Here is a 72089-nt window from a genome sequence, read left to right on the forward strand (position 1 = left end):
GAGATCAGCAAATGAACTGAATACTTGAATACAGGAGATCAGCAAATTAACTGAATACTTGAATACAGGAGATCAACAAATTAACTGAATACTTGAATACAGGAGATCAGCAAATTAACTGAATACTTGAGCACAGGAGATCCAGGTGCTGACTTGCATAGAGAAACACAGAGAAATGTGGATACAGGCATGTACTGGGAATTACTAGAGATCCAGCTGAGAGCTAACTTGTAATTAACATGAAAGCCGACACCACAGGAACACAGGAAGACAGTTAGAGAGCTGAACAGCATACTAAAAGACAACACAGGGATTTACAAGAAACACTGGAGTTCTGTAAGAGCTGAAGTAACACGCTGGGAATTAGCATTGGAGCTAATACAAGTAACACTGGTGGTCAGCGTGAGGGCTGAAACAACACACTGTTCGTGGAAAACACCGGCGAGCATAACAATCACTGGAACAGCAAAGTTGAACAGCAGTTTCCTGTTCCTGGAGTCAGACTTAAATAACCCTGGGTAGCTGGTCATTGGATCAGAGGATCAGCTGATTGACCACAGGACTACCATTGGGAGAGACTAGTCAGGGGATATGGACCAACCTGGCTGCGCCCATGCCTGGCACCCCGGAAACCAGGACGCACGCACGGAAGCCCTAGCAAACCCCGGGAGAATACTCAGACACCACTCACCTCAACTCCCAGCGACTGAACACCTAAGCCCAAGGACACCGGCGGAGAGCCGATCCCAGGCCACATCCTGACAATAATCTTCAGAGTAAGTTTTCTTTTTGGCTTCTAAAAGAATTTCAGTCACCTATTGAACTGCCACGTAATCATTGAAAGTTATTCTGTACATGGATGTAGGACCAGTAATTAATGTAATAAATCAGGATAAGGTAATAGCCATGGCTCTTGCAGTAGCATAAGTGTTGCTGTTACAAACCACAGCCTCTGCGTGTCAGAATTGCTATGACCTGAGCCTCTTGCGTCTTTATCCTTTTCAAAATTCTTGGATCAGCGGGAATGAGGGGGAACCCATCTCCCAGCTTGAACACCCATGGTACTGCTAGAGCATCTATTTATTCTACTTGGCAATCCTTGTGGAAAGAGTAAAAACCTCTTTATTTTTCTATTGTGCCTTGACCCTGTAAGATCAATGTGGGGTCTTCTGAAATTTTGGACCTACTTAAAAAGCTTCCATGTACAGATCCCTTCGTTTGTTTGAAGTTTGTTGCGATCAGTCCATAATAAAGGAAGATAGAATTTGCTTGAGCGGAAGAAAAGAAAAAAGAAAGAACTCTTTTTCCTTCAAAAATAATGGAGTGCAAAACATGCCACCTACTGCCGGGCAAAAGGGCTTCTGCCAGTAAAATGAGTAAGGAAACATATAAACAGGATATTCATTTAACACATTTTTATATATTTTTTAAATATTACATTTCAATAACTGGAAATGTGCAAAGTCCTTAATGTGCCTTACATGCTGTGATATTGAGAATCAAATACTCGTAGCCCATTCTAGACCTTACTGGCTACAAATCACAGCATGTACTGTATAGTCCCAAATTGTTCAAGACCTGATCAGGATCTATCAAATGTCAGTCACAGCAAACAAGTGTAGTGGACAGTGTCTGCATCTTACAATGTACTGTATGCCGTCATTGTCCAGCCACCATAGTTTTTGAAACTTGGCCATATTTATGTATAGGTTTGGCAAAATCCAACAGATAAAAATTACTGGTGACTGTGCCAAGGTGATGGATCAAACTGTGTATGGGCATCTTAAAAAGAGGCATATAAAATTATTGACGTTTGGGGCTCTCTATATCTGTGGAACAAAACCTGTGATGTCAGTAGCAGGGGATAAGAAAAGGAATAAATTACATATACAGTAGCTATACTGAATACTGAGTGACTCAAAGCCATGATGCTTTCAAATGTACAGTAAAGGAGAGCTCTGAAAGAGTTCACATAATGCTAGTGTCTTTTACTTTTTAATCTAACTTTGCAATTATTATTATTAGGTCTGTGCATGAAACATTTATTGGGAAAATAAGTACCAGGGACGGGTTCCTGTACCCAGCCCTACATTTTGTGTTTAGCCTTTCTATGCATATGGATTTGGTTATATTGGTAATAACAGTTTATCAAAGATTATAATGCACATAACACATTCATAAAATAATAAATGACAGACACAGCTTGTATTTTATACTTATTATATTTCTCTGCATTATAAAGAAAATATCATGTCATCAACATACATGAAACAGCAAAACTACACTTCCTATAAATATACATACAATACCACACAGCAACAAAGTGTGGCAGGGTTAAAAAAAAATAAAATAGGTACATATGTCAAAATCCTTCATTCTCTAAGTCAAAAAATACTAATCCTACCTGTGATATGTTTTAGCAACAGATCATTTTGGCAGGGATTGTGCAGTCATTGTGTTCTTTAAAGCAGCATTATTTAGTTTCATTATCTTCTTTGAAGTTCCTCATTATGGATTGTGTGGAATAGTAGGCGAGTAAGGGCAGTACAATGCTGCCCTGAGTCTCATCTAATTTGGTAGCTTGAGCCAAGAGACAGATGGGCAGATTCATCAACTCCGTTAGGGGTTAATACCTGATGTGGCGTTACCTGACACGGATCTTAATAAGGTTTAGCAACAGAGAACTGGTACAGCGACAGAGCTGGATGAATCTGTCCCATACGTAGCAGGAAAGAGGAGAAGATTATACTACATGTACTACATGTATAATTATAAAATGGAGTGAGTAACAGCAAATACATAGGAAAGCAATTTATATAATGCCGAAAGTAAATAGTGATAGTTCATGAAACAAAAATGGGATGATCTTCGTTAAAAAATTACTGGCCAAAGTCCCACAGTATCTTCTAGTTGTTGTCATTGTACCTAGAGCAGCAAAGAATTTAAGTGCAAAGTGAAGAAATATAAACTTACCTATTTAGAGAGAAAAAAAATACAGTTCATTGCACAGTAATTGATTAAATGCCCCTTAGCAACAAACTATTAAGAGAAATGATCAGTTAATGTTTGTTGGCAAATACAGCAATTAGTCCTTGAGTAATCAACAGTAAAACACAATATACAATTTTTGGAACCATGCTTGGAACTAGCTGTTGTACATGTCTGCACTCTCTAGTGTTCCATGTTAATAATCTACAAATAGTGGGCAAAAAAGAAAAGAAAAAACTTGGGTAAAAGAAGGACACCAAGTATATTGAAAGCAAGGGCTTCCACACAGGTATAGCTCATGTGTCCGTTAAGCAAAGTACATCCCAGCATGGTCAGTCTCATGTATAAAGGTTCTTGATTGGCTTGTTAGCCTATAATTATGGCTAGTATGGCTGCAAGAAGTCTGTGACTTTAAAGAAAGGATAATACCTAGGGTGCGTTTGGCAGGACCTTCAATGCCCAAGAAAGGTCAACTTGCTAATGTTTCATAAGCAACTGTGACAAAGTCGATGTCAGTATGGAACTTCAAGGGAAAACATCATCACAAGTGGCAGAAGTGCATGTTCCAGGACTGTGCTCCATGCATAAAGTCAGAGTGCAACTGCAGATCAACTGCTCATTCCAACCTGTAGCATGAACAGCCAGTTTAACCAGTACGTCTTAGCTAGGATCCAGAGCATAAACCCCTCATCATCCTCTAAACTGTAAGCTCTTACCAGCAGGGCCACTTTCTACCCCTTGTCTCATGTCTGCACCGTCTTCATCAACATAATCTGTACTTGTTCTCTTATGTGCAATTGTATTTTGTATGATGTTGTAACTCTGACTGCTCAGCACTGCAGAGCGTACTGCTGAGTTACAGAAATGTCATATGGACAAATTAATTGTTCTTCACCATGTTCATGACAAATAGACAAGTGCACATTTGGTGGCAACAAACCCTAAATGCTTGTTCCCAACGGTGAACGATTCTGGTGGTTCAGATGAGTGACTTCTGGGAGATGGTGTCTTCCAGAAGGGCAATGTCCTATCCACAGATGCTTTTGGTTTGTAAAGTATGCTTTGAGGTTATCCATACATCACAGCCTTGTCAGTTCCCAGCTTTAATCCCAGTCAAACATTTATCGGATATTCTGGAACACCTGAGAAACTGTTTTCCACCACCATCAACAGACATCAGCTGAGTGACATTCATGTTAAAACCTAGCCAATGAAGCCATTGACTTTTAGCTTTGTTTCCATTTTGTTATCCACTGCCTGTACAATCCACTACAGACATGTAACATCTCACAAACAGTGTTCTTTGGAATATCAGCTACCAAGCCCACAGTGTAAATAATATATTGTAGTGTGAGGGTGTGAAAAGGGATAACCAGATGAGATACACAATCAGCAATCTCTATATCCATAACCTGATGTTACAGAACACAGATAACAGTATCATGTCTATTGTTGTTACCTTATAACTGTTTAGCTAACACGTGATAAGGACTAGTCATTTCCGCAGTATAAAAAAGCCAAACATAGTGCATTAAATCTACCCTCCAGAGCTTCAAAGTCACAGTTGTTTAGCATTTGAAACAACTACAACTTTCGAAATGGCTGCAAGGAAAAATTAAAATAATTCAAACAACAAAGTAAAAACACAACTTGATAGTGGTTATTTCATTACATGTATCCCAAATTCTCCATCTCGCTTCTGTAACGCTGCTCGGAAACTTTGCTTTTGTGCTGCTTTGTCTCCAGGTGTTGCCTGAACTCTAGCTCCTCGCTGGCTCCTGCGTTGCACATTGAACAGTAAAACTGTCCACTGGGGGTTACGCACATAGCCAGGTCCCTAGGGATCCTCTGACGAGAACGGGGATTGAAATATGGACCTAAGGAAAGAAAATATAGCAAATATTAATGTGCATTAAAACCAGGACAACACGCAGTTAAACTTGACAAAACCGTGGTGATCTTCAAAAGAATCACCAGGTACAAAGACAAAGAGGATGGCCTAGTTCATTAACTTGAAAGTGACATATTAGTAAATAGTCTGATCTCCATGTAGCATTCTAGGCAAACATGAAATACTTCATGAATATTGTTCTGTACAATTCTATTCTTAATGGCAAAATAAATACTTCATACTTAAAGAAGATCATGAAGGTTATTAGTGACACAGCATGCGCAGAATTTTTTGTGCATAATTCACTTTGTTATTTTCTTCCACTGATAAGAGATCTCATATGTATGCATATTGTTGGTGCACTTCTGTATCCAAGATGCTGTGCGTGGTCCCATTCACAATTACATACACATAGTACTGTACCACATATATTTGCAAAGTATGAGTATCTAAAAGTGTGCTGTTGTGTATCTGGATTTTTTTACTTTACTGTTGATTGTAGCTTTTTGTTTTCTTTATATGTAATTTTATTGTTCTTATTTTGAGCAAACCCCAGAAAAAAAATCAGTTCATTTTGTGCTACAATTGGTCAGCTGAGTACACTAAACATAAAGTAATGAGATTGTAAATTACTGCAGTTTCCTTCAATAATAGCGTTGTACTAGATATGCACATAGGTTTTACTTTCTAGACCTATGTTTGTGTACAAAGAAGAAGTTAATAGTACATTAGTACAAATACAGTGCCTTGCAAAACTATTCACCCCCCTTGGCTTTTTACCTTTATTGTTACATTACAACCTGTAATTTATTTTTAATCTGAATTTTATGTGATGGATCTGCACAAAATAGTCTAATTTGGTGAAGTGCAATTAGAAAAATATATATAAAAAAGAATCTTTATAAATAAAATTCTGAAAATTGGCATGTGCATATGTAATCACCCCCTTTGCTATGAAGCCCCTCAAAAGTTCTGGTGCAGCCAATTACCTTCAGAAGTCATATAATTAGTGAAATGAAGTCCACCTGTGCGGTGCGGGGTTTTCCCTGGAGGCCCCGCACACACTGCACCCATTATAGATACGCCACTGACCCCCAAGAACACCATGGTGGTGGCAGCATCATGCTGTGAAGATGTTTTTCAGCAGCAGGGACTGGGAAACTGATTCAAGTCGAGGGAAAGATTGATGGTGCCAAAAATACAGGGATATTCTTGAGCAAAACCTATTTCAGTCTGCCTGTGATTTGAGACTGGGATGGAGGTTCACCAACCTCCAACCTCCAGCAGGACAATGACCTGAAGCATACTGCTAAAGCAACACTCGAGTGGTTTAAGGGGAAACATTTAAATGTGTTGGAATGACCTAGTCAAAGCCCAGATCTCAATCCAATTGAGAATCTGTGGTTAGACTTGAAGATTGCTGTTCACAAGCGGAAACCATCAAACATGAAGGAGCTGGAGTAGTTTTGCCTTGAGGAATGGGCACAAATCCCAGGGGCAAGATGTGGCAAGCTCATAGAGACTTATCCAAAACAACTTGCAGCTGTAATTGCCGCAAAAGTTGGTTCGACAAAGTACTGACTTTAGGGGGTTGAATAGTTATGTACGCTGAAGTTTTCTGTTATGTTGTCCTAAATGTTGTTTGATTCACAATATAAAAAAAACACAACTTCACAGTTGTAGGCATGTTCTGTGAATGAAATGATGCACACCTTCAAACAAGCCATTTTCATTCCAGATTGTGAGGCAACAAAACATGAAAAATGCAAAGGGGGTGAATACTTTTGCAAGGCACTGTATCTATATAATAAGCGAGAAAGTATTTGTATGTGTCTGTCTGTTTGTCCTTTATGCATGGCCAGAGTTTTGTACCTAGCTCCACCAAATTTGGCATGGTGGTAAAGTTTGACTAGGATTAGGTTTTCAGCTATTTTTGAAGTTTGTCAGGGCCATGGAGGTCTACATGGCACCCACCAAGTAGGCCGTGGAGTCTCCGACTAGTTTCAGCAAGCTCACTCAGGATGTCTTCCAGTGCCTAAAACTGCACTGATCTGAAGGCACAGGATGATATGTACCAGTGGGGGGCAGGCAGAGCTCCAACAGAATAAGTAGTGAGTCAGAGGATCAACTGTCACACTGCACCTGCACAGACAGTTACTAATTTCCTCCAAGAACATTTTCATATGCCATGGTCTCCAATGTAAAAAATGAAGGCTACAGATGTGCTTCAAAGACCATTCTTCAACTCAGCCAATATTGGGTATCCCTGCTAGCGTATAATATATATTATAAAAATAGGTATTATTTATATATATTTCTATAACACACACACACAAAAAAATATATCCGTGTTTAAGTAGAGGTAGTTGTTTCCCAAAAACATTGACAGAGAGGACATAAATGAAGATTGCAGATGTTTCAGCTAACTTTCACTACTTTCACAATTAAAACAACCATAAAATTGAAATGCAAAACCAGCAGTTGGAGACACTTCTACATTAATGGCAGTTATGGAATGTAATCTGAAAAGCATTCCTAAATGTACTGTCTTCAGTCAGAAAGGAGCACTTCAAAATCCTTCTGTTTGCTTAAATACAATACAGGGTATATGTTTGCATTCCAGTCGGACTAATCAATGCATTTATTCCATCAAATTAAAAGTCCACTTAAGCAAACATAAAATATATATATTTTTCAATGAAAACAGTAAAGGAACAGAAATCTACCATATGGTTTATCAGCATTAGCATTAAAAATAACTGTGATTAAGAACTGTTACTGAAAACTTGGCATGCTTTACGAACATTAAGCACATTTTTAATTAAGAGAGAGGACATATTCAAGTCTGGTACAGTTCTGTTATGGTAATCCTAGAAGAGAATAGATATGAGATTTTTTTTTTTCTAACGTCAAGATTGTAAAACAAAAAACATGTTTGTACTGGTCAAGTTTTTCAGCTTTGAACACAGACCTATTCCTACAATATTTAGATTGAATACTGATTATGGCCTATATTTTGCATACATTATGTAGAGGCAGTTAATTTAAATTCAATTTAATTTTCTGAAATGTGCATGTCACAGTATAATATGCATTTAAACATAGCCAAGACGAGCAGATCCTTCATCTGTTACCATGGTAACAATAACCCATTACTCAGAGGTTTATTCTCAGAACCAGCCTGGACAAGTCTCCCTGATAGCGTACCTGTATTATTCTGTACAGAGCAGACATTTCTTCGATTGTGCATCATCTTATGTTCATTGCCTTCTTTCCGCGTTCTCCTTTTGCATTCTACAGAGTCCCTGAGTGTGATAAAATGACAATATGCAGTGTTGCTGATGAAAATGTAACACTTCATTATCTGCTGCATACTTACATGCATTCAACAATAACTATCTTATTATGGGAACAGTGTTGAAAACCGATAAAGCTATTTTTAGCTCATGTTTTTTAAATTGTTTCCTGGGAGTGTGGAAACCAAATGTTGATAAGTGACTTACTTTTATCCTTTATAGGGAATCTGGTCCACAGACACAGGGCCTGATTCAGCTTGGATCGCAGTTGCTAATAGGCACGCAATCGGTCGATTGTTGCATACTACGCATGCGTATGCATCGCAGTGCGTGTGCGCAAAATAGCTACTGCGATTGGAACTGCCATTGCAGAGGCTACGCAGACTCATCGCAGAGTGATTGACAGGAAGTGCCGTTTGTGGGTGGTGACGGGGGGGGGTTTGGGTAACGCACACCGTTGCAGGGGCATGTATAAATTATCCACTGCGATAGCCCATGCAGTGTGAGATTTCATAGCATGCGTGTTTGATTAGCAATTTCAGAGTAAGGTCAGGGCTTGTGCAGGTGTGCGTGAGACTGCGATGGTACTCGACTGTACTGATGGTTTCGCTATTCTGCGAAGTATTACGGATGTGTGTAAGGTAAAGTGGGCGTTCTTATGTATTGCTGAGTTTGCATTGCGATTGCAATGGACTGACTTGCTTTCGCAGTTGAACTGCGTGCGTACGCAATATTGCAATCCGTAGTGAATCACACCAGGGCCGTAAATAGGATAATGTGACCAGTGCCACCGCAGGGCAGGGGGGCGCTGTTCGAGCTTTCCAATTTTCTGTTTATAATCATTCTCACTTGTAGCTTCCTCTTATTTTATCCCCATCATCTCCTGGCCTCCCCCATCTTTTCCCTGGCCTTTCCCCATGAGGCCATGCCCATTTTTGGCTGCATTTTGTCCCCATTTGAAAAATAGGGGGGGGCCCCAATGCTAAAGTCTAGTTACGGCTCTGAATCAGACCCACAGTCTGTTACATTTATTACTACAGTTTATATATTGCAGTGATATTCCAAAGCACAAAACATTTAAGAGGGAAACAATAACCTAGGGTGGTTATTGTTGATAATTTCAGCATGCATGTCCTGCTTTAAACCTCAGTTTCCTACACACTCCTTGCTCCTACCTTTCCTATATAAAAAAATAATAATACAGATGTTAAAAGTAATATAACTAGGATACAGATGTGTCCTCATTCGTCTTTGCTGCAGTCGCACCAAACACCGCGCCCAGTCACTTGAGACTCTGCTAGCGATGGGTGTCTTTTCTTGCCAAAAATGTGTATAAGGAGCACTGCAATGTGACTAGTACGCACCAGGAGACTGTGCTGATTAATTTGATATGTGACACTTGTATATCTGTGTGTGACTCGAAAGGAGATGAAAGACATTCACCCGCACAAGTTTATTCGTCTTGTACTAACTTTAATTTTAGGTATAATAGAAATCCCTAATGTCTTAATTATAATATCAAATACTTATAAGTAGTAGGGGGTGCTACCCTAGACAACACACTAAACTTATAGAATGAAAAGAGAATTAAACAGGGTTGTCTTTTCTTTGGTGCACTTATATAGTTAAAATATAACTTTTATTAATACATAAATATACACAATTACCAAACAGTTAGTGAAATAATAAAAATATAAAGAGATGTGAAAAAAAGAGGTGAAAAAAGTGTTTTTAATAAAATAGAAAATGATACCGTACTGTCCACCACTTATTATATTCATCAATGTGGCAATACTGTATATATTTTATATTTGTCTCTTTTTACTCGAATTATGCATCGCTGCGTTCAATAAGTATTTACCCAGTTTTCTGATACTAGCCAGCGCTTTACAGCCTCTTATATACAAAATATCCCGTTAGCGAAACGAGCGTCGGCGTGATCGCTGTATGCCTGAAATCTCCTTACAATTGTTGAAACTATGTCTGTCTAGAGTTATGTTCAGACTCACGGGCGCTGCTATGCAATGATATACCAACTTAACACTCAGTAACAGACACACATTATTGCAGTTACCCTCGTGTTGTGAACACTGTTGTGAACACTAATGTCCGCTGTATAGCGGGCTCGTTGCGGTGCACTTTTAAACCTACGTATTAAATAGCCTAGTATAACACTTAGAAAAGGACATACTATTATATTCTTAGCTCAGAGGCTGGATACGTTGAATGACACTGCATTGGTTATATTAACATATACTATCAGGTAGTAGGGGAACTTTGCTGAATCAAACCCAATCATACCAACTGTGTCAGTAATAAACTGTAATGTAACACAGTTGAATGTTACAATGTATGTTGGATAACATCATAGGCAATTTAGTTACCAATAATGTGTGAATGAAGGAAACAGCCTATTATAATGTGAATGCATGCTATCAAAGGATCACTTTCTAACGCACATTATAATTCATTCTCCCCGCACATTAGTTACTTTGTATATCAAGAATAATACTCCCGTCATATTTAATTGCTTTCTTTTTTTACAACTTGTATTTAAAACGTAAACAATGTGCTAAGACGCACTATATAATTGGTACGTAATTAACAACATAAGATGCATCATAGGTTTTATCTTAAATAACATATTAGGGAGTAGATACATAGATGTCATCATATGAATTGAAAATTCAGAGCCCATATCTTACTGATATTCACATTATATATGCATATATGAAACTACAGACAGTTATTGTTATCATGGAAGATTCTTTAAATAGGCATACAGTGTGATTTTAACTTACACTAATTTCAAACTTATTTTTTCACTTATTTGTCTATTTCTCTCTTCTTTTATATTTCACTATGTGTTTGCCTTGTATTATTTAAAATAACAGAATAAAGGTTATATTTTACTTTATTTGTTTAGTGCGCCATATATATAGACTCTTTTCTCTTTCGTGTTTCACAATGCAATTATTAGTCTATGGCAACACCCCCTATTCTTAGAATCATTTAATACATTTTGAAGAAGGAACTACCCAGGGGTCCTATATTATTAATAATCAATTAACACTTTCCAGTGCAATAGACTTTTTCTTTCTATTTTTACATCAGGATATGATTAACAATTAATGATGACTAACAATTTTAACAAAATACTATAAACAATTTCTCTATTCACTTTTAGAATGGATATTGGACAATTATGAATATATCATATTGTATTACACTAGGATAGCATTGCATATTAAATAACTATTTGGTGTATTCAATAATTTTATATATCTCAGTTTCCTTTTTTAGCATGATTATGTATATAAATCATTTTAGGTATAATGAATATCCTTTACTGTCTATATGCAGAAGTATAGTGGAGAATTGTGAGGATGGAGGATTATATTTTATACATCATATAAGTTGATGAACCTGGAATAAAGGGAATTTCATATAGATACTATGGGGATCGCACTTGGGGCCTGATTCAGACCCACTCGCGAGCGGCTGTCTGCTTGCAAGTGGGTCGATGGTGTGCACTGCGCATGCGCACGACGGAGGGAGCTCCGTCGTGCACATGCGCGAGACGCGACGAGCGAAGGACTTTCCTTCGCTCGTTGTGTCTGATCAAAGGGGGCGTGCTGTCGATGTTGATTGACAGCACGCCCCCTTTGGTGGGCGTGCCGGGGGCGTGCCTGCGAGACGGAGGCGTTCCCAAGGGAACGCCTACCGTCAGAAGCCGGCCCCACACTAGTGATGTCAGTGGGAGTGATTTTGGCTCTGATAGAGCCAAAATCACTCCTGGCCCTGCGGTTGAAAAACTCAACCGCAGGCTTCTGCTCGCAGTGGCGATGGTCGCGATGGTCAAGACCATCGCGACCATCATCCTGCACGCTCGTATATGCTGTGGGTGGTGACCCACAGCTATACGAGCGTCCAGGAGGACGCTCCATATTTATGGAGGTGGGCCCTGATTCAGAGCGAGCGCTCTGGTCAGAGTGTCCGGCTCTGAATCAGGGCCTTGGTTGGCTATTAAAAGTGATTATCCCATGGTTGATTACCTAGGTCTATTCGGGGGAATACGGAGAAGATTGACATTTTAATTGGACCATGCTTCTATTTTTGAATTACGTGGCTGAACTAGATTGGTGGAAGTTTGACGTCTGGATGATAAAAGCCGGGTCCGGCAGGACGATCGGCTAGCCTTGATAAAGCCGTAACCTGTGAAACGTACGTCGGCGACTCAGACCGTACTAGGGGCCTGATTCAGAGCCGCTCGCAAAAAGCGAGCGCTCGCTCTGAATCAAGGCAGCCGCATATTTTTTTTAAATTCGGCCTCCTGGCCGCCCGCATAACTGTGGGTGACCACCCACAGCTTTTGTGAGCAGCCAGGTGATGGTCGCGATGGTTGCGACCATCGGGCTTGCGACGAGACCCTTGGGGTAGGGTCTCGTTCCCGCAAGCCCCAGTGAGCTTCTGGCTCTAATAGAGCCGGAAGCTCACCACTGACATCACTCGTGATGTCAGTGGGGCCGCCCCCAAATGGCAGGCATTCCTTCGGGAACACCTCAGTTTGGCAAGCCAGCCCCCCCCGACCTGCCTACCAAACGGGGTAAGCTGTCGATCAACATCGACAGCCGCCCCTTTTGGATGCGAGCGCCGGAGCGAGTGATTTCTAGCTCGCTCCAGGGCTCGCGCATGCCACGCGTGCACACTGCCTAACAAATGACCCGCTTGCGAGCGAATCAGGCCCTAAGTCCTATATAACCAGTAAAATGATGTCTATATCAAAATTTGCTTGGGCTAGTGGCAGCCAAATAACAGCAATCAGCTGTGAGTGACAGTGGGTATGCAAATGCAATAGATCTTCATATAGCGCGCACAATAGGTGGAGGATAGATCTGAGCCTGTTATAGGGAACAACTATACAGTGTGATAATAGTGCTAGACACGTGCGCATATGGTTAATTTTACCCATTGTAGTATGAGTTTAGATAGAGGAAGTGTATATAAAGTGCAACGCTAAGTGTAAAGAGAGCATATATGAGATATGCTCCATGATCTCTATCATTGGTATTTGGTTATATCTATTACTCCCGTTAACCATCTGAACATAAATATATACCTGATTAATCTCACTTGCGTTTTGTGAATTGAAGGTGCAGCCGACACCATAAAGTTATAATTATATATGAATGAATAAGACTACAATAATTATTACTATTTAAGTATAATAACTATAATAAATATCCCCTCAATAATGATTCCAAAGTTCCAGTAGATACTGATACTCTAATATTGCTGTACTAGAGGAAAAGTAGAATCCTGCAATATATACAACAGATATTGTAGAATTGGATACAAATATTCAGATGAGGATCTTAACAATAAGCACTCTATAATACAGGTGTATTCTGATTCATGCAACTATGTTGCAAATGGATAGAATTGCATAAGAGATACTATATTCAGATGAGCATTCTAAAAGGGATATTTTATATATAAGAGGCTACAAAGCGCTGGCTAGTATCAGAAAACTGGGTAAATACTTATTGAACTCGAGTAAAAAGACACAAATATAAAATATATGCAGTATTACCACATTGATGAATATAATAAGTGGTAGACCGTACAATATCATTTTCTAATTTATTAAAAACACTTTTTTCACCTCTCTTTATAAGTTTAATATTTCACTGTTTGGTAATTGTGTCTATTAATGTATTAATAAAAGTTATATTTTAACCATATCAGTGCACCAAAGAAAAGACAACCCTGTCCAATTCTCTTTTCATTCTGTGACCGAGCCTCTCAATCAGCATGCAAAGTGCTACGATGCAACGGCCGCAGCTTTATTCCAGGCAAACTTCTGTTTACACACTCAGAAGCACACAGATATACAAGTGTCACCTATCAAATGAATCAGCACAGTCTCCTGGCGCGTCCTAGTTGTTTTGTCAAAACAACCAGTGCAGATTTGCATGAGACTTGACGGCTCTCTCACGCCAGGCATATTGCACTGCGTGGTGTATTGAAGCTAGATGAGCAAGGACACATCTGTACAACAGCTTATATTGGTGTGAATTAATATTAAACAAGCACTTTACATTACATATCTATGTTTATATCAATGTTTACTTATACTCATAGGATCTGATGCAGAGTTGAATATAAGCCCATTTGCTGAGTGTATTTTGCATGAATTTGCAAACACAAAAGAGCGCATGTGAATGTGGCTTTGCAGAACCATATGCTGGCCCTTACAACTGAAGAGGTGAAACTGAAGTGGGCAGAGGCATCCTCATGTAGAGCGCACATGCAGGGGCAAGTGAGGGCCTTGTATGCCTGCATGTAAGCAAAGGATCCGCATGTTAGAAGTATCTATTGTACCTAGTACAGGGCGGATGCAAGTGCACAGTGATGATGACTAACAGTAACCCAGGCACACATGCTGCCGAAGCATCTCAAGAGGTTTAGAACTCTGCATACAGACATAAAATCAGTATTTGATTGAGTAATATACATCCGATTTACTTCCAACTCTGTATCAGCCCCATATGGTTATCAAAATAATTTTATTTGTAGGTCTTTAGTTTCAAAGGTTACTAACATTACTCTTACTGACGCTCTATAATGGTTATCCCATATAAAGCATAAGAATTACAGATGCCCAGAAACACTGAAGGAATTATTAAGGCAAATGGAAAGAGACAATGTTTAAATGGAAATGTAAATAACTAGCCTACATGGTGACATGTATACCTACACAAAGACATTTGCTGGGGTCTCTGCGAGACGTAACCTTTTGGCGTGGTTCTTCCCTTGGTAGTGAGCTTGAGCGACCACTGGAGAGCTGAACGAGGCGTCACATAGTTTGCAGTAGTCATTTTCAGTGGCAAGAATCACACGCCCTCCACTTTTTGGGGCAGTCACCTGGATCAATTAAATATATTATTTTATTCTTATGCTACACTAGTTATCATTTTGTGAAAATCCATACTTACTAAACAATTAAAATAACAGTTTATAGTCAAATAATTATTAGCAAAAATATTCTAATACTGAAAATTTATTTAAAAGCAAAGTTTTAAAGAAGCCACTCCTATTCAGGACCATACACTTTGGGGAAACACCATCTATATGGGTAAGGTGCCGGTAATAAAAACTTTAAAAAAGAAGTCAACGTCCCTCAGGAGAAGTCCAATGATTTTCCTAACCCTTTTAAATGTTTCAGCGTAAAAGAAAATTTAGAGTTGTATTCACTTAAATTAAAAATAGAAATTCACACGCCTCCTAATAGAGTGCAAAAATAAAGTTTTATTAGTTACGAATTAAGTCTTGGTGCCCTCTTGTGGCCAATGTTTAATACTTCTGTCTTTAGTCTTTATTTACAGATTAAAACCATCTTATTTTAATAGCATAAAGATATTAAAATTGCAACTTTTCATAAGCAGAATATACAATCATGCAGAACATGCTACGTCTAGAATAAAAGGAAAAGCCAAAATATTTTCACTATAATGGCTTGTGTTCTAAGGAGAGAAAAAAATGAACCACTTCTGGGGGTATATTTACTAACGTGCGGGTTTTTAGAAGTGGAGATGTTTCCCATAGCAACCAATCAAATTCTAGCTATTATCTTCTAGAAGGTGCTAGATAAATGTTAAATAGAATCTGATTGGTTGCTATGGGCAACATCTGCCCTTCTAAAATCCCACACTTTCGTAAATATACCCGCTGGAGTTTCTGCCATTTTAGATGTTGTGTTCTTGTCCTCTTCCTTGAGCCAGTACTTAAATAGGCGCATTTTATATACACACAACTGTATATGTGCATTTCATATAGACACACCTTGTATAAGCACATTCTATATGTACGCACCCAGGTAGGGTAAGGTGCTATATTTAAAAAATAAAAAACTGGTACACATTCACGAGGATCCTTTTGGTGCAGTCAACCCGCACCGCACCCTATTACATAAACCCCATAATAAGGGAATTATATTGCTGCGAAAGCGGAATACAGGCTGAACATTCAATCTGGTCATGTTTGGACATTTAAAATACATTTATAGTTCACAATTTATCCTGACTATATGCATTTTCAATGTTTCCTCACATTCATTTTGGTTTTGAGAGTAGGGGTATTTGTTGCAACAATTTTTTGTACTTAAAAATCTTGTGGTAAACCTGCACAAAGGATAGTTGTACAAAAGGAGTCTTCACTATTAGACTGGCTCCTACTGTATCAATCTCTAATCTGTTTCTGTCGTCTGTCCATGGTGAGTTCATTAGTAAGAATACATGTCCCACTGAAGAGTTATGGAGGGTACACACGATCAGGTTTTCTGGAAGATATGAACGATAATGATTGTAAAGATCGTTACATCGTTCATATCATTGACATGTTTGGCATACATCGACAAACGATGCGCGTGCCCGCATGTCAGATAACGATATCTGAAATCGACTGTGTTTGCAGTCAGATTTGGACGATATCATTCATTTAAATACTGTCAGAAATCCTTCATCGTTCATGAAATCGTTCATATCGTTCATCGTTTTCGTTCATCGTTATCGATGATCTAGCAAATTTGACCGTGTGAAGTGAGAATAGAAATTCCACAGTTGAAAACAAAAGCATCAATTCCTTCCTCAGTGAATATTTTTAAAAGATGAACCCATTTATCGTCTAAGGATAATTTAATTTAATACGCCTTTCAACTGTTTTATACTGGTTAAAAAAATTGTTCTTCTTCAAGTGTATTAGATGAAATTTTCAGAACAATTGCTAAAGATGATCTAGCATCAGACCAACTTATATTTTCCTTTGAGGTTAGCCCAAGCCATAAAAAATTAGCTAATTCCTATGTAGGATTTTGAGCTACCCACTTTTCAATATAGTTCACACAGGCATCGTAAAACTCGTCACACTGGCTATGAAAACATTTTTCGGTTAAGTCCCTCTCATCGTGAAATGTTTGTATTTTTGTGGGTAGAAAATTTTCTTTTCTGTCGCAAATTTTCTGAACAAGGATGTTGGGAATATCTAATAGTTCTATTGTGGTCATTTTCTTGTTCTCTATTTGTTTAATGCACTTGTGGAACTCTTTGAGCTGGCACTGTAGGAATGTAAGCCACAACATGGAAGTGCTGGATGAAAAGACATTTTTCAGGACTTTGGGACACGTTTCTTGAGAAAGGAAGTAAGATTTCAAAGCATTAAACATAGATACAATCCTGTAATTTGCCATAGACAAACGACAACCACCTTGTTTTTGAATGTCGTAAAATATCCTTGTAATGTACATCAGCAAAATCACAATAAAGTATTGTAGACATGCCACACAAACATATACAGTACTGTGCAAAAGTTTTAGGCAGGTGTGCAAAAATGCTACAAAGTAAGAATGCTTTCAAAAATGGAGGTGTTAATAGTTTATTTTTATCAATTAATAAAATGCAAAGTGAATGAGCAGAAAAGAAATCTAACTCAAATCAATATTTGTTGTGACCACCTTTTGCCTTCAATACAGCATCAATTCTTCAAGGTACACTTACATACAGTTTTTGAAGGAACTTCCAAGACTCCTTGTTCTTCTTTACCCTGATGGTATTGCATGATTGATAAGTATCTGCCTTTATTTCTCAGCATTGAGGATACCATTAATCCTGACCAAAACCCCAAATCCATTTGCTCAAATGCAGCCTCAAACTTGCAAGGAACCTCCACCATGCTTCACTGCAGCCTGCAGACGCTCATTATTGTACTGCTCTCCAGCCCTTCGGCTCAGGACTGGCAGAAACCAGTGGGAACCAGGTACACCCATCTACTGTTCAGAGAAGTCTGGGAAGAAGTGGTCTTCATGGAAGAAGTGCGGTCAAAAGCCATATCTTAGACGTGGAAACAAGGCCAAGCGACTCAACTATGTACGAAAACATAGGAACTGGGGTGCAGAAAAATGGCAGCAGGTGCTCTGGACTGACGAGTCATAATTTAAATATTTGGCTGTAACAGAAGGCAGTTTGTTTGCCACTGGCTGACATTGATGACATCACTAATATTTTCTATTTGGTGGTGGCATTCTTAAATAATTATAAATTAGAACTATGAACTTAATAGCAAAATAGGATTTAATATAAATGACGACCAAGCTCAAATGCAAAATAAATACTTTTTGTAAAATATTTTTCTAGATCTCTGCAGTATGATAAACGCTGAATCTCCTGATGGGAGTGGATAGGCAGATCACTATGTTCTTGGCTAAATGTGGGATGAACATATGAATTGTGGGCACATGCAAAAAAAACCCCATTTCATTGAACATTTTGTGATAGTTATAAAGTATTTAAGAGATGAAGGAAGAGCTTTTACAGGTGAGTTTGCATGTGGGTAGGGGGATCCTTTTTTTCCTAAAAAAAAAAAAAGCTTGTTGTTGTGGGTGTTCTAGTAGTGCAGGTCATTTGGAGGTTATCCGGTCTCTAGGTCTACAGTAAAAAGGTAGACAATGTTTAGGTAGACAATACAAAGTAGACAGGCAATAGGTCGACACACTAAAGGTCGACTAGTAAGAATGTCGACAGGGACAGAAGGTCAACAATGTGATTAGATCGACACATAAATGGTCGACACAAAAATGGTCGCCACTTTTTTACTTTTTTTTTTTTTTTTAGGGTTAGGTATTTACCGGAGGGTTAGGGTTAGGCACTTACTCAGATGGTTAAATTTAGGCACTTATACCAACGGTTCAGGTTAGGCACTTACCGGAGGGTTAGGGTTAGGCACCTACCCCGACGGTTAGGGGTAGGCACCAGGAGGGAGGGTTAGGCACCAAGGGGAGGGTTAGGGTGAAGATTATGGCTGGTAAAAAAACAAATGGTGTTGACCATTTCTGTGTCGACCTAATTACCCTGTCGACCATCGGTCTCTGTCAACCTTCTTACTAGGCGACCTTTAGTGTGTTGACCTTCAGACCCTGTCGACCTATTGTCGGTCTAACTTGTATTGTCTACCTAAACATTGTCTACCTAGTGATCCACACCCAATTTGGAGATCTACCATATCTCAATGCTGCAGCTTTGTTTTCCCATATGGGTGCCTTTCATGCAGGTAAGTATATTTTTATACACACAATTACTCATGTAATAAACAAAAAAAAAAAAAAAAGGAAAAACACACATAAGTGATACATTAAACAAATAAAGTCCTGTCTCCTCATTTTCACGATTCATTTAATATATAAATGAGGAGTAAAAAAAAATAAAAAATAAAAATGATGTGTTTGTTCTTTCTATCATGACGATTTCCAACGGGACCTAAAATCCTGCACAAGATTTTAGATGCTGAGGGGCAATCACAAAAAATTCAATATCGGTGTGCACCGGTGTATGCAAAAGGTAGAAGAATAGGCACATTTATGCAAATAAAAATGGACTGCAGGAGTGCCAGACTCTAGTAATTTATTATCTATACTAGACTTTGTTACTGTTTCATTTATAGTTTCATTTGATTTGTAACAATACTAAATATTTCACTGGGTGATCAGTGCATATATTTGTAATGAGTTTTTTGGTAATCACTGGGTGATCTGTGCCCAAACTATGTAAGGTGTTTTATTGTAATCACTGGGTGATCTGTGCACATATATGTAATGAGTTTTATGGTAATCACTGGGTGATCTGTGTACATATATGTAATACGTTTTATGGTAATCACTGTTCAGTGGATGAAACTTCTTAGCCAATCACTTACATTTGGTGAAGCAGATCCAGGTGATACAGTCTCTATAGAATGGCTCAATCGTGATGAAGCAGGACAACTACTTGATGCACGGTAATTGCGTAATTTCTTGCTGTGATTTTTGCCCTAAAAAGTATAGTGTTGATAATAAAAATATCAATAAATGCTCATCTTACTTGGCATTTTATATATAAAATATAAACATATCGGCATAAGGGGCTTGAAGATAATCCATTTGTCCATCAGTTAAAATACTACTGTAGTGTTAATTTAATTTTATAGTAAAGTGTTAAATACAAGAGTTATAGATAACATACTAGTTCTTTAATTAGTACAAAATATAATTAAGATTTATTAAGAATTGTCTACATCCCTTAACCCCTTTGTTGTGGAGAACACGTGGGGCTTGTCCTCCAGATACACAAACAGACTGGAGGACAAACTCCACTCGTCCTCTGCAGCAAAGGGCTAAAGAAAAGAAAAAGGTTTTACCTATCCCCCCACCCATTTACAGAGTGGTGGGGACTCCAGATAGCTAACAGGCCAAATTAAAAGTCTCAGGAGAGGGACAAGGGCCTCTATCTCTCCAACCCCACCACCTAGAAAGGCAGGGAGTCCCCTCTCAAACAGTGTGCCCACATAAAAGCTAATGTCACCAGACATTAAGCCCTTGCCCTATCACACCCTTCTTTTATTTTGAACATGTAAAAGGTGTGAGCACCCACATATCAAATAGGAGAGTCCCTTATTTTAAATGATGTGGCCTCTTAGCAGAAACTGTTTGGTGATCACTGGACAAACAACACAGACCTATGAAAAAAAAATAGTTTTCTGTACATGGGGGAAGGGCATAATGTACTGCAAACACATGCGGGGTACAATTAGCATAGGAGAGGAAGCCCACATCTCTCCTATTGTGTTTCAAATAAAAAAAGGATATCAAAGGATAAAGCCCCGGCAAAACACGTGTCAGACAGCCTGCTGGTGGGCTCCACAGTGCGCACTCTGGACCCCTGCACCACGGACGATCATACAGAAGGGAGACAATATTGGCAGGTACTTTCTTCCTTCTACTTTTTCCTGCTCTCTCATTATAGCCAGCTGCCTGGATTCCCTGCGCTGCTGCACGGCAACAGGGATACTGGTGAGACTGGGCTGTAACAGCAGAAGCAGCTTTCTAATTTCTGGTGCCAGTTCCTGGGACTCTCATTCCCTGTCCTCTAATATCTAAGACAGGCAACAGCAGATCCTGGGCATATAAGCACACCACTCTATACCTGTATCTATATTAGAAAAATATTTAGTACCATATGTACTCTCCCAGATCGGAATAGAGGGACGCCTCTAATAACCTCCATATTATATATATAGGTGGTATCCGTGGTGTTCAGCATTTTAATATTGTGGTATCATTATACCTTTTGCATGTTGTATGTATTTGTTTATTATTTCGCCTTTAGTTTTGTATTTGTATGTCAATTGTGATACATGTTTTTTATATTTATATGTTATTTGTATATCTAAATATACAGGTGGATCCACTCAACCTTAGAATATCCTACCCTAGATAACAGTACATTACACCTTTATTAACTAATATCACATTAGAAGGCTGTGGTGGGCTCATCTTATGTATTATTTTTTCACTGGTTCCGGTGGATTACTGAGGGACTACTTTCACTAGACATACCATATGTATGTTTCCTGTGATCATTGAAATATTGCATCTTAATATGTGTACTAGGTAGGGTGGTACTTTGATGAATTATCTATTTCAATTGTGCATATATTTATAACTATACCCCCAGCACCATATGCATGGTTTCTGTGATTAGTGAATTATCGCATGTGTACTATTTAGGGTGGCATTTCGATGAATTGTCGATTTCAGTTGTGTATATCATTAGCAAATATTTATAACTATACTTCCAGTACTGTCAAATAGACCTGGATATAGTTGATCACTGTTAATAGATATAGTGTATCATACACTATTAATGTTCTTATTTGTCTATTCTGTCTTTGTATAATAAGTTGGTTTTGAGTGTCTATGTTTCATTTTAAGAATTTAATAAACTTTAGTTTTAATATCAACATCAATACATCTATTTCAGATATATTAAATGGGTAAATATATGGTGGTCTGTCTGCTAATTGAGACATTAATGTAAATTTCACATATGATCATGATCTCACTTAGATGTAATCAGTTTGTCCTATTTCTCCTATACTAATTTTGTAGCCATCAATACAGCACAGGAGTGTGCCCTGATAGGAGTCTTTTCTTTTTCTTTTCTCTCCTCTTCTAAACCTTGATAATATTTACTCCTGGGATGCACCTCCAGTTTTTGAAATATACCTAGATACGTGTATCCAATAAATCTATAGATCGTTAGAATTAACTGTTTTCCTGTGCAATCAATCCTCTTCCCCTTTTCCTGTAATCATGCAGTTGTTGTCAGTCTGTGATGAGCCTGCACTGAACGAGCAGTCGTTCAGTGCAGGCTCATCAATCACCTGCAAACATGCTCAACCTGACGTTATCGTCAGGTTGACCAGCATGTTTGCACGATGATAGATGTCTAAACGACCAGCGGACACGCGCATCGCTGTTTGTTTTAGAAATCTTTGTAAACGATTTGCAATCGATTTGTGAACGATTGACCAATCGTTCTCGTTCAATCGCTCAACTTAATCGTGGATGGGCACCCTATGTGTGTGTGATAGACTGTTTAATATAAGCCTCCCCAATACCTGCTACAGCGGTGAAAGAACTAACCCCCAGCGTGTGCCAACTGCGGGGGTAGCGGACAGTGGGGACCGTTATAAATATGACATGACAGTAAATCCAGCTACCACTTTAACAGTCACTTACTGACTGTAAATAAGCCTGCTCTCTTCCATCCCTTACGATCGGGTGGAAGGAGGGAGAATGTAGCTGTGGTCATTTTTGTGTGACAGTTGCATACAGCCACTGTCACAGAGCCTAATCTTTGTCCACCGCTCCTGCTACTCAGGAGCGTTGGTTATACTTACACTTCTGGGATGCTGGGCTCGGGGGGGCAGATGAGGAACCCGGACACAAACTGTTTCCAGCTGTGGCGGGCCTCACAGAGACAGGTGTCTCAATGCAGGGGCGCCCCCTCAGGGTACTGGACACAGGCAGCAGTAGCCGTGGAGGTGCCTTTCGGGTGGCTCCCACGTAGCAGGCGGGCTGCAGCAGTCATCAGTCTGCCTGTCCTCACAGTGAAAAAGGATTCGAAAATTAATTTTAAGCAAATAAAATACTAACGGGCTGGAGAAAGCCCACTGTGCACCGGTTCTCTCGGGCACAATTTGTAAACTGGAGCTGATGGGGCATAGAAGGGGAGGAGCCAGTCACACTTCTAAATTATTTAAAGTGCCAGGCTCTACTCTACCACTGTCTTGAGCTCCAGTGTCCCCTAGTGGATGTAGGAGAAATATTTTTGTAGTGTTTATTATACCCCTTTTTCACTGGCCAAAATATTGCCGTGTCAACCCGGGTAGTGGCTCAGTGGAAAAGGCTCGATTGACCCGGGATTTCTTCCCGAGTATCAAGCAGGGTTTTTAGCGGGTAAAACTCTGGTCAGGCTCAGTGGAAACTGGTGACCCGAGACCAGTTTCCAGGATAGTGATTGGGTGGTATTCGGAAGCTGTCTGTGTGACAGCTGTCACCGGGTGATCACGAAATGCCACAATTCCCAACTGGTGTGCAGGCATACTATACATATGGCATGCGCTGCACATATCTGCATCTTCTGGTGTTATCTTTGGAAGGAAGCAAGAACATGTAAAGTAAACAAACACAGCATCCTTACCTGATAGTGTGCCTGAGCTTGCTGCGCAGAATTTAGGGTGACATTACACAGCTTACAAGAAAGAGGTTTACACAGATCTTCCAAGGACGGATCTTGATCCACAGTTTCATCCTGTGTGACATCCGGGGAAGTTGCTTGGGATGCAAGGGCTAATTTTGTATGTGAGTGAGGCTGCACAGGAATTACTATTTGCTTTTTGCCCATTCCAATGGGCGATGGAAAAGCAGACTGCTCAGGGTGAGATGGTGGCCTGGCATGTTGCAGCACAATCATTTGCCTGGATCACTACAAAGTCCACGTTGCACGAAGAATGGATCGCAAGCTCCAGAGGATAATGAAGTTCTCTAAATGTAGAAGAGTACTTATTAATATATAAATCTGATACTTGGTAAACATTTCTGATTTCAATTGTCAGTTTCTCATTAATGATTACATGCTGCTAATCAACATTTTTTTTTAATTATGTCCTTCATGAAGATGCTTTAATCTCATGCAAAGGTTTGGCTTGTGAGTGTGTAGGCAAAAACTCTGGTCAATAGAACCCAGATGATTTCTTCCAAGTGTTTAAAACAGTCCATCCTTGTAATTATTTTATTACTAAATACAGTACTTTATTAACACTATCTTTAATACATTATTTATGTCATGTAAAAAAGGGTCAGAGATTAAGTAACAGCGCAAGGAGAACAAAGAATATTAATTATGCCTTCCACATTGGCTAATTATGCCTTCCAGGTATACGCCACTATCCAGTATTACTAATGCCACCACATCTCTGTACAAGGCAATGCTCATGTTATGCTTTTCTCTAGGAAACATCTAGGATACTTCTCCAGAATAAATGAAGGTAAACACCTCACCATTGCATATGATTTGGACATTAGGTAAGCTTCACCTTCACCACAATTAATAAAAATATTTAGTAAAGGGAGATAATGTACCCCTACTGTAAACGACAAGGCTACTAAAAGTTACTAGGAATTTGACACACACAGAGGCATACACCGAAACAAAAACACAATGACACTTTCATCTACTGCTCCCCGATTAGTTCTTTCCTCTTGCGCCGCTCCAAACCACTGGAATGCCCACCCAAGTCCAGCCAGACTTGCCTCTCGCCCCCCCAGAATTCACCCAAGACGGAGTCTTGGGTGAACAAGGTTCTACTGGAACTTGTGTTGTTTGCTTACTGCTATATGAAGCAAAACAGAATCATATTATGTGTAAGTTCAATTCTATCTACATCAAGCTTCCAAATACATAGGGTCCTGTCAGTCAAAGAGGTATGTCATGTATATAATATGGCAAAATACATAGGATATATATTTGAGATACAATATATATATTTTAAGAAGAACAATTCTATGATTTGGAAATTTTCAGTATTTGCAGAATTTCTTAAATAAGATTGCTGAATTTTTCCAAGTGGGGATTCAAACGAATAACACTTAATAATTAAATGTCTGAATAATCCCTTGCGTTATATTGCAAAACTTTGTTGCACATGATTGGATCTCAAGTTAATATTATGCATGTGGACAAATTAACGCTTTCATTTTCCTGCATGGTGAATAATAGGTTATTGCCAAACAAAGTTAAATAAATATTAATTTACCAAGTCAATTATTGGACCCCTCTGCTATGTGACCTTCCATGAGTCAAATATGGACAGTATCAGTCTATCTTCAATGCAGCAGCCTGACTGATTTTGTCCCCTAATCATTTTCTAATGCCTCTATTAACTAATTAACTACCATACATAGCACTGGTGTCTGGTGTTCTGTAGAGTACATCATACATCTCTGTATCTCTGTATATAAATATAAATATACAATTCACTTACCAAAGACCCTTATTACAACCTGCCACTTACAGTAGTCCTCCAAGACGCCTCCATTGTTGCAGCAATTTGCTGGCCCACATATGCAGAGACATAACTGGTTTTGCACTTACATGGCATTTCTTAACAAAGATCAGTATTTTTTATTACAATTAGGTCAAAAACTGACATCTTACGTTGTTGAAAGTTTTGGTAACCGCTAAAGCATTGGAAGAGCTTTGGGGGGGTGTGGGCCGCACCCGAGTGTCACCTTTGGGGGTGGTGACACCAAAATGCTGGCTCCTCCTTAGTGACAGGAACCGGGTGATGTGACCTGGATTTCCCTCATTGCCACGCCCCTTTATTTTAGGCCATGTCCCCTTTGGGGGGGCATATATAGTGCGCACCAGTGTCACCAGACACGGTGACGCCCCTGCCCTATAGTATCTGCATTTGTTTCATGGAGCCCCTAGGCTCAAAGTTTCTTATTGAGAAATTCAGAAAAAAATAATAAATTAAGTAAATTGTGCTCATCTCTCTAAGGGCGGTATTCAATTGTATCGCCCACCCTACGCGCCCGACAGGAGCTATTCAATTGTTGCTCCTGTCGGGGGCGATCAGCTGCCACCACACCATTTCAGCTCGCAGCCCCAGGAGGGTGCGAGCTGAAATGGGCGAAAAGTGACCTGTTTGGGTGCCCAAATGGCACTTTTCGCGATCGTGCCTAGCACTTTGGTCGGGGGTAGCTGTTTTACGCAGCTAAACCCGACCACTATGAGCACGATCAGCGTGAAAATGGACATCAATTGAATAGCGCCTCGTGATCTGTCACTTTAGGGTCAGCTATGTGGTGGTGGACAGGATGGTGCTTCTGTTTTTCCACATATTTTATGATTGGCAGCTGCCAGCACTGGTTTTACCTATCAAATGGACCATAAATAATTTTATTTCATTTTGGTCCTCCAACCCATGGCACCCAGTTTGGGAATCACTGAGCTAAAGCAATCACTATTCTCATATTACATGAATAAAGCCTAAACCTTTGTGGCTCCCCTATATATGGTTAATAATATTGACTTGTCTCAGTGGTAACTACACACAGAGGGCCTGATTCAGAGACAGACACTCTGAAAGAGCACTCGCTCTGAATCAGGGCGTGTTTGTTTGTTTTTTGGAGCGGCCTCCTGGCCATTCGCATAGCGGTGGGTGGCCACCCACGGCTATAGCGAGCGGCCAGGTTGATGGTCGCGATGGTCAAGACCATCGCGACCATCGGGCTTGTGACGAGACCCTTGTGGTAGGGTCTCGTGGCCGCAAGCCCCAGAGAGCTTTCGGCTCTTAACAGAGTAACACAAGTGATGTCAGTGGGGCCGCCCCCAAGCGGCAAGCGTTCCGTCATGAACGCCTCCGTTTGGCCAGCCACCCCCACGGCCCGCCCACCAAACGGGACGAGCTGTCACTCACTATCGACAGCTCGCCCTCTTTGGTGCGAGACCCGGAGCGATGGAGCACCCGTCGCTAGCCGGGTCTCGCGCATGCGCACGACGGAGCCGGCTCCGTTGTGCGCATGCCCAGTGGGCAAACATTGACCCGGTTGCGAGCACTCAGCGCTTGCAACCGGGTCTGAATCAGGCCCAGAGAGCCTTATTCAGAGACGGAAGGTAATGTAATCGCAACTGCATTCTCTCACGGATCACAGTTGCTAAAATATGCTAATGCATTCCAAAGCATACCCGAGCATAGGGATGCCCACTGCTGCCTTCTCATATCCGTCCGTCAACGTACAATAGCGTAAACATCGATATCATCTATGCACATCGGGAAGCCATGCTGCATATGCAGTTAGTCTGACCATCTGCAAACACCGCAGCTCTCATGACACGCAGAGAGCTCTCATGCTGCACAGGAGATTGCAATGACTAACTCCCCTTGTCTCTATTTCTCTTCTTGAGCAACAAGGATTAGGGTAATAATGCAGCTCATGCAGCATTTTCCATAATATTTTCAATTTTTTTTTAGACTCTCCGGCAAGGAATAACTTTTGTCTTTTCTGGTGAAAAGGTTTACACTGCAGACTGGTGGGAACCATGGGACAGGGGCTAATAGGCAGTGCTCTGGAGAACATTATATGAGCATGCACCCTTAATTTATATATGTTTCTGTTGTAAGAGTTACATCTCTTCCTAGAGATCAGCATGGAAGAGGTTGTGTGACAGCCAGGCAGCCAGTGAGAGCTGTGAGGAGAGAGGGTGGGGGCTCCCTGCAGTTCTCTACTGCGCCTGTGCTATAACGTAAGCAAAAAAATAAGAAATTAAGAAAAAAGGCGGTAATCTGCTTATTGTGGGCCTGATTCACTAAGGATCGCTATTGCGCACCCTCTGCAAAAATATGGTAATGAATGCTATCGCAATGCCGTCGCACAGTCCTGCGTATACATCGGTAACATCGGCCCCTCATGCACAATTACAACAGGTCTGACCTTACTCAGAAATTGCTAACCTCGTCGCACGCACTAAGCACTCAAGCTGCGTATGCCAACGCAGTGGCTAATTTCTGCACACCCATGCAACGGCGTTCAAACGGACACGCACGCTTGCGTTTCTCCAACCTCTCTCCCGTCACCACCCCCAAACTCTCACTTCCAGTCAATCAATCTGTGATTACTCTGCATGGTCTCTATGATAGCAGTGTGATCGCAGTGATGCCTTCACGCACTGCGATGCATACGCATCAATCGGCTGTCTGCTTGCGTAATCACAATATCGATCCTTAATGAATCCAGCTCAGTGTGCATTAAAGTGCGTACACACTAGACGATTGTTTTGAGTGTTTTGCACGATTCCAACGCATCGGAACGACAAAACGTTCAAATCATCAAGTGTGTACGCACTATGTTGTGCTGTGAGCGCTCCCGTGGGGTCGTCAGCCGCATCGTGTGGTTGTCAGCCACATCGTCAGGTAGGTCCTAGATGCAGCGGGATGCGCCTGGGTCCGACATATCGGGCGGTCAGGCACCGGATCGTCTAGTTTGTACCGGCTGCCTGATGTGTCGGCCCGTCGGCGGGGGAGTCACCGGTCGCATCGCTGTATGCACACGTTGTTTAGTGTGTACCCAGCTTTAGACTGTAAAAACTATATCTGTTCTCTCTGTCCCTCTATGAAGAGTGTCTCATTTGCAGTGTGGTATTGCATGCAGAGCATATGGTGTCTCTTAACAAAAAAGTTTTGATATACTGCACCATGATTGGCTATTTCTTTCTGTCCATTTCTATGTGAAAGTGAAAGCCTGAAAACACCACCTGAACAAAATATTATTGTGCGAAACATATGGACTATGCCTAAAGGATTCTACATCTGATTTACAATGAAAGTCATATTGATTTGAATGGCTCCCCAATCTTTGTCTTGTTTTTCCACTGTGTTTCTTTGCCCCGACTTAGAAACCAGACACTGTACTTGAAGAGGACACCTACTGTATCTGTGCAGCTTCAGGACCTGTGTCCTGTGTGGAAGGTCCTGTTCTAGAAATCCACTCAGGCTACATTCTCGTCGGAATGAAATGCAAGCCTGACACAGTGAGCCACAGTTTCTAATGCGAAATTCATTATTAATAATAATAATAATAATAATAATAATATTATTATAGTAGAGAATTTTTATTTATGTGCTCATAGCTCCTACTGCAGAGTTGAATCATAATTGCATGCACTCAAATAAACGTATAAGTCCATCCTTGTGATCAGACCGCCCCCTCCATACACTGAGTTTCATAGCGGCCATCAACAATGTGCACTGGCACCAGCCTTAACTTAGGGCCGAATTCAATTAGGTGCGAAAAGTCGTGATTGATGAAAAGTGATCACATGGCAAAGTTATCGCCGCATTCGCCAGTTTTGATGCAAACTTTTCGCATACTTTCTCTCAATGCACGCTCCCGCTTTTTGCCTTATCCAATTGCGAAACATGCGAAAACGCATATGTGCGATAATTGTGCATGGCGCAACTAGCGAAAAGTTCAGCACATTTTGGGGAAATCAGTCTGTACCCCATAAAAAGCCTAACTGACACTGGAAATCATTATACAAGTGTATTAATAGCACTAATAAAAGTATTTTGTGTTCTTTAGTTAAGTCAAATGGCTGTTATATGCATATTTGCATAAGTGTGGAAACACGATATAAACCAATTTCTTTTGTAAAATAAATGCTGTAGTTAAAGTGGGGGTACATTAAAATGGGTACTAGTATATTTGTGTCTATAAAGTGCACTTTTAAATTGTTAAAAAAATACACCTGCTGCAGCCACCTGCAATCCTAAGAACACCTGTCCCATTTATACAGCCCCCCAGAGTATCTGACCCAGTACTTTAAACCCATTTTCTACACTTTTTACATTTTCACCCCAAAAATGACATATAGGGGATCTAATTTTTTGTGTGCCTAATTAGTCATTAGAAGTGTGGGGGGGGGGTCCAAAGGGTTCTGAACCAAGTCTCCACATTTTAGCCAAAAATAGAGATTTTGCACATTTTCTTACCTGCCTCTGGTGAAAACTTTTCGGCGATCTCTGCATATGGGGTTTAAAACTCCAGCAATTGGATAGCGCGATACGCGTGAAAAGTTCGCATAGGTGAACGCTTTTCGCCAGACTCAACTTTTCCCACCTAATTGAATCCGGCCCTTAGTGTAAATTGTCTGTCTACAACCAGGCTTATTTACTCTTACCACCAACTTGATATAGCGCGCAGTTGTGTCCACACACCCACACTGAACATTGCCTTTGTGAGAATGCTCAGTTCCAGCCTGGTTATATTCTTTCAGTCATAGCGGTCAATTCAAACATGGGGGACAAGCTGACGTTGTAACGGCTTGGAAACTCCGCCATCACAACTCACCCCCTTGTGGCCCGATTCTGCGCCAGTCTTGTGGATTTTTGTTCGCAGCCCTATGAGTACCCTAAGGGCAGCGTATATCCGCAATGACTTGCGGCTTATTAAATTGGCCACATAAATGGAGATGCATTTGAAATAGCTATGACTCTTCATCGCCCATAATTGTGTACGCTTCTTCCTGGAGCATGCATAGTGCAACACCGCAAGATGCGCTCCACAAACAGATGTACACTCCACTCTGCATCAGCATTGTTTTCTGTCCGATTACCTGTTTGTGCTATATATACATTCAATATTTTATATGTCAAGCAAGCCTAAGGATGATAATTATGATAGCACAATGCTGGAACTCTGATTAATTAACTTGTGTAGATCAGAGGCTAAGTTCATTTGCAAACATCTTATGATCCCAAATTCCAGACACTGAGCTCTCTAATTTCACTCAACAGTTGCTATGGTTATATTGAGAGTGTCTATAGCCCAGTTATGAAATCTACTTTGTTTTCCATTCTGCAGGTCAGTTTTCAATTGAACACATCAACTGTGATGTTTGCTTAGCAAGTGATTATTATTATTATTATCCTTTATTTATATGGCGCCACAAAGGTTCCGCAGCGCCTTACATGGTACATAAATGAGCACACAAGAAAAACAGTTATTAGCCTTACAATACAAGGCAGGACAAGGACATGGTTTATAGACATAGCTGCATAACACAAGCAGCAGGACATAAGCAACCAAGTGTTAGGTGTCGTTGTGGGGAGTTAGGAGTAAATCATACTATATGTAGGGGGAGGAGAAGCACATGAGGGACGAGGGCCCTGCTCATGAGAGCTTACATTCTAAAGGGGAGGGGCAGACAGACAGGGGTGACACAGATGGGGTAGATAGTGAGAAAGGAGCATGGAGCAGTGGGTTAGGATGTGTGTGCTGCGGAATGTGTGTGTTTAAGATGACCTGATGTTATGTCAAAATTAAGTCCTTCGTTCATCTATCTCTATGTCAACAAATAGATTTTGATTATGTGTTATTTACATGAGAGATGTACAAAATAAAGTTGTAGCACTTTAATTATGGTGTGTTACATTGTAGCATCTAAATACAGTACATCCAGATAAAAATGCAGCTATTATGGGACTGTCCCGCCATCCTAATACAGTAGTGACTACTTTAATCCCAGCTGCTGGGTGCTATGCCATGCTCCTATCAGTGGGTGCATCTCACATGCTAGACCCACCCACAAATGGGTGCAGCCATGCCCAACATGTTGTGGTCCCACAGGTTGTTGTTGTGCCTGGGCCCAGAATTTCTCTTGGCAGCCCTGGAGGTGACAGGCATAACCAGGAGGGCATAGGGCTTAGTGGTGGGATAACAAGACCATAGAGGGAGGGAGGGAGGGAGGGAGGGAGGGAGGGAGGGAGGGAGGGAGGGAGGGAGGGAGGGAGGGAGGTGGCTGAGAGTGGAGGAACAGGAAAGGCGGGGGAAAGGAGCAGAGGGTTGGAAGGCAGATTGATGAGAGAAAAAAGGGAGAACAACAAGTGGAGGAGACAAGAGGGGGGTGATAAACAACTCTCTCAAAAAGAAATAGTTCTGGCTCAAGAATATGTCAAAAGTCGATGACATTACAAATGATACAGTCCCTTACAATAATCTACTAAATAAAAATATGAGATATGGTAAGAACTTACCCTTGTTATCTCTATTTCTACGAAGTCCATAGGGTTCCACAGGATACCTTGGGGGTATAGGTGTGACGTCAGTCGCAGGGCACCAAAGAGTTAAGCTTTCAGCCTCCCAGGATGCAATAGGTCCCCCTCCTATACCCCGCCCCCGAGCCAAGGCACCTCAGTTAGTTATCAAGCCATAGGCCGGAGGAGGAGAATTAAGAGAGAGAAAAAAAGATCTGGACACATACAAGAATCACATTCTCACCAGAGGGAGACGGAAAAACCGGTGACCAGAGCAAAGCCCATCTGCAGCACAGGTGCGACAGGGCGGGAGTCCTGTGGAACCCTATGGACTTCGTAGAAATAGAGATAACAAGGGTAAGTTCTTACCATATCTCATATTTTCTACTTCAGGGTCCATAGGGTATCCACAGGATACCTTGGGGATGTCCCAAAGCAGTATCCTTTAAGGGTGGGGACGCTCCTGTGCAGAAAGGAGAATCCGCCGCCCGAAGGAAGCATCCTGAGAGGCGAAGGTGTCAAACCTGTAATACCTCACGAAGGTATGGACAGAGGACCACGTAGCAGCCTTGCAGATCTGGACTGCAGAGGCACCACGTCAAGCTGCCCACAAAGGATCCAAAGACCTAGTGGAATGAGCCTTCAGAGAAGGAGGAACCGGTAGGCATTCATGAAGATAAGCTTCAGAAATAGCCATACAGATCCAGGCTGCCAAAGTTTGCTTTGAGGCAGGCCAACCCTTTTTACGGAAGCCATAGAGGACAAACAAAGCGCCCGACTTCCTAAACGAAGAAGTGCGGTCAACATAAGTCCTTAAGGCCCGCACAACATCCAAAGAGGCCTCACCCACGGAAGGACACGGTGAGTTAAAGGCCGGAACAACGATTTCCTCGTTAATATGAAACTGGGAAACAACTTTGGGAAGAAACGCGGGCCGAGTGCGGAGCACTGCCCTGTTCCCATGAAAAACCAAGAAAGGGGGTCTACAAGAAAGAGCTCCTAAATCAGAAACACGTCTGGCCGAAGCAATAGCCAGAAGGAAAACAGTCTTAGCTGTTAGCCATTTAAGATCCACTGAGCCCAGTAGTTCAAACGGCGGTCCTTGGAGAGCCCTCAGGACCACAGCCAAATCCCAAGGCGCCACAGGTGGAACAAAAGGCGGTTGAATGCGGAGAACACCTTGCATAAAGGTGCGCACATCCGGGATTGTAGCAATCCTACGGTGAAACCAGACAGACAGGGCCGAAACCTGTACCTTCAAAGAAGCAAGGTGAAGCCTATGATCTAGTCCCGCTTGTAGGAAGACGAGAATCCGAGACAGACGAAACTCCCGCGGTGCATAACCTCTCGGTCGACACCACTGGAAGAACGTATGCCACACGCGATGGTATATCCTCGCGGAAGACGGTTTCCGAGCTCGCAACATGGTACGCACTACAGAGCTGGAACAACAGCCACGCCGTCAAAGACAGCCGAGTCAGGTCCGGGTGAAGGCAAGGACCCTGAGACAGAAGGTAGGGTCGTAGCGGCAACCGCAGAGGACTGTCCACGACAGACCCTGAAGGTCTGAGAACCAGTGCCGTCTGGGCCACGCGGGAGCTATCAACAGGAGCGTCCCTCCTTCCTGTTTGAATTTCCGGATTACCCGTGGAAGAAGGGAGACCGGAGGGAACAGGTATGCGAATCGGAACGTCCACCGGACGGACAGAGCATCCACCAGAGATGCCCCTCCGTCTCTTGTGCGAGACCCGTACACCGGCAACTTGTTGTTGTGCCGGGACGCCATGAGGTCGATCTCTGGAAGACCTCCATCTGTCCACCAGCAGTTGAAAAACGTCCGGGTGCAGGGACCATTCCCCCGGATGAACGTCCTGGCGACTTAGAAAGTCCGCCTCCCAATTTAGCACTCCCGGGATGAAGACCGCTGATATGGCCGGAAGATTGCGCTCCGCCCATACCAGGATCCGAGAGATCTTCACGAGAGCCGCCCGACTTCGGGTTCCTCCTTGCCTGTTTATGTAGGCCACGGTGGTAGCGTTGTCCGACTGGACCTGTACCGGACGACCCTGGAGAACCCGATGTGCCTGCTGGAGAGCATTGAAGACCGCACGGAGTTCCAAGATATTGATTGGAAGCTCCGCTTCTGTCGGCGTCCACCTGCCCTGGAACAAGTGTGGACCCGAAACTGCTCCCCAGTCCCGAAGACTGGCGTCCGTTGTCAACAGGACCCAATTTGGAACCCAGAACGGACGTCCCCCGCTGAGATGGGTCGTCTGTAACCACCAGACAATTGTCTGGGACTTCAGAGACTGCGGCAGCCCGTTCCACTTGGACAGAATCAGGTGCTGCAGAGGTCTGGAGTGAAACTGGGCATATTCCACCATGTCGAACACCGACACCATGGAGCCCAGTAACCTCATCGCCGAGTGTAGAGACACCCGGCGACTGAGCAGACAATTGCGCACCCTCGATTGTAAAGCACGGATCTTTTCCTCCGTCACGAAGATCCTCTGCTGTTCCGAGTCCAATAAGACTCCGAGGTGCAGAATCCTCCGAGACGGGATTAGAGTGGACTTCTGCCAGTTGATTATCCAGCCGTGCCGTTGCAGTAGCGCAATGGTCAGGTCCAAGTGGCGTAGAAGGAGCTCTGGAGATCCTGCCCTGCCACCAATAAAAGGTCGTCCAAGTACGGCAACATGCGGACTCCCTGCAGCCGCAGAGAAGCCACCATGACTGCCATCACCTTGGTGAACACACGTGGTGCTGTCGCCAGGCCAAAAGGTAACGCCCGAAACTGGAAGTGGTCGCTGCGGATTGCAAACCTGAGGAACTGTTGATGGCGCAAAAGAATAGGGACATGCAGGTAAGCGTCCTGTATGTCCAATGACACCATGTAGTCCCCAGGTTCCAGCGCCAGAATGATGGACCGTAGGGTCTCCATCCAAAACTTCGGTACCCGCAAAGACCTGTTGAGAGCTTTGAGGTTGAGAATCGGACGATACGACCCATTGGGTTTCTGTAGCAAAAAAAGATTTGAATAGAAACCCTGGCCCCTCTGGGAGAATGGAACAGGCACTATAACTCCAGCCTGGCGCATAGTGTGCAATACCTTCCGCAGCTCCGTAGCCTTGTTCCGGTCTGATGGTAGACCCGTGGTGAAGAATCGAGCCGGGGGTCTGTGCCGGAAGGAGAGGGCGTACCCCTGGGAGACCACCTCGAGAACCCAAGTGTCTGTCGTAGTGACCGACCAACACTGGGCGAACTGCAGCAGGCGGCCTCCCACTTTGGGATCCCCCAAAGGGAGGCCCGGACCGTCAGGCCGCAGGCTTGTCATCTGGCTTGGGGGCCGGACGTCTGGTACTCCATGCCTGCTTCCGGGGCTTGGCCGATTTCTTAGGGCCAGCCTGTCGAGGAAAAGACTGTGGTTTGGGCCTGCCCTGGGCCCTAGATGACCGAAAGGACGATGGTCCAGAACCAGAAGGAGCAGCGGCCGACGGGAGACAAGCCGATTTGGCTGCCGCCAGTGTGGCCACAATCTTATCCAGATCTGGACCGAAGAGAACTTCTCCGGTAAATGGCAACGCCTCCAGACCCCTTTTGGAATCTGCGTCCGCCTTCCAGGATCGCAGCCACAAGGTGCGACGAGCAGCCACCGCTGCTGAAGAAATTCTAGACACTAGAGTACTAATGTCTAAGGCCGCCTCGTTGATATAAGTGGCCGAATCACGGAGATTACCAATCAACTCCGCCTGTTCGGCCGGACAGTCGGACTCAAAAGGTGCCTCTAATGAATCCGCCCAGCGCTCCATCGCTCTAGCAACCCAGCAAATGGCCATAGCCGGTCGTGCTGCCCCCCCGCAAGGGAATAAGCGGACTTCAGGCAGATCTCCACCTTGCGGTCCGTAGCATCCTTAAGGGAGGACAGGGATGGCATCGGCAATGTGGCACTACGGACAAGACGGGTCACGTGAGAATCCACCTGTGGAGGAGATTCCCACTTTGCAAAATAATTATCCGCGAACGGATAAGCCACCGCCAGGCGCCTCTGCAGCTGGTATCTTTTGCCAGGCTGTTTCCACGCCTCCTCTAAATGGTCCACTAACTGACCTGAAAGAGGAAAGACTGTGGCATCGCCCTTCACATCTTTAAAAAAGGCGTACTTAGATTTAGCCGCTGGGGGAACTTCGTCCTCAATCACCAAGGCTGTGCGGACTGCCCGAATAAGTCCAGGAATATACACCTTGGACTTAGCGTCAGCGTCCTTAGTATGGAGAGGTTCCTGATCGTAAGGATCCAGAATCTCCCCATCATCAGACGTCCCCTCGTCATCCTCATAAGGAGCCGACAGAGACGCCACCGGCCGTTTATGTGGCCGGATCACAGACTCCCCTTGCAACACATCCGACAAGTTCTGTACAGAACTCGTCAGGGAGTTAACCCACGCCGGCTCCTGAGAAACCGGGAGCCGGGAAATAGGGAGACTGTGGGGTACCACCAATTGTCGTGGGAAACCCTGCATGGGTGAAGACACCACTGACTGCTGGGACAAACCCATCGGTTTAAACGCGGGTTGCGGAGCTAACTGGCCCACTAAGGTTGTAAGCGCCTGAGCGAAACAAGCCCAGGGCGGCTCCTGTACCGGTGCTGTAACCGTAAGAGGCCGCGCCAGCGTAACACTGCCGGCAGAGGCCCTCCGCGCTACCCTCCCCCTCCGCTAACGGTACTTTACACGTAGTACACTGTAGCCGGAGAGGAAAATCACTTTCAGACATGATGGCACCAAGTATGTGACCCCTCTCAACAATTATATATCAAATAAGCGAGAGACCACCCTGCAGCACCACACCGCTTAGCAGAAAGAACAGGGATAGTAATAAAGCTGACAGTTTAGAAGAAAAGTTACAGGCAGCAGCGCTAGCACAGTCACATACAATGCAAAGAAATATCAATTCCTGCACTAACAGCGCTGATCAATCAACTACGCAGACACAGGGCCTGGTAGGACACAGCGCAGCATACACAGACCTGACCCAAATCGGAGGACAGGTATGCGGGGGGACCCAGACCACGATGCTTCCATCCAGGCTTCCAGCAGCGTTCACCATGCGTTCAGAGGAAGATGGCCGCCGAGGAGCAGAGAGGAGGCTGGCCTGGGGGAGGAGCGCTGCCACAGGACCAGTCGGCAGCGTGCAGAGAGGGCTGTGTGAAGCGGGGGAAGCGCCGGCTGTGAGACAGGGAAGGCGCGCTCCCCTGGCATGCATTTAACCCCTGGGACGCTGCAGCACTACCGCTCTGCTGCGGTCCGCTGTCCCAGGGGGTAGTGGAAGCGCAGGTTGGTCGCCTGGATCCACGCTGCAGCCAGTCCCCAGAGAGCCCCCGGCCTGGGGACTCAGGACCATGTGATCAGCGGGGACCCACCGCGGGACCCCGCTGCTTACCTTTGTCCCCCTTGAATCCGGCCATGGTCCGGAACATCTGGGGTCACCGCTAGCTGTGACCCCAGATGCTCACCAGCATCCCCGGATCGGTACCGGCGTTCTGGTACCGGCGGGGGTGTAGGGAAGACAGCATGGACGTCAGGACTGCCTGTCCATGCTGTACATCCAGATGTGCAGCCACAGCTGCATAGAAGAAAGCTTCAGGGGCTCTTCTAGCCCCCACTCCGACAGGTGCACCCGACTCCGGCCGGGCACCAAACTAAACTGAGGTGCCTTGGCTCGGGTGCGGGGTATAGGAGGGGGACCTAGTGCATCCTGGGAGGCTGAAAGCTTAACTCTTTGGTGCCGATGACTGACGTCACACCTATACCCCCAAGGTATCCTGTGGATACCCTATGGACCCTGAAGTAGAAAATGTATTATTATCATAAGTGTGACATGATATCAAATATTTCAGTACACTGCTCTTTCAACTTAACCTATAAGGATGCAATGTAACTTTGTTTTGTACAAAGTGCGTTCTTCAATAAATTATTACAGAACGTAGAATAACACCTATATATACTGTCTACATTATTTTTTTTGTTTACATTATTATAGGTTTACAAAAAGTTGCTGATTACCATGGCGAAATTTGGTCTTCTACTATAGTAATCTTATTCCTTAATTGTCATAAAGGGAATCAAGCCAGCTCATCTCTGTTTATTAATTATCTTTTTTTTTTACATAGGGACATTCTGATTATTTGATAGTACCAAATCCAACCGAGAATAGTGTAGATCTGGGATGATTCATCCCCGTCTGTCAGTTGCAGATTAGATCAATTCAGAATGAATGCAACGGGTGTGGTATGTTATAAGACTTGGAATGACTGATGAATATTTTCTTGCATATTGCAGGAATTACACACCAGTTACTTCAAGGCAGGAAAAGATAAATATACTTTAAGAACTATAGGGTCTATTTACTAAGCAGTGTAATGGTGCATACACACTGTCAGATTTTTCCTTCAGATATGAACGATAACGATTTAAAAATCGTTCAGTCGTTCATATCTGAAGGAAAATCGTTCATATCTGACATGCCTGAACAATGGACGATCAACGATGCGCGTTCCCGATGGTCAGATAACGATTTCTGACATCTGATGTGTTTGCAGTCAGACTTGGACGATTCCATTCATTTTAATGAAGTCAAAAATCGTTCAATCGTTCTGATCGTTCAAATCGTTCAAAACTTTGGTAAAATCGTTCAAATCGTTCAATCGTTCATCTGACAAATCTGACAAGTCTGACAAATCTGACCGTGTGTATGCTCCATTAGGAGACAGAGTGAAAAGTGATAAGGTGCCAGCCAATCAGCTCCCAACTGTCATTTTTCAAACACAGCTTGTGAGATGGGAGGTAGGAGCTGACTGGCTGGCACCTTATCACTTTTCACTCTGTCTCCTGACACTGCTTAGTAAATAGACTCCTATGTTTTTTGTATTTTTCATCTGCAGTGTTCCAAATGCTGAGGAAAAGTGATATAGACCTGCATGATAAGGTGCTGCACTTGGTTATTTGGTTATGACACAAATATACATTGAACCCTTGAATATAGAATCCAGCTATGCCTCGTGTCGTAAGCCAAAATAAATAAATAATTCTCCTTGTATGTACATTGTTGTAAAACACAGAGGGGTGGGGTCTGTGTTCTGGCTTCATTAAACAATATATTGTGTAAGAGGTTTGGTTTAGTTATGGTTAACTTGGTAAATGTATGTTGCTTACTGTCTGTAAATGCATTGAAAGTATAGAAAAGTAATTAAGTAAAATTTTCTTCCATCAGAAAAACAGGGGACAAAGGACCTCATTCAGAGTCGGTCGTTGCGGCTGCTCGGTCGTAGGGGAAAGGGGCCAGATATGCAAATGAAGCGATCATAAGTTGCATGGCTAAGATGGGTTCGTTAGCTGAACGACCGAGGGTAAGAAGCGGTCCTAAGAATAAATACACGCCCCCTTCTCGATCGCAACACACGTCATCTCCGGGGATATAAGGATTAATCGAGACCATCGGGACCCATCGGAGCTGATCGCAGAGCTAAAGGCTGACCATACCATCTCTTAAGCACTACGATCCAGTCAGTGTAGCAACCACCCATGTCACGTGTGCCATGACACTACTTTGTTAATTATGCACTCCCATTAAACTCCCCTCGCATAGTCAGGCACGCCTGCGTTCGGATCTCCACTCCCCCGTTCACAAGCACCTTCCCCTGTTACCACCCACAAACGGCTCATTCTGTCACTCAAACTAACGATCTATTGGCCACCATCTGAGTTCTACGCAGACCATAAGGTTTGCGTACAACTCTGGATCAAGCCTTATGTTCGGACAAAACAGCGAGCGTGAGCATATATAATATATATATATATATATATATACATATATGTGTGTGTGTGCCTGTCTATCACCAGCTATACAGAGACGAAAATATATAAATAGGTAAATTAACTTACACTGTTTTTAACATTACTTAATCCTGTACATATGTTCTCTAAACAAAACAAAGTGTGGCCATTGTAACCGCCCCACTTTTGTATTAGTTTGGAATTGTTAAATTAGCAATTACTGCTAAACATCTGTTTATTTACTAAATATCTGCAAGATAAAGACATTGGGAGTATTTAGTAAAAGTTAAAAAGTGTTGTAACACACTAACCAATAAGATATTTCCATTCATTGTTTAAACCGAGGAATAAAATATGAATATTGATTGATTGATTGATTGATTGATTGATTACTACCAACAGACTTATGCCCCTTTCACACTGCTATCAAATAACCCCGGTTACTGCGCAGTGTGAAAGGGACCAGTTGAAATAACCCGGCATTTCAACTCGGGTAGCAAGCAGGGTTGAGGCTTGTGGTGCGGTGTGACCGGGTAACGCGGGTCAAGGCGACCTGGGTCCATTCACTGCATAGGGAGAGTGGCGCTTGGAGATGAAATCATCTCCAAGCGCCGGCTCAGCAATGATGGCGGTAATATCATCGACCCGGCATTAGTGCCGGGTCGGGCCGCCAGTCTGAAAGGGGTCTCAGGCGGGTCACACCCGGGATCAAGGTATGCCCAAATCCCGGGTGCGACCCACCTTAGCGAAGTGAAAGGGCTATAACTCTTAAGGAAGTACAAAAGTTCAGCCAAACCCAGGAACATGTCAGAATTACTTTTGATCAACAAATAGGTTTTGTGGATTAAATAGAAACAAAAGGTTAAAATTATTTGATTACACAAAACTTGAACTATACTGTTGTGTGCACATAAAATACATCTTATTTGGAAATTGCAGATCCTGAAAGGTAATTTTAATCTCATGCAAGTTTTCATAACCCTGCAGCTTCGTAGAATAGTAATACACACAGAATAAAACTATTTTCAATACAATCCCTCTTCTACATAATCCAATATAACAAAATGTAGACATATACTACATGTGTAAGAAATGGGGGACTGTGACACAGGGGTCTATTCAGCAACAGTGATAATGTTGCCCAGAATATTATCGGGCAACATCGTCACAAGATTTTATCAATTATGATAAAATATGTAAGCTATGCATCAATATTTTGTTCAGGGACAGCGGTTGCGGTAACACGCAACCGCCTTCTGCTCAACGGGACGTTTCTGTCGTCCCTGAGCTCGCCTTAGGACACCTGCGTTACGGTTTGACAGGTGTACCGCCCCAGTCAAACTCCCCTGTCCCCGCGATGTCACAGAAGGGATTGTTTTCCGAAAACAATCCCTTCCGTTTGTTCCTCTGCGCATGCTCAGTCATGCGCTCAGGAACAGTCTCCGTCCTGGATTCCCGGTGTCCGCTGACGACTAAGTACAGCTCCAGCCTGTCCGAACTGATTGACATGTGTATACAGGCTTTATACTAGCCTGTATATATGTATATTTATGTGCTTTTATATTTAAAAATGTATATATAAATGTTAAATATAATTGCACATAAATATACATGTATACAGGCTAGTATAAAGTCTGTATACACATATCATTCAATTTTGGGAGGTTTAAAAGGCTCTAAAGTGACTTACCTGCCGCCGATCACCAGGAAGCAGGGACGGAGACTGGGCGGGCTTTCCAGATGCTGCAGGGACTTATGGAAAAATGTCCCTCTGTCCCTGCAGTTTTCGTGATATTTAAGTATTTTCTGCATATAATGCCATTCTGAAATGGCGTTATATAAAGGAAATATTTATCGAGTGATTTAACACTCTTTGCTTTGCTGAATAGTAAGAAGTGTTAAAGCACTGTAGAGATCAATGGCTGATCCCTACAGTGCGGGATTCAGCGAGATGGGAATCAATGGAGAAGATAATTGCGTTATCTTCTCCATTATCCCATCACTGAATAGGAGAGTTACATAAAAAATACGGAAATCATAGTTTCCGTATTTTTTCTGTTAAAAAAATCAATGCTGAAAAGACCCCATAACCTCTTGAAAAACATTGCTATAATCAGTCTGTATTAATTACTTTTAAAGTGATAAACAGAAAAATGTCACCAATAGAGAATGGCCCATATTCAATTTGAAGCGTTTAGTCTGGATCCGCGTTAAGTTACCGCCGATTACGTCATTATCGACTGTTTTGGTTTTACCCCGTATTCAATTTGAGACTTTCCGCCTAGGCAGAAAGTCAATGCAATGTAATAAGCGGTAAAGTATCGCCTATGAATGGCAGACGGAAAAAAGTGCAGAATTGGGGTTTTGGGGTGCAACGTTTTGGAAACCCCCGTTTGGAAACCCCCTTCAGACAGTCCCCCAAAGGTAATCTGTGTAAAAAAAAACTTAAGGACACTCCAAAAATTGACTTTGAAAAAGGGGGCAAAAAAAAAAATGTTGGTGTATAAAGTTAAAAACTAGCGAACTTGACTCTGGGGGGTCCCCAAGTATGCCCCAGGTGTTTTTTTGATTGCAGGTGTTTGCGGCAGGTGGATTTTTCACGATTTTTTCAACTTCACTTTTTCAACTTTAAATATGCTGACCTCCATTTTCAAGTACCCCAAATTTGCTGGGATAACTTATTTTCTGGAAAAATACTCCTACAGTAAATACTATTCTGCATCAGGTATAGAAAAACGCTATTTAGCAGCTATTGAGCCCATTTAAAAACACCAAATACCTTCAGCAAGCCAAATCGGGGGGTACCATAGTGAACCCCCATGTCAGAGCATCATTTGGGGGGTGACAGGCTGATTTCTCCAAAAATGACAGTACTTTCTGCTTGTTACAGTATCGCCGGGGGCCATTTACTCGTACTTTCAAATTGAAAACGGGATAAAGCGTGCACGCGCGTGATACAAGTCCGGGCCGCGTTAACTTAATGCGGCTCGGCTCAAATTGAATACGGCTCTAAATTTTATAACTATATCTGTGTCTGTGTGTGTGTCTGTGTTGATGATATTGTCTCAGTGTATAGTGTCTTCTAATATTATATATTAGTAATTTACACTGAATGTATACATGTGCAGGGTCAAATATAGCAACTTCTTAAAACAAGGAAGAAAACAGTACCCTAAATTTCATAGCGAGCAACAATTTAAAATCATGACCAGGGACTAATTTTTTTACGGCGTTGTTGCATCTGAACACGACATGTAATACTGGAGTCCTTGGAGTACCACAATCCCAAATAATTGCAGGTTTACAGAGTTGAATTATATTTATAACATGCATTTTTTCCATCTTAAATGTGCCTCTCCCATAAATTCTAATGTATAAATAACAAATAATAAGACTAAATGGTAAGAACTCCATAGAACATGCAGAAAATTAAGAATTTTATTATGGATCTGGTCAAATATTGAAAAACAGAATCACTTCCAGGAACGCATCTATAAACTCTGGTACTGTACCTCAAAATTAGGATGTTAGCAACTATGAAATGACTGTTGTATCTTCATCATATGAACATATATCAACATATTATTTGGGAGATGTATCAAGCCTTGGAGAGAGATAAAGTACCAACCAAACAACTCCTGACATTTTTCAAACACAACCTGTAACATCACAGTGAGGAGCTGATTGGTTGGTACTTTACCTCTCTCCACTTGTCTCTGTCCAATGCTTTGAACATCTTAAAATGCACACAGAATAACAATATACAGCAACATATAGAAAATATTTGAATTACTACTGAATAGCATCTTTATGTATACAGTTATTTTACTTAGTTATGTCCATCATACTATAAACTGCAAATACAGTTTGTATTAATCTGGAAAACAGAAGCACAAAATACTGAAATGCTTATCCGATTAGGCTCCTAGGACAATTCTGCATGTGGTGCAAACCCAATATTTATTTCAATGACTGAGCTAATTCTTTTACAAATATGCATAAGTGCAGTAAGTCATTACATTTGTACATAAACATGTTGTGTTTGCAAACCAATTAAAGGACCAATTAAAGGAAGAAAAAAAGGTGTCTGCATTCTTTTAGTTGCTGGCTCCCAGTGACATGGTAGTGAGGGATGCTGAGTATGACTGGATGTACTAATAGAACTAATGTGCAGCAAGTGAATATGGCATAGTACATTGTGTAGAAGATGTGACAGCAGGCCAGTGATGGACATGGAAGTGAGGAGGAGGGTTACTCACACACTGCTGCTGATGCACTATGCTCTCTCACTGAAGCTTCCCCTCTAACTGAGAGGAGGCAGCCGGATGTGGGATCATCCTCTGGATGCAGGAAGAATGAGGCCCGGAATAAGCCGGCTGCTTTCCCTGTGTGCAGCTGCTTCTGTGTTCCAGGCTGCAGCCGCCGCAGTCTCTTCCTACTCTCTGCTGGCAGTGTATAAGCGGTGGCTTCCGGGGCCTCCCGCCCTCCCATTGGCTACCTGCCACACTCACACTGGCCCGACTGGCGGCTACTGATGGACTGAGATGTTATTCTCTGTATAGCAGCATGTATTCAGCGGCAGCGCCAGCGACGCTCGCACAGGTGTCACGGTGCCCAGACAGCTAATTGGGCTGTAGCTACTACTGTACAGCACTATACTGGTGTATACACAGCTACTACTGTACACTATACTGGTGTATACACAGCTACTACTGTACACTATACTGGTGTATACACAGCTACTACTGTACACTATACTGGTGTATACACAGCTACTACTGTACACTATACTGGTGTATACACAGCTACTACTGTACAGCACTATACTGGTGTATACACAGCTACTACTGTACACTATACTGGTGTATACACAGCTACTACTGTACACTATACTGGTGTATACACAGCTACTACTGTACACTATACTGGTGTATACACAGCTACTACTGTACACTATACTGGTGTATACACAGCTACTACTGTACACTATACTGGTGTATACACAGCTACTACTGTACACTATACTGGTGTATACACAGCTACTACTGTACACTATACTGGTGTATACACAGCTACTACTGTACAGCACTATACTGGTGTATACACAGCTACTACTGTACACTATACTGGTGTATACACAGCTACTACTGTACACTATACTGGTGTATACACAGCTACTACTGTACACTATACTGGTGTATACACAGCTACTACTGTACACTATACTGGTGTATACACAGCTACTACTGTACACTATACTGGTGTATACACAGCTACTACTGTACACTATACTGGTGTATACACAGCTACTACTGTACAGCACTATACTGGTGTATACACAGCTACTACTGTACAGCACTATACTGGTGTATACACAGCTACTACTGTACAGCACTATACTGGTGTATACACAGCTACTACTGTACAGCACTATACTGGTGTATACACAGCTACTACTGTACAGCACTATACTGGTGTATACACAGCTACTACTGTACACTATACTGGTGTATACACAGCTACTACTGTACACTATACTGGTGTATACACAGCTACTACTGTACACTATACTGGTGTATACACAGCTACTACTGTACACTATACTGGTGTATACACAGCTTGAGGAGAGATACTAGCAAAGAAAAAAGAGAAACAGCGCTGCATACACTGGGTCTAAAAGATCTGTTCAAAAAACTAGGGCTTAAAAAGAATAATTGCTGCAGATATGCTAAATTAAATATAATTTATGAAATCATGTATGAACAATAAAAATATAAATATTGAATAAAAATAAAGATGTAAAAAATGAAAACAATCCAATAATTGATGTCATATCTATATATACACAAATTGAAACACTATAATTTATATAGGCAGCAACATACTGTTGCAAATACTAAATGCATATAAAGGACAGACTTTACTAAGCGGCGGTTTGGTGGCGGGTTCTATTCTGTTCTAAACTCCGGGGGCTTGGTGGCGGGTTCTATTCTGTTCTAAACTCCGGGGGTTTGGTGGCGGGTTCTATTCTGTTCTAAGCAGGGCCGCTGAGAGCCGAGGCGGGCTCAGGTACAGAGGGGGCGTGGACTAACCTCGGGAGGCGTGGCCACACCCCCTCGAGGAAGAAAAAAAAGTTTTGCGGAGCCGCGAAGAGGCACTGCGTGCCGGGGAGGGGGGCACTGTAAGCCCTTCAGCCCGGCGCAAAGCCAGGGGGGGTGCAATCAGTGTGATCTCTTCCCCCCCCACAGGCAAAGGAGACTGCTGTGGCTGCTGCTCAGCAGCCACAGCAGTCTCCCGCTGCAGCTCAGCACACGCTGTGTGCTGGGCTGCTGAGAGAGAAGGGATGGGGGAGCAGCACCGGACCCGGGCCCCTCAGGAAGCCTGGGCCCGGGTAATCTGTACCCGCTCCCCCCCCCTCTCGGCACCCCTGGTTCTAAGCTCCGGAGGTTTTGTGGCGGTTTTGCAGCGGTTTCTAAATGACAGCCCTGTTCTGTTTTATTCTAAAATGTGTTTTGACTGCGGTTTGGCGGCGGTTTTGCTATCTGCAGATTTACTAAGGTCAAAACCGATGTAAAACCGCTGCAAAACTACCGTCAAAACACATTTGAGAATAGAACAGGGATGTCATTTAGAAACTGCTGCAAAACCGCCACAAATCCCCCGGGGTTTAGAACAGAATAGAACCCGCCGCCAAACCGCTGGGGTTTAGAATAGAATAGAAACCGCCGCTTAGTAAATTTCGGCCAAAAGCTTCTAAATCCAATATACGTATAAATAGAGACAGTAGGCAAAATTTACTAAGCGACAGTTTCTAAACCCCGGCGGTTTGATGGTGGGTTATTCTGTTCTAAACCCCGGCGGTTTGGAGGCGGTTTGATGGCGGGTTATTCTGTTCTAAACCCCGGGGGTTTGGTGGCGGTTTGATGGCGGGTTATTCTGTTCTAAACCCCGGGGGTTTGGTGGCGGTTTTGCAGCGGTTTCTAAATGACAGCACTGTTCTATTCTAAAATGTGTTTTGACGGCAATTTTGCAGCAGTTTTGGTATTAGTAAATCTGCAGATAGCAAAACCGCCACCAAACTGCAGTCAAAACACATTTTAAAATAGAATAGAACAGGGCTGTCATTGAGAAACCGCTGCAAAACCGCCACCAAACCCCCCAGGGTTTAGAACAGAATAGAACCCGCCATCAAACTGCCACCAAACCACCAGGGTTTAGAACCCGCCGCTTAGTAAATTTTGCTCAGTGTCCCCGAACCTACTTTAGGCTGCATTTGTATAGCAGTTGTAAATAAGAAGGGGTTAGTCAAGCCCCAGTACAATAGATATAAATAAAAAGAGAAAAACAGCGCTACCTCCCAACTGTCCCGCATTCAGCAGGACATTCCTGTTTTTCTGGGACTGTCCCGCTGTTCCACCCGCGGGCCGCAGTATCCCGCTGTGGGAGGGAAGATGGGGGGAGCACAAAGCACTGAGCAGCAGGCAAGAAGAGTTAGGATAGATGCCGTGGGCATGCGCACTGCATCTATTCACTAGTGTAGGGAGATCCTGGGTGCTGCCAGCATCTATAGTGACGCCAGCTGGGTGATGCGAGGATCCGCTCCCTTTTCATCATGACCCCACCCCCTTTTTAGGCATGTGGGTCTACAGCGTGAAAAATGTCTCGAATGATTAAACTTCAAAATTGGGAGGTATGTTATTGTGGGGTAGTAGGTGGAACATGTTTGATTTCTGCCTCTTGTTGGACCAACTGTTTTGGCCGTTTCTAAGCTTGTGAGAGGAAACGGCTGGTCCAGTATTATACAAGACAGTCGTTAATCTGGGGTTTTGCCTCTTGACAGCTCCCCCTAGTTACTCAAGTTTAGTGCACACTAGGGTAGATGAATTATAGCGTCACGCACTGTACTGCTCAGAGCCGGCCACATTCATAGGAAAATTAGGCAAATGCCTAGTGCCTGCACCAGCGGAGGTTAGGGGCACGCATTGGAGACCTGCTGGATGTGGGCAGCTGGGAGACTCTTCTGGAGGGCGCGGCTACCTTACCAGCGTCTACCACGATCGAAGCTCTCAGCTCTGATCGACCAGCTAAAAACAGGCCAGAGAGCAGAGACAGTCAGTGGGGGCAGTGGGTAAAATGGGCGCTGGAGGAGGGCTGCTGCACATGCCCAGCTGCATCAGCTCCTCCTCCCATGGGTGTTTGCGGAGTCCAACAGGCAGAGCGTCTGCAATGACTCCACAGCCTGCCAGTGTCAGCCACCCCCACAAAGCGCTGCTCTGGGTGAATCCGCTGGACCGGACGCAGTGCACAGCCAGCCAGGAGATGGGTGCTGCTCTGGGAGAGGGGTGCTGGATGAGGGGTGCTGTGCTGGGTGGTGATGGGTGCTGTGCTGCGTGACGGGTGCTGTACTGGGATAGGGGTTCTGGGTGAGGGGTTATGGGTGCTGTCCTGAGAGAGGGGTGCTGGATGAGAGGTGCTGTGCAAGGAGAGAGGTGCTGTGTAAGGTGTGATGAGTGCTGTGCTGGTTGAGAGGTGCTGGATGAGGGGTAATCATAGTTGCCTACTTTCAGCTCGGCCCTTCCGGGAGGGAGCTGCCAGGCTTCCACAGGTGGGGGGTGTGACTTTGCGATGATGCTCCATTGGGGGCGGAGCATGGGGCACGACAGCGTGATTGCATCATTGTGGCCCCATCCCATCTTCACAATGCCAAAATTAACGGCATTGTGAAGCAGGGGCCGAGGCCACGATGGAGCTAATCCTGTCAACAGTCCACACTGCTGTGGGGGTCTCTAGTGTAACTGCGGCGGGGCGTTCGGGTCGGCGGCCGCCGGGAGGCTTGCCTGCCTTTCCGGGGGGCGAGGGGCACCCAATTTTCAGGAGGCTCCCGGCCGAATCAGGAGGGTAGGTAACCCTGGGGTTAATGGGTGCAGTGCACAGCCAGCCAGGAGATGGGTGGTGTGCTGGGAGAGGGATGCTGTGGTAGGTGAGGGGTGATGGGTACTGTGCTGCTTGAGGGGTGATGGGTGCTGTGCTGGGACAGAGGTGCTGATTGAAGGGGGTTGGTTGAGGAGGTGAGGGGAACTTTGCAGAGAAGGGTGCTGTGGATGGGGGGCCTGGCGTGCTGTGGGGGGAGAACAGTACGTTAACCTACATTAAATTAATTTACATTCACATTGGTTGGGTTTGAAAGGAAATATTAAGGAATTTGTTGGAGTGCAAATTTTCATATTGAATGCAACATTAAGCTTGGTGGTGGGATTATCTGCTAGGGAGCACCAGCCAAAATCTTGCCTAGGGCACCAAATTGGTTAGGGCCAGCTCTGGTGCTGCTATAACTCTTCCTGCTGCGCGTCTTTTCCGAGTGGGGGAGTGAAAACTCCCTCCTCTGGTGATCCCTGCCTGAGCACACAGCCCATCAGCCTAGTCCTGGCTGGCTCCAATGGGCATGCATGGGATCTCGCAAGCACCGCGAGAGCTCAGTGAAGGCTGGAGCTGGCAGCCGCTGCAGCAGGGACAGTGCTACGCCTGCTGTGGTGATAGGGCAATGACATCCTGCAGCTGTCGATATTGATAGCTGCAGCTGTCGGAAGGGTCAGTGCCACTGACCGTTTATACATTGCCCAGCATATCGGTGTGCTATTTTGTAAATAGCAGTGCCTATAATGACAGTGGCGCATAGTGCCCCTGTCATTTGCCGCCCAACCCAACAATAATACATGGGGGGAGAAACGGTATAATAACATGCGCTGATACCACTCCTCCCCCATAATGTCCTCTTCATACTTTTCATCCTCTTCCCCCTGTATCTGCTAGGAACATCTTAATTTGTTCTTAGATTGTCATGTATTATATGGTGTCTGTTTTTGTGCTCCACTATGTACTGCACCTTTCTCTTTTAATGTACCTTATACTTCTCTTTTAGCTGTCTATGGGGGAGATCTACTAAACCTTGGACAGAGATAAAGTGGAGAGATAAAGGACCAACCTATCAGCTCCTACCACTTTACAGGCTGTGTTTGAAAAATGGCAGTTAGAAGCTGAATGATACTTTATCTCTCTCCACTTTATCTCTCCCCAAGCTTTGTACATCTACCCTATAACCCTCTGTTTGAACAATAGAAAAAAAAAAATATATATATATATATATATATATATATATAAATAAGAAAAAAAAACATCCTTTATTGGCTTTGGGACTTGGGGCTCGCTAGATGCATATGCAAATTTCGGCAAGTCAAGCGATCGCACGCCAAGGCATTAGCACTCTCACTATGTCTTGGCGAGCGATCGCTCTATGTATGTAGACGCCCACCAGCCTGTCTTAAGATGCCCACTTGCGAACGTCATCTCCAGGAAGTGTATGCAACCATTGGTACATCACAGCGCTTGTGGCTAACCATACCCTGCGGCAAGCACTGCGAGTGCTTCAGTGTGAAATCCAACAAAGTGACGTGTACCATGACGCTGTCTCTTAATTCTGCACGCCTCTGAAACGGCGTTGAGACACTCAGGCACCTCCTATTATCCTACTTGGGTAGGTCTAACTTAAGGGTGGAGAAGCTTTTATCTGCTGAGGGCCATCTTGATATATATAACATTATTTGCGGACCCGGTGCAGGCTACACCACCTCTGCATGATGTCACATGGGGGCGAGGCCACAATTGTCAGTTATTACAGCAATTCACGGAGTATCCTGAGGATGCTCCGGGGAGCTGTAAGGGCAGCGGTGTGACTGTCTGAAGCGTCCTAAGGACGCTCCAGGCGACATAGATCCTGGCTGCAGTTCGCCATTCTAGGAACCCTGCTGGCCAGATGAGGCTAGCAGAAAAAAGCTCAGAGAGCCAGACCAAATTATTCCGGGGGCCTTATACGGCCTGAGGTTCCCCATCCCTGGTCTAACTTGATAAAAATGGCTACATTCCCAAGCCTACTCTATATGTTGTGATATGTATGCTAATACATCACTAGTGATTTTTTTTTTTACTAAGACATAACTTACTTACCTTCCACCAACATGATGCCTAAATAGACCTAGAACTTAGAGAGTACCAACTATTATGATCCACTCATATATTTACTAAAGTACTGGTTTTTAAAAGTGGATTTACTAAAGTACTGGTTTTTAAGAGATGTTTCCCATAGCAACCAATCAGATTCTAGTTAACATTTATCTAGCACTCTATAAAAGATAATAGCTAGAATCTGATTGGTTGCTATGGGCAACATCTCCACTTCTAAAAACCCGCAGTTTAGTAAAGATACCCCATAGAGTGTAATGCTTTCAGACATACCAATAATCTTAATGCTAGCAATTCTATGTTTTTGCCGGGATATAGTCGGCATCCCGGCGTGCGGGATGCCTACGTCTCAATACCGGCACCGAAATCCAGACAGCGTCGTGATCCAGGCGCCAGTATCCCGACCACTGGCATCCCGAAGGTAAGTATCGGCAGTTAGGGGAAGGTTAGAGTGCGAGGTTAGGGTTAGGCACTAGGTGGGGGGGTTATGATTAGGTACCAGGGAGGGAGGGTTAGGTTTAGGGTGCGGGGAGAGGGAGGTTAGGTTTAGGCACTAGTGGGCAAGGTTAGGTTTAGGGGAGGGAGAGTTAGGGTTAGTGTTAGCATACTTACCTATGGGTGTCAGGATTCTGACTGTCAGGATGCCGCTGTCGGTACTCCGACCAGCGGCATCCTGACCGCCAGCAATCCATATCCAACCCGTTTTTTACATTTATTGCCAATCCTGATTTCCAGCTAGGGAGGCCAAATCCGTGATTAGGATTGGCAGGATCCCAGGATTTTGGCCTAATATTGGCGGGATTTGAATACTGGGATTGGAACTTCCAATCCCTTGATGTCTGGACTAGTGGTCGCATGCGATTTTTAGGGGTTTTTTTGTCAGGCAGCACTGAGCACCTGCAGCGCTCGCTCAGACGCTGCCCAGCTGCCCCAGCTGTGCGGCTGTGTGCAGCGTGATGTGACGTCAGAGGTCACACTGCACAGCCCTACGCCAGCCCGCCCCTTAAGCCGCGCCCGCCTCATTGATTAACTCAGTCTTTGGTATGCTGGGATTCCGGGAATTCCGGGATTGGTAGAACGACCCGGGATTGGCATCCCTATTTCCAACGTGGGGATGCTGCCTTGCCATTTACGCTTTGGTTGAAGGAAGGAGTGCAGCAGGATATTGGTTGTTTAGTTGATTTTGTTTCTAAAAAAACATTGACATTTGCTCAGGCTAGACAACAATTCCCAGCACTTATACGATTTTCATTATCATTTTACCAGTTGCAGTATTACAGCAGTGCTACTATAGACACATTATCAGAACAAGGCTGGCATAACAGCTTCCACCGGTTAAGCAGCAGGCCATTTCTAAACTGCGGCCATTTCTAAACTGCGGAAAACTATGGATCACTCTCGGGTACGGGCAGGTATGAGTCAGTGGCTACCCAACTTTCTGTCACTTACTTGTGACCTCTTGCTCAGAAATTTTTTATTACATCCTATAAATTATTGCCTTCAGCACAATATCTGGAAATGTTCCTAAATATATTTCATAAGGCTTATTTCGCACCCTATCGCCAATTCCTGGCAGGAATGTCTGCTAAAAGTGACTGTTTACGTTGTCAGTCATTAGAGGCAAATTTATTACATTGCCCTTGGACTTGCCCTCTCCTTCAAAGAGTCTGGCTCCAGGTCAGGCGAAATTCTATAGACAATTTTCTGTATTATTTGCCCTTTTCTGACAAAATTGGCTATTTGAGATAAAAAAGAATCACTTTCTTTATTAGCATGTGCTAATTCTATTTTTTTAGCACATATTTGGGATAATCCCGTGCTGCCAGAGGGTCAGTGGCGTGACAGGCCATTTTACAGGCGTGGATAACTCCTACACCTCCTTCCCCAGGCTCAGATTTCCCCAGTGGGCGCATCGCCCCTTTCAGTGAGGGGGCGGGTTTTAGCAGGCCGCAATTGCGCCAGTGGGGGAGGAGGGGGAAACTGCACAGCATGTGTCCTGTCTTTTTTAGAAGCGCAGGTAAAAATTAAAATAATAGGTTGTACATTACTGTTTGCTGCTTGTGCGTTCTTGTCCAATCAGCAGCAGAGGGTAAAAATAGGCATGTCTGTCAGCCATTCAGCACAGGAGGGGGAGTGGCCTTAGCACAGGATGGTGTGGGGCTTCTAAAGGATACATACTGAGAGTGCAGCAGGGGAGGTCCCTGCGGCTCTCACAGACAGTTTTGTCTGCATTAGTCCAGTTAGCCAGCAATGTTGTCCTGTAGCCCTCAGTGATCTGAGGGTAAGGTATATTTCCCCTTCTGTGTTCGTACCTGGATGTGACGTGCAGTGAGGGTGGAAGTGCGGTTCCCTGCTCACACAGTCCACTAAGAAAACAAACTTGTCCCCATGCGGACTCACTTCGCTCGCCACGCTTCGGGCACGGTGGCAAGCTTCGCTCGCCACAAGTGTGATACTCCAGTAATAGCATGTCTATTTGAGTTTATACAGTGGTAGTGTTTAAGTGACCCTGTTGGAAACTGTAATAAATTATATTAAAATGCACTTTATTTTAATATTTAACATGAACTATGTGTTCCTGGTACAACGTGATGGACAATAATATAGCCCTGGACACTTGGCAAGGGCTATCTTCCCCTGCATGTTTAGCTAGGTAATAGACTTCCTTAGGGGCAAAGGACACTGGAGCAATGGCTACAAGAACCGGCGGGGGTAGAAAGTTCTGGCAATCCACGCGCCAGACACCCAGCATCTCGCAGCCCAGGCAGAGGACACCCGCGTGGGAGACTGGGCAGCAGTTAGAAGAGAAGGGGACGCACACTGTGTGCGCAGTTCTCGGAGGGACTCTGAACGGAGAGGCTGTGCGCCTGGAGAGACTGACCTCAGGCGATCGGAGTGACCGGCGACTGGGCTCAGATAGGTCTCCGGTGGGTTGAAGCAGCGCTGACGGGTCCCGGCAAGGAGGAGGCTGTAAAATCCGCTGAGCGACAACCAGAGGGCGCGGCTATAGGCGGAGCCCGGCTGGGTGGTGACTACTGCTGGGAGAGGCTGTGAAGCTCCGTGCAATGGAGTGAGGAGGCGTGGCTAGAGGCGGGGGGACCATCCTGAATGACAGCTGTGGCTGAAATAGGCTGCGAGTCTCCGGGTATAAAATACAGGAGGTCCTGTTGGAGGGGAGACGGAGCTGCCAGCGCTGATCCGGAGGGACTGCTGGAACATTAACGGGCATGACAGCAACGCAGATTTGGTAAGGAGCAAATAAAAGCATCCTCACTTGTTTATTTACACGGCTCAACAAACACTAATGTACCCCCAATAGACAGACTTCCAATTCGCTCCAGACAGTCTTGCATAGCCAATAGAGCATACCGAAAGTACTTTGAACGATAGCTATTGCCCCTGAGCCTAGTTGGTGCACACAGCCCATCACAGGATAGTCAAAAGCAAACATTGATGAACCCCCCGTAGTCACTGTGATGATAAGCAGACATTAACGTAAAAGGGAAGAGCCCGTACAGAAAGCCTACTTTGTTTAATGAGCTGTTACTCCAAGATCACTCAAGACAAGGGATTTGCTTTATATTAAAATACTGCGGATAGAGCCAGTTTTCCATACACCGGTTCGAGAGAAGATAGTCTACCTCCGACTATAATATATACTATTTAACGCCAGGCTAAGTGAGAAGCCTCTGCTGCAGGGGAATTGTTGCCAGGAAAACATATTGCTACATCTCAGGGAAGGATCAGACAGAGTGGCGTCAAAATAGTTACACTGAAAAGACAGTCTTAATTTACCAGAGTTTTCACAGAAAACAATCAATTGCGCTTCATACAATAAGCCTTATTTAGACCTGGACTAACGTGGTTTCTGGCAGAGTCAACAACCCGGGCAACGTTGTGCACAGAACAGGGACTAACGTTGTACTAGCATAAGGTAGTGAGCTCACATACCAGCTTAAATATCTAGGTTTATTGCATTGATTTAGCTAAAGTGGGAATAGCTGTAGTATTTCGTTAACGGTAGTTTTAGGTCTATAAAGAACCTTAATCTTAATTCGATGTTACATTTATTGTGAACTGTTTGTGATATTATTTACATTAATAAGTTCTACTGCAGAGCTCAGAAGGACAACTGTTGAAGCTATTTTCCAGCTGCGTTCCTGTAAAATAAAAACAATCGAAGTTTCCTGCATTTTATTGTGTTAACTAATGGCACTGTAAAAGAATATCAGAACTCGGTGTATTGTTGTTTGAAATAATTTATGTCTGGCATATTCGAGTATTGTAATTGTTTGCATGACTAAATTAAAATGTACAGTTTGCAGATAGCAGTTACATTAATAGAACGAAACCCAACTTCCTCATTGTTAAAGTATCTTGCCTTTCAAACTATTCAAGACGTTATCACAAAGAAGTTGGGTATCACACAAGGTTATATTACCTCTCTATGCCCACGTGGATAGTAGGGAATGAAGTTTAAAAGTAAAGGTTCCTACGCACTTAGCCATATTTTACACAATTTGGCCGATTGCGACGCATCGTGACGACAATTCGTGTAAAATATGCCCAAATCGTGAGTGTCCACTCACGATCACGATGCCGATGCGCGTCCCCGCAGGTCGTACATCGCATCTTCAGATCTGCCGTGCTGTAGGGCAGATCTGACAATCTCAGTCACGATGAATAGTTAGGAGGCACGATAGATCGTTTGTCACATTGGTCAGTTCTTAACACCAAATTGTGCCCACAACTTCCGGGGAGCTGCTGGGGAGAGTTCAAGGGGAAATCAGACACAATGTCGGATCGTGAGCACATCGCTAAGTGTGCAGGCACCTTAATTGATTACATCAGGGTACAGAAACTGAAGTGGATCCAGCTGTAACCATGACCTGAGTCCATACTTGCCGACTATCTGGCTGCTACTTCCGGGAGGGAGCAGCCAGATCAGCAGGGCAGGGGGAGTGGCTGGCAAAAGAGAGCATGGCCGGGTGGGCAGATGTCATTTTCGGGCGTGACGGGAGCGGGGCCACGCGAGCACATCAATTTGGCCCCACTCCTGCTACAAAATGCCAAGCAGGGGGCGGGGCCAAAATGACGCGATTCAGCGTGAATCGCGTCACCACCCCCACCCGCTGCGGGGGTTTAACAGGTATTCGCGGGGGTGGGCCGGGGGGGATCGGCGGCAGTCGGGAGGCTTGCCTGCCTTTCCGGGGGGCCGGGAGCTGCACCCGTTTATCAGGAGGCTCCTGGATGAATCGGAAGGGTAGGCAACCCTGCCTGAGTCCCACCCTGAGCACTACTCCCACAGTGTTATCTTAAAGGGGATTTGCCCTGCCTCTGTCTTGTCTCATGGCTGCTCCTCCTCCTCCTGCATGAGCTGTTGCCTCCTGCTGCCTGCTTAGTGACTGCAACTGAAAGATCCATCGGCAAGAGGTGAATGGAGGTTTGGGTGGGTGCGGTAAAATTGAGGTGTTATGTACACTTTATAGTGAGGCCTATATATTGTTGTAGGTGGTTGTTATGTACACTGTGTGCTGTGACCTGTATGTTGTTATACATGTGAATGTATGTTATATACTGTGTAGTGTGACTTATGCTTTGTTATATATGTGTATGCGTGTTGCACACTATATAGTGATACCTATGCTCTGCTATATGTGTTTGTGTTGTGTATTGTCTCTAGTGGGACCTGTATATTGTTATACAGTATATGTTTATATGTAATGTACACTAGGACCTTTCCATTGTTATATATGTGACTAGCTGAAGTACCCGATATTGCCTGGGTTTAAATCTTGAAGTTATTATATAATAAGTTTTATTAAGTGATGTCATCCAAATCCATCCAGTGGAAGGCCCAGAACAGGCTCCCTGGGTCAAACTTCTGCCCAGTGCACCTCTGTCATGAGGTCCGACCGGGACCTCAACCACTACATTATGCATCCCAGACCAATTGCCACCCCTCTGTGAAGTTTTCATCCAAATCTATCCAGTGGAAGACCCAGAACAGGCTCCCCTGGTCAAAGTTCCACCCAGTGTCCACCAACAGGAGGTCCGACCGGGACCTCAACCCCCTAGTATGTCTACTGGGATCCATTGTCACCACTCTGTGAAGTAAGGTAAGTATAGCTAATCTTATTCCCCCCCCTAACCCTCCCTTAGGGGTGCCTAACCCTAACCTCCCCCCAAGTGCCTAACCCTAACCCCTCCTCTAAGTGCCTAAACCTAACCCCCCCTTCCCGCAGCCTAACACTAAGTCTCTCGGGTGGTGCCTAACCCTAACCTCCCCCCATGGTGCCTATCCCTAACCCCCCCATCCCCTAGCCTAACCCTAACCTCCCGAGGGGGTGCCTAACCCTAAGTCCCATCCAGGAGCCCTAACCTAACCCTCCCCCCAGCGGCTGTCCATGCCCAGCCCCCGGCTTACCTTCAATCGGTAAGCTGGGTGTCGGGCTTTCGACACACCCCTCTGAAGAAATCCCCAGCCGGGAAGAAACGCGTTAGGGAGAGATATACACCATCTTTTAAAACAGCTGATTGTCTACTACATCTTGCCGGCTACAGCCGTGGACGAGCCGCTTTTGAAAACTTCCTATACGAAGATCGCTATATGCTACAGCAATCCTTTGCTTCAGCGCCACCAATTGTCGCATAAAGATTGTCTCCTCATGCCGGGACTTGTACATTGGCACCAGTGCGCTTACACAGGGAGAGCGGCATTTGCTGATAAAACCTTGCGGCTGGTAAGCTCTGAACACAGCGCTGTCAGTGCTTACGTTTACTTATATAAGACTGGGTGAGTGACACTATGTCCCCGTAAGAGAGTGCAGAGCTACAATAAATTTGTTGTGTACACACAGATATATTAGCAAACACTTAAGCGACACCGAATGAGATACATATCTCTGCTTGCTACATTCACAATCAGTGTGAACAAGGTGGATACTGGCAATTAGCGGCTTTCTCTTGGGGATCGCTACTACACAACATTATTTGGTGAACAATCTTTTACAATAACCTACTCGGCCGGATACGGCTAATTGGTTAACATATTCCAAGGTTCTGTGGATTATAGTGCATATAACTCTTCAATTACAACAATACAATAACCTATTCCAAGAGAACGTTTATTGTGACCCTTAACAAAATAATTTTTAGCAACCAGCTGATATATTATACTATGATGTGATTACTATTAATCTATTTTGACATTTAGCTTTCAAATTGAGACAATACTTGTATTAAATTGTTTGTTTATATTTGCATTAAATTTATATATATTTTTATACTAGTTTTTATACGGTGCTGCTGTTTTTACCACATTACAGTGCGGTTATTGGTTTATAACATGACAGTTGGGAGCGGAGTGGCTGGTCGTTTATCACTCTGCAGTTTACGGCCGCCAGTGGGAGCAGTAACGGGTGAAGACTGCAGGCAGCACCAGGGCAGAATTAAGAAAACAGTTTATGCGCTCCTTGAATCCCTCCCCTGGTACCACAGTTTCATGGACACACAGCTGTTATAGTGCATACACACGGTCAGATTTGTCAGATGAACGATTGAATGATTTTTACCAACCACTTGAACGATTGAATGATTTCAGACAGTATTAAAATTAATGAAATCGTCAAAATCTGACTACAAACACAGACGCTGTCCGATATCGTTATCTGACATGCAGGAACGCGTATCGTTCATCGTTGCAGGCCCACATGTCAGATTTTCTTTCAGATATGAACGAATTAACTATTTTTAAAATCTTTATCGTTCAGATCTGATACAAAATCTGACCGTATGTATGCACCATAACTCCCTGCCTTAAAGGGGGCCAGCCTCATTACTGGTACTGTGCGTGTGCTTCCTGGTGCCTGGTCCATTCCCCGGAACCAGCCACCAATGAGTGGCTGTGAGGAATCCCTACTCCCTGCCCTCCCTGAGACCCGGCCCCTTATGTCTCTTTCCCAACTCACATTGCCCCTGTTCCCCCTGTCTATGTCGGACTCTCCTATACTGGAGACTGGAGCTGCACAATGTGACTGTGACAGTGAAGAGATCACCAGCTGTCACCAGACCAGAGAGAACCTTCCTCATTAGTGAGGTTAAGTATCTGAGGAGGGTGTAATAATGCTATATGTGGGTGGAGTGGTGGTTTTTTAAAGTTATATGGGTTGGGGGTGTATTAAGTGTGGGTGTATTATTATGTGGGGAGAGGGTATATTAATGTGATCTGAGGGGTGGGGGTGTATTATTCATATTTGAGTTGTGTTGGTTGCATGGTGGGGGGTGGTGTGGGGTGGTGGTGTGTTATGTGGGGTGGGGGTTTATTAATGATATTTGAGGGGTGTGCTGTGTATTATGTGGGGTGGTGGTGTATTTTGTGGAGAGTGGGGTCATTAAATTTATTTGAGGGGTGTGTACTATGTGGGGTGGGGGTGTATAAATATTATCTGAGGGGTGTATTATTATGTGGTCTGGGAATGTATTTAAGTTATGGGGTGTATATTAATTATATTTTTGGAGAATATTGAAGTTTGTAGGGATGGGGAGTGTAGAGTGGTGGTGTAGTAATGCCATTTGGCTGATGTAGGGACGTATTAACAAATGCCTTACATATACGATTGTCCGTTGTGTTTTCTTTAGAGAGGGTGTGGCTGCAGCATCCTATTTGGCCATGCCCCCTTCGGTGTCCAGGCCCCGGGGCTGTCTCAATGGCTCTGGCTAAAATATACACAGTACCTGTGACTTGTTTTATTCATGTGTGTGTGTATATATACACAAAAGTTTGGGGTCACTTAGAAATTTCCTTATTTTTTAAAGAAAAAGTACAGTTTTTTTCAATGAAGATAACATTAAATTAATCAGAAATACACTATATACATTGTTAATGTGGTAAATGACTATACTAGCTGCAAACATCTGGTTTTTAAAAGAATATCTACATAGGTGTATAGAGACCCAATTCCAGCAACCATCACTCCAGTGTTCTAATGGTACATTGTGTTTGCGAAGCGCATTAGAAGACTAATGGATGATTAGAAAACCCTTGAAAACCCTTGTGCAATTATGTTAGCACAGCTGAAAACAGGTTTGCTCATTAGAGAAGCTATAAAACTGGCCTTCCTTTGAGCTAGTTGAGTATCTGGAGCATCACATTTGTGGGTACAGAGGATGGGGATGGCATTACTACCTTCCTTGGGAAGATTTACCCGGGCTACTAGCGCTAAACAGTACATCCCTCATCAGCGGGATGCCGCTGTGATTGACATTATACCATTTCTACATTCTCCTGATACTCCAGTATTTAGATCCTAGTCCCCTGGACACAGATCTATTTATGTCGATCCTTGAACTTATCCTCCTCAGGAACTATTTTTTGCATGATGGCCAGTATTATTTACAACTTCATGGATGTGCTATGGGGTCTCCTTCATATGCGAACATCTATATGTTCAAGTAGGAGAGTGTGATGTTTCTGAACAGATCAGAAATGAAACACTGTATCCCTGTCAATACCAGATATATAGACAATGTGTTTTTGTTGTGGACTGGTGGTATAGAACGCTTTAAATTATTGATGAGTGAGATCAATAGTTTAGACTCCACTATCAAGTTTACATATGTCTATAGTATGGACCCTGCAACCTTTCTAGATATGCAGGTTAAGGTGGTAGATGGTCAATTATGACTGATGTAGACAGGAACACTTTCCTTATGTCCAATAGTCATCGCCATGCAGCATTAAAGAGGGGCCTGCCACTGTCTCAGATGATGAAAGTGGCAAGGATAATGAGTGATAGCTCAAAAATCTCTGCCAAGCTGGATTAATTAATTTTGAAATTCCTGGCTAGATTATATGATTATGATATATTGCAGGAACAAAAATGAAAAGTCTTATCCATAACAAGGCCCCAATTGTTGCATCCTAGAGATAGGGATCAGAATAAAATCATCCCCTGGTCAAGTAGATTCACGGTGGCCAGTCCTGTAATCAGACATGCCACCAAGGCACTTTGGTCTATTGTGTCGTCAGACCCGGAGCTACCTGTGTTTAAGAATTTGCGACCAGTAGCTGCTTTTTGATGGGGTCGCAACTTGAAGGATCATCTTATGATCATTGACATTACTGGGAGAGGAGTACCTTGTCCACCGAATGTGTGTGTGAAGCCACCAGGTTGTTATTCCTGCCACAATTGTACTACTTGTTGATATTTGATGCCAGCTAAATCTTTTAAGCATCCACATCTGGACAAGAGTTTTGACATTCGCCGTGTACTTACATGTACTACGGCATTTGTGGTATATATTATCTGGTGTTAATGTGGCTTGTACTATGTAGGCCAGACTACACGGAAATTCCGTGATAGAATGGAACTACATAGGTCGGCCATTAATCTGGCAGTTTCAGGTAGGGATATCGATCAGCCAGTAGCAAAACATTTTAATACTAAAGGACATCCTCTTTCTGCTCTGAAGTACTTACTGATTGACCATGTTCCTGAATCGCCAAGAGGTGGTGATAGGGCTAAAGCCCTCCTTATTATGAAAGCACGTTGGTTCTTTAGGTTAGACACAGTGGGCCTGATTCAGAGCCGGACGCTATTTGCGCTCGCTCGTTCAGAAAAAGGGGTCAGCTATTTAAATTGAGCGCTCGCTCTTTGCGGTCTGTTGATGCCTCTATGTCTGAGTGAGCGAACGAAACATGCGCTCGCTATTTTGTAAAGACGCCCCCTGGCCACTCGCATCATACGTCATCTCCGCTATTTATTAGATTAATCGAGTACATCGAAAGGCGTCGGAACGGCTCGCAGTGCTTGTGGTTGGATTTTCCTACCGCAATCATGCGAACAGTTCAGGCTAAGAAACAACGAAGTGACGTGGTCGATGGCGCTGCTTTGTTAATTATGCACACCCTTAAAATGCCCATTTTGACCGTTTGGCACGCCTGCGTTCGGATCACCACTCCCCTTTTTCAAGCACCTTCCCCTGTTACCACCCACAAATGCCTCATCCTGTCACTCAAATTAGCAGGCACTCGCAATTTTGCAAGCGCTCGATTTCCGACCGCAGCGACTGGTTGGTGCATGCGCATTACGACCCATACGCATGCGCAGTTGTGCGAACATCGCTCGGAGCGAACGAGCGGCCGCTTACGAGCGGCTCTGAATCAGGCCCTGTGTCTCCTAAAGGTCTTAATGAAAAGATCAACTGGAATAGCCTAATGTTGTCAGTGTCTTATTTAAAGCAAATCAGAATAATGTCAGTATCTTATTAAGTGCTAATTAGAATAATGCTACTGATAGTGATATGTATATGCTGTTTTTATTTTATATTGTAGCAGAGTTTATGATACATGCCGCAGTGTTACTTATATATCTGGTTTTTATTACAATGATTATCATCATATGTTTCTATTGCATGTTATCTGTAGTGCCAGTGATGCTTGTCTACGTATGACCAGTGGGCAGGGAGGCGTCTGCAGGAGTCCGCTCTGTGTGAACCGCAAGCTTGGTGGTTGCTAAGCAACACGGGCTGAAGGGACCCGGAAGTGCGTCTTTGGTGGGCACCCTCTCACTCGCGGCTGGACGTGGATGGCAGCTGTGGCATGTACTCTTGGGGATATTTATGGTGGGTAAGTGTTGTATGTTCTTGTTTTTTGTGCAAGTGTGTCTTGACGAAGGGACTGATGCCCTAAAACGTTAACCATGACATAATACACTTGGTTTATGTTGCAATGAAATCATGTCTCATTAGTGCCGATTATTTGCTTGGATTTATATATACATATATATATATATATATATATATATATATATATATATACTGCCTCACAGCACTGACATTGCGGGTTCAATTGCCACCATGGCCCTAACTGTGTCGCATGTGTATATTCTCCACGTGCTTGCATGGGTTACCTCCTGTTTCCTCCACTATCCAAAAATATACTGGTAGGTTAATTGGCGCCTGACAAAAATTACCAGTGTGCATGTGTGTACATATGGTAGGGAGTATAGATTGTACGCTCCACTGGGCATACTTGCCGAGTATTAGCTCCCTCCTTCCAGGAGGGAACTGTCAGGCTTCCACAATGGGGGGCGTGTTCCGGCAACAGGGGGCGTGTCCCAGCAATGACGCATGGGGCGTGACAGCGCGATTGCATCACCTTGGCCCCGCCCCTCTTCACAATGCAAATATTAATGGCATTGTGAAGCAGTGGGCGGGGCCACGATGACGCGATTCAGCGTCATCCCCCCCCCTTCCTCCACTGCCGGAGTTTATACTGTAACCGAGGGAAGGGGGGGCGGAAGGGTCGTCTGGGGCAGGGAGTCTTGCCTGCCTTTCTGGGGGGCCTGGAGCGGCTCCTGACTTTCGGGAGGCTCCCGGCCGAATCGGGAGGGTAGGAGAGTATGCCACTGGGACAGGGACAGATATGAATGGCCAAATTCTCACTGTAATATATATATATATATATATATATAGTGTTCCTTCTAGCTCCGGCGGGAGGCAGGGCGTCGGAGCTAGAGAGGGCGCGCGTCCGAGAAGGGGGCGCGGTCATCGGAAAAGGGGGCGTGTCTATAAGACGCATCCCCTTTCGTCACTCTTGGGGGCGTGCCCGGCACTTACGGACACGCCGGGCAACCCCCAAGCCCTGCAGACAGGGAGAATAGATGCCGGACGCATGCGCCCGGCGTCTATTTTCTCCGCCGGTGACCGGGTCACCGCATGTTTCTCCACCCGTGGGACACTGCGTCCCGCGGGTGAGAACGGCTCCCGCAGGCTGTGAGGGCAGGGCGCTTTTTGCCCTCCTCCTGGAGGACAGGGTGCTTTTTGCCCTCCAGAAGGAGGGCAGGGAGCCGCGCCCCGCTAAAACAGCCTAGCGGGAACGCTATATATACACACACCAAAAACACTAGAGGGCGCTCAGTCCTTTGTGATATACCTTAGTCCACATAAATCTTTAGTTCACACTGTGAGAAATGTCTTTCAGTAATCTTGTTTCAGCGATAACCAATATTTCACACAACTTCTTTCATGATTGACTTCCAATTGTGGATTGATACTGTTCTGGAAGAAACCTGCTCACCAAAGAATCACCCAACACATATGGCCCAATGGCCGCTTATTAGTATAATTCCATACCATTTACTGTTTTCAAATATTAAATAATCTTTAAAATTGCTTACATTTAAAGAGCACAAGAGCCAAAAAGTTGCCACCTATGAGAGACAGATGTATTGACCCATCATCACCCGAAGGTGTGAGCTCAAATGGTGAGGTCTACTCAAGTGGTAACTTTAATGGACACGTATCTGACAATCCAACTCGTTTCACCCTTCGCAGAGGACTTCTTCAGGGGCAATGTCTTAAATGGCTTGTTCTATCATAGGTAAGTTGTAAGTTGTATATTTTGACAAAACAATCCCTCAGTAATAATGATTGATCCCAATAGGTAATAATATCACTACAGTTTTTACGTAATTGCAAAACTTGGGCATAGGGCACGTTATTCTTCCAAGAGGGTAGATGACAAGTCGATGAAGGAATTCAACTATTTGCATCTACCTCTTTAAAAAATGTGCGTGTTTTAACTTCTTCATCCACTACTCCTTCAAGAACCAGATCCAGGTAATCAATAGAGCTAGATGTTTATGTGTAAATTGAAGATTAAAGTCATTGGCATGAATATGGGTGATGAAGTTTGTAATACTCAAATCATCTCCCTGCCAAATGAATATAAGGTCGTCAGTATATCAACGATAGAATTTGATATGTTCTCGTTCAAATAAAGTATGGAATATATATAATTCCTCCCACTCCCCCATCACAAGGTTCGCATATGAAGGGGCAAACTTTGTCCCCATCGCCGTACCCCACTGTTGGAGGAAAAAAGTGTTTTCAAACTCAAAAAAGTTGTGTTGTAGTATAAATTTGATACTCTTAATTACAAACTGTATTTTCGCTCCCGACTTATTAGGATCGGACATCAAAACTTTACGGACTGCTTCCACTCCGTTAGCATGGGGGATTGAAGGATATAAAGAATGTACATCAATTGTTAACCAGTGATCACCTGGAGTCCATATATAATCCTTCAAGGCTCTCAAGAGACTTGTAGAATCTTTCAAATAGGATTTTAATTCTTTTACAAAGGGTTGTAATTTGAGGTCGATATAGTGCAAAATATTTGAAGTAAGATAATTAATCCCTGATAATATTGGTCTACCCGGGGGACAGTTTTGTCTTTATGGATTTTTGGGATGCAATAAAATATCAAAACCATTGGATGCGTAATGTATAAATAGTCAAAATCTTCTTTTACTATAAGATTCTCTTTCAAGGCATTTACTAATAAACTATACAACATATACACAGTACCTTTTGACTTTTTTATGTGTGTGTCACGACTCAGGTTTCGCATTGTGGAGGTTTGCAGTCCTTACGATGAGGGCGCTGTGGCGCGGTCCTTCTGGCAGGGGAGCTGGCATGTGGAGATAGGCATTGCATGTATGCAGAGGTCTGCCAGTGTTGGGCCGTCCTGACAGGGGTAAGACTAGTGGCGTCTCTGCGTCATGGCTGTCTGGGCGCCACCATGTTGTCTTTGGCCATGTGACATAGCAGGCCAATCATCTGTGGGTCACCTGGTCTCGCTGGCCTATCACGTTCTATTGTTGGGTACTAAGGGTGTTTGGAGCGCCTCGTAGTTGCCAGTGCAATGTGTTTCACAGCATCAGCTGTGAGAGAGAGTTCATGTGCTCCTGAACCTGAGACCTGTGCTCTGGTGCTAGCCCTAGCTACTTGTCTGCCTTCAGCTCCCTGCAGCCTGCACCGCCTTGCATCCTGCCTTGCACCCTGCTGGAGATCGCCCTGCACCTTCCACCAGACCCACTCCTACCTGAGCCTGTCTCCTCAGTTAACCCATTCCTGTACAGCCAACATCACAGCATTTCCGGATATCCCTCTCAAGCCATTACTCTGCAGACCCGGATTTCCATTTCACCTTTACAGTCTATCTGGATTCACCTTATTCATCTCTGCCACCGTGCTGGACATTTATTTATTCCCACTCACTACAGTTTCCTCCTGCTACAGTTATTACTTTGTTATTACTGGACTTTAGTTATCTTATTGTTAATTTCTACCAACATCAACATTAAACAACTTACTTTTCAGTTTAAACCTGTTCAGGTGTTTACTCCTGTTTCCACACAGACTCTAACAGTGTGTGTATCAGTGATGTGCGGTAAGATGAGGCAGGTGAGGCACAGCCTTTCCTGTCATACTTAGGGCATACTACAAAGCTTTTACTATAAAAATGATAAGAACAAAAAAGGAAAATATTATAAGTATCTTCTTTGTATTATTCTAATCATTTTCATAGTCAAATCTCTGTAGTAAAAAGTGTTTAGCAGGTGAGGCACTGCCTACACTGTCTACCTTTTCCACATATCCCTGATAAAAACTCACCAAATTTCCAGCACTGTATACTGCGGCACCTTTGGATAAAGCCTACATGAACCCTCTGGTTCATATATGTATGTGTATATCTGGCTCTGATACTAGCCAGTGCCTCCCCAGCCATTTACCTCACCGCATGTCACTGATGTACGTGTATATATATATATATATATATATATATATAGAATTGATGGTGTAACGGTTAGCATTACTGCTCACAGCATTACTGAGGTCACAGGTTCAATTGCCACCATGGCCCCGCGTGAAGTTTGTATATTCTCCCCGTTCTTACCTCCGGGTTCTCCGGTTTCCTCCCACTATTCAATAATATACTTGTAGGTTAATTGGCACCTGTCAAAAATTACCCTAGTGTGTGTATATATGGTAGGGAATATATAGTAGATTAAGCTAGTAAGCTCAACTGGGGCAGGGACAGATGTGTATTGCTGGGTACATACACACTAGACAATATCAGGCACATCGTCTAGTGTCGGGGCGAATCTTTAATGGGTGCAGGGTGTGCGGGGAACACAGGCCCCTGGGTCCTGGGGGGCCCTGCACTGCACACCCTGTGCCCATAATATTACTTACCTCTCCGGAGTCCCACGTCGGCACGGGAGTCCGGCGCTGTAAAATGACTGGAAAATGGCCACGGTGGCCATTTTCCCGTCATTTGCGCATGCGTAGTACAGGGAAAATGGCCGCTGCAGCCATTTTCCCGGTGACCTGTGCATACTCTATAGAGTCTGGGCACACTGTAGTGCCCAGAGTCTATTACTCCGGCGCTGGCCGCGCACAGCTCAGTGTGCTGCTGGCCGCCGGGCAGAGAGGAGGGGGCCCATGTCGGAGACTGCACACGGGCCCCCTCCTCTCTAGAAATGCCCCTGTCTAGTGTGTACCCGCTATGTCGCTGTCGATGCACGCCAGGAATAGGAGGCGTGGGGCAGGATCAGAAACCCAGCTGAACACCAACAATAATAATAAAAAACACAAAAATTAGAATAAGGGAAAAATGGTATCAATGAAATTTAAAGAATTTTAAATAAGTGGAGGATCATTCAAAAGTTCACAAAAGCTATACCATTGGTTATGTCTAAGAGACACGTGAATATGTCTCTGGAAATCACTGGGAAGGGTTTAAGTTTAGCTTTCCTATGTCTCAAAAAATGTCAAAAAATGTGGAAACTCGAGTCTTCTTTTCCAATAAAGTCTTGATACAATCCATGTTAAATACATGGAAAAGTTTCTCCTGAAATAATTTTAAAGTCGAGGAGCGATACCTATCTAAACTTGCACCATCCTTTACACGCCGTTGCAATAATTATCAACAATAGCCTTTTGCAACCCCTTGTCATCCTTTGTCCTGCTTGTAATATTCCAAATAGTGCCCATTCATTGGTGAGGGGAAGATAATTGACTAAGTGGTTCACGGCGAGCTGTCTAACTTGTAACCAGGAAATTCTAAGAGGACATTTCCAAAAGTAGTGATACAAATCAGCTAATGGGGAATAACAACGTGGGCAGGAGTGTAACTCCGACATCCCGGCTACAAAAGTATGCCTTGTAAAATATATATAATAACATCTCCTGGTATTGTACTGCCAACTCTCCCTCATTGTCAGGGAGACTCACTGAAATAGTAGCAATCTCCCTGTCTCCCTGAAGAGTCTAGCAATCTCCCTCATTTCATCCTTACCCCCATTATTAAGCTGTTATATTAAAAAACAGAGATATATACATTCCAATGAGATCATTAGTGTAATTTCCTTGCATTGGTTATTATAAGGCACAATGATCCCTATGAATTTCTGAAAAGTATTAGTTTGTTTTCATCAACAAACAGATCTTACTAACTGCTTTTGGGCTGGGTTTACATTTGGATGTAAGTCAGGTTTAGGAGACGCCTCTCAGATTTATCAGTACACGCCCACTGTAACACGCGCTCATAGGTGCTGCTTTCACAATCTCCCTGAAATGCTTTTTCAAAAGTAGGCAAGTATGGAGCAAATTCTTCAAGATGGAGAGCGTTTGTAGCATAGTATGACAAGAGAGGGAGGGAATGTTCTGAAACCAGCGGCTCATAATAGTGCGCTCTCAGAGGAGCCGGCAGAGACAGGAGCATTCCATCATGGGGGTTATCCCTATAATCATCCAAAAATCACCTGGTGGTCGCATTTATATAGTTCTTAGTCTGTATGAATGCTAAATTGCGCGATTGAAACGTGGGAAATTTCTCCATCACCTGAGCAAAAGAAAGGCATAGGTTTGCATTTTTATCTAATAAGGCCCCAACTGTATTCAATCCCTCCTGCTGTAGTCTAGTAAATGAGTAAGAAATCTTGGAGTAGCAAGAACCCTAATAGGCCACAATCCATTAGGAAATGCTGTTTAATAGAAATCAGCTGCCTCATTAGCATAAAGAGTCAGTTGCGGCTGCATTAGCGTCCACCACTGAAGCCAGCCTTCCATCATTTCTGTCCTTGTTTTGCGTCACTGAACATAATTCATGTTTGATTTGTGCAATACTATTTAACTATTGTATCCCCATTTATTTCACTCACTGTGTTACTGCTTTACTATTTACTTGCTGTGTCTAGGAACATTATTCTCTTAACTTCGTGTCAATATACCATTCGCCGTTAGACACCAGGCGCGATTGAGACACTCTGAGAGGAGCAGCGATTACCTTTGTAGCAACGTCGCACACAGGGCCTGATTCAGAGCCGCTCACTAGATGCGATCGCTCGCACGATGTGTATGCAAATTGCGTAGGCAGTGCTATCGCACAGCAATGCATTAGCATGCCCAGTGTTTCTTAGAGAGCGATCACATAGTGTATGCAGACACCCACCAGCCTGTTTTAAGACGCCCTCTTGTGCACATCATGTCTAGGAAATCTATGCAACCATCGGTACATCGGATGCTATCGCAGCGCTTGAGGTTGACCATACCCTGCCGCAAGCACTGTGAGCACTTCAGTGTAAAAACAAGCCAGGTGACGTGTACTATGATGCTGTCTTTTAATTATGAACATCTCTAAAATGCCGTTGAGATGCTCACCCACGCCTGCGCAACTCCACTCCCCCCGTTTTTAATGGCCAACACCTGTTATCACCTACAAACGGCTTTCCCTGTCACGCACTCTGCTGGGCTGGGAGCGAATGCATTGTGAACTTTCGCTAAGGTATGCACATGCTCACTGCGATGCATATGTATGAGCACAATGCATACACACTGCATACCATCGGCAGCAGCGAGAGTATGCATTTTAGCGAGCGGGTCTGAATCAGGCCCTCAGTATTTTTCTAATGGGCGTGGCCACATCTCCCAGATTTGGCCACATCCACACCCCAGTACCCGGGTCCTGTTCAGCTCTCAATGACCCTAGCCACAAATCTGAACATTTTTTAATCTGCAAATTTATTCCACTAATTTCTATTTACTGCATTACTCCTCATTACATTTTTGTCTTATATCGAATCTATATTTAATGCAAAACTCTCATTTGCATTTTTTTGTTTTCCCTGTATGTTTGACTTTTCCTTTTTGATTTAATAACTGTTACCCTCAAGCTGCGAATATGTGTCTTAACTGAGTTCCAACTAATACATGTTCATTAATTGCATTCCTATGATTGTCCTCTGACCATATTCCTCCTTAATATGTCTACAAACGAACCATACTTCAGAATTCTATCCCATTCATAACTTTATTTATTCATTTATTTATATTAAGTCCATTTAGTAGATAAAATGTAACCCCCCTTTTTACCACTAAAGGGTCACCAGGTTACTAACGCCTCTGTTACACCTAATTTACCCACCTTTAGCATTCCTCTAAGTGGTGTACATCCCTATTGTCAGTGCCTCCACCCAAGTATAAGTAAATAGATAGTAGGCCTACCTGGGAAAACCCACCAAAATATATTGTAATGTGATGATAGTTGAAACCGGAAATGTTCTCATGTAAATAAGTTATTCATTTGTAAACATCTTTCTTATTCTTAATTATTTTAAGAACAGTATTTAAGTTATAACCTTTACATTGCTATAATTTATAATGAATATATTCCAATGAGTTTGCACCAATAACATACTATTAATTTGCATTACATCAACCTCTATTTCTCCTTTTGCACTTAAAACTATAATGTGTGATCCCTTCTCATGTACAACAATATAACTACCGGTGTGAGCCACCGAGCTTCACATATATTTTCTACAGCTTATAAGATTTGTTATACATAAATAATATATTGTAACTTTCAGTTGGTATATATATAAATTGGCTGGGAAGCAGTTCTCTCTGTGAGAGCACCAGGGTTGTCTTTTACCATCCTTGGTATGCTCAAATTAGAAGTCTGTGTCCACTGCAGCCAACTATTATTGTCTTTCTTTTACAGTCAGTTAGTGACTAGCAGTAGTAGCAATAAGTGGTTACTTAGAATATAGGGCCTGATTCAGACCCACTCGCAATTGGGCGTACGTACGTTCGGCGTACGTAAAAAAATATTTAAATTCAAGCACTCGCTCGTATTTTCATACGCAGCAAAAAATCCGCCCCAAACTCAGCCGACCCCTCCTCTAACTAACGAGCGTGCCAAATAGCGAGCGTACATCCCCGAAATGGCTTGAAGGGAACGCACGCACAAGTACAAACCGGAAGTGGGACTGTCAGATTCCGATGACCTGCTCGTTTTTTCTGCCTACCTCCCTCAATCGTATCATGCCAATCAATGTATCAATTAGCTTAATTGTTTTTTTTTTTTCAACACAATGCAATAAACTTTAATCTTGTCCGTGTTTGTATTTGCTCGCAGAATACGTACGGCTGAAACCTTCGCTTTTATTGTTCAAAAGACATGTTAGCCCCAATTAAACAATTGTTCTATTTGTTTGGATCCCCACAAATTTTCTGTGGTTCATTTCTTTATTTAAATTTGCTTACGCATGTCACTGCATCAAGCCTATCATAACTCTCAAGAGATTTGTGGCCCTGTCGAACACATGACTCATACACTAACCAATAGAATTTGTCCTGTTAATTTCCCAAATACATTAGCCAATCAAATTTTTTTTGGGTGCTTTATTAAAAATATTTTGCCAAAAAAACACCATTGCCATCATGAGATCCGCCGCATTCACCAGGCGTGAACTGCTGGTGCTGACGGAGGTGATGGACAGGCGGATCACCAGTCAGCCTCCACCCATCTCAAATAGGCGAAAGCGTTCCGCATATGCGGAGGTACGTCGCCGCCTGCGCTCCTTCGGCTCACGCCGACATATTGGCCAGCTGGAGCGCAGGTGGTCGGACCTGCACCAGCGGACGCCCCGCTTGCTGGCATGCTTTCGCATGCAGATTGCGGAAAGTAAGTTTTCTGGACTGTGGTTTTCAAGTTTATCTTGTGGGCCCTAACTGCGTGTGCATGTTTTCATGTCTGTCCTATTGAGTCATTGTAGTCATATCTGCATGTGCATGTTTTCATGTCTGTCCTATTGAGTCATTGTAGTCATATCTGCATGTGCATGTTTTCATGTCTGTCCTATTTAGTCATTGTAGTCATATCTGCATGTGCATGTTTTCATGTCTGTCCTATTTAGTCATTGTTTTTTTTGTTTTTGTTTTTTTTTTATTTTGGATTCCT

At 43.6% G+C, this 72089-nt stretch overlaps 1 protein-coding gene across 1 annotated transcript; it reads right to left on the reverse strand.

The window, feature by feature from the left end:
• Positions 1-2233: 2233 nt before the first annotated feature.
• ZMAT3 (zinc finger matrin-type 3) lies at positions 2234-44408 on the reverse strand. Its single transcript, XM_088452426.1, has 6 exons — positions 44236-44408; positions 23748-24091; positions 19921-20034; positions 14936-15102; positions 8087-8184; positions 2234-4865 (listed from the first exon to the last, which is right to left on the reverse strand). The coding sequence occupies exons 2-6, from the start codon at positions 24018-24020 to the stop codon at positions 4657-4659; spliced, it is 861 nt and encodes a 286-aa protein (XP_088308552.1). The 5' UTR covers positions 24021-24091; positions 44236-44408; the 3' UTR covers positions 2234-4656.
• Positions 44409-72089: the final 27681 nt, after the last annotated feature.

Source organism: Taudactylus pleione, unplaced genomic scaffold (genome assembly GCF_031769625.1).
Source record: "Taudactylus pleione unplaced genomic scaffold, aTauple2 ptg000037l, whole genome shotgun sequence".
NCBI classification, from domain to species: Eukaryota; Metazoa; Chordata; class Amphibia; order Anura; family Myobatrachidae; genus Taudactylus; species Taudactylus pleione.

What these genes read in the sequence shown, in the direction of transcription:
- ZMAT3 (XM_088452426.1), bottom strand. Translation starts at nt 24,020, where the DNA reads ATGATTGTGCTGCAACATGCCAGGCCACCATCTCACCCTGAGCAGTCT. An exon ending in AAGCTCAGGCACACTATCAG is followed by an intron (nt 20,035 to 23,747) that starts GTAAGGATGCTG and finishes TATACTTTTTAG; the next exon opens with GGCAAAAATCACAGCAAGAA. An exon ending in CTCTGTACAGAATAATACAG is followed by an intron (nt 4,866 to 8,086) that starts GTACGCTATCAG and finishes TTCTTTCCTTAG; the next exon opens with GTCCATATTTCAATCCCCGT.